Raw genomic sequence first — 59,013 nt, forward strand, 5'->3', positions numbered from 1 at the left:
CTGTTGTTGATCTCCCCCTCCTCAAATTTATTTCCTTTATAAAGTCAAAACACTGGGGCCTGTATAGACTGCGCTGTCAAGTCCGTTTCATATTCTTTGGGTCAGTTTTGGGGTCGTCGTCTCCCACCCCCACCAATGATCTTCCTTGTGCAAAGGGAGGCAGCCAAGGCTGCTCCTAAGCAGCGCTGGAAAGCAGCTAGAGAGCTCGGAGGGTGGCGGGGCGGGGACGACGACGACGACGCAAGTCTCCCTATGGCCATTAAAGGCGCGTGGAGACTAGCTGCCACTGTCGCGCTGGGCTTCCCTGCCACCTCCGGCCTCAGCGGCGCTCCTGTTTTGTTACCTCACGTGCCCAAGAAGGGGCGGGGCCTCCCGCCTTCCATGACGTCACCCCTCACAGCCGCTCTCATCCCGCAGAGTCGGAGTGAACGGACTGGCTGGGCTGGGGCGGAATGACCCTCGGGTGGCAGGGAGGGGCGGGGCTTTCTCTACGTCATTGCAGCGCGCGCTCTGCCAGTTCCAAGGTTTCGCTTCGTTTCGGCTTTCCCCGTCACGAGGGCCGCCGAACCCTTTTCGCGTCCACTTCTGCGCAAGCCCATAGGAAGCCGGCGGCGGCGGGCGGAGTGTGTGGAGGGGGAAAGAAAGCGGCCCGCCGGCTCGTCAATCAAACGGCGCGCCAATCGGGAGCTGGGCGCATCTTTTTGGCGTTTACAGAACCGGCCAATCAGGAGCCAGTTTTCGGTTGGTGACGGAATTTAAACTGAGGAAAGCTGTTATTTCCCCCCTCACCCCTTTCCGTGGAGCGTCCTGGGAGGCATGGAAAAATCAAAAACAAACGGTGAGTCTCGTCTTACCCGCCCGCCCCGGGTCCGGGGGCGGGGGCAGTTTAGCCTTTGCGGGTGTCTGGCTCGTTGGTGAGGAGGCTGCCCTCCGTTGCCTGCTTGCTCGCCCGGCCTTTTCTCCCCTGACCGGGTGAGAGACCGTGTGGGAATATTACACAAGGAAGCATCCCTTGGGCTTTGGGTGAGCTGACCACATACAATATAAGAGAGCTGACCTTGGGAGGCGGGGTCCCTTGGTGGCTTCTCCCCACTGGCCGCTCTCAGTGCTGGGAAGCAGTGCGGGATTTGCCTATAAGCTAAACAAGCTATAGCTTCGGGCCCTACTCTCTTGCCCCCCCCCCATTAAAGGAAGAAAAAACTACTATAATACCATATATAAATATTATAATTATATTTAGTTGTATTTCAATTCAACAACTAAATACCATATTTTTCCATGTGTAACATGCCCCCATGTATAAGACTGTTTTTGGCGACCCAGAATTAAGAAAATGGGGCGAGATTGCCCCCGTGTATGACTACCCCCTCTTTCATTCCCCAGTTTTTTATTGATTTTCCAAATTTAAAACACACAAAAAGGAAAGACATTGCAATATTAAAAATAAAAACGAACATATAAACACCTAACTGTTAGAAGCCCAATTTACCGGTAGTTTGCATTGTTAAGTGACTTCCTCAAATCCCTCCTAACTGAATTTCAATAGATCTCATTGTAGCAGTTTTCCAATATCCACTTTTCAATAAAATTAACTTATTCAAATTATTATCTTCCTTCCTTTTCATAATATTTTCAATCCATAATGTTATACAATTCAACATATTTTAATCCTAGGATTAAATCCTAGGCCAATGTGGTACTTACAAGTAATTCTACTTATGTTATAATAGAATATCTAGCTGAATAGTCCTTAAATTTCTTCCATTCTTGATGTTCCTGCTCTTTCTGATCGCGTATTCTTCCAGTCTGGTTGGCCAGCTCCAAAAAGTCCAACATCTTCATCTGCCATTCCTCCACTGTTGATATTTCTTGCAATTTCCAATTTTTGGCTGGCAAAATTCTTGCTGCAGTTGTGGCATACAAAAACAGTCCAACATCTTTTTTGGGCAATTCCAGCCCTATTATTCCAAGTAGAGAGGCTTCTGGTTTCTTAACATTATTTTAATAACATTATTTTTTAGTAAAAAAACCCTAGTCTTACACATGGAAAAGTACAGTCCATAATTTGTTATGTGCAAATGGCTTTAGATACCTATTAGGTCCATAAATTACCATTTAGGATATATTCAACCCAAAAAACAGTGACAACAGGGCCCCATTAGCTTCAGTATCTTGGGGCCTCATCAAACCTACCATAAATCTGGTCCTGCTGGGAACATAGGAAGCTACCAGCTACCTGCTGGGAACATAGGAAGCCAGACCACTGACCCATTTAATTCAGTATTGTCTTCCACGGTTTCACACAGCAGGCTTTTGCAGCTCCTTATCTTGAAATGATGAGGATTGAACCTGGGACCTTTTGCATGCAAAGCATGTGCTTAATAATATAATAATAATAATTTTTGCACCCTGCCCATCTTACTGGGTTGCCCCGCGCACTTTGGGTGGCTTCCAACATATATAAAAACATAATAAAACATTAAACATCAACAAGCTTCTCTATACAGGACTGCCTTGAGATGCCTTCTAAAGGTTATCTAGTTACTCATTTCCTGAGCTACAGCCCTTTTCCCTACTAAATAAATAAAACATAGGGTTTTTTCCTTGTCTTATTCCCATGCTGGGGACGGGGGACTTGATGTTTATTTTCATCCGTGTCTTCCTGGATGAAATTAAAAATCGAGCTTGAAGTCACATCTCTAAAATGCGATGTTGTATCAGAGGATTTATATGCCCCATCCTTCCATTAGTAGCATGCTGTTGCTAACAATATAGTCCAGCAATAAAAAATACTGGCAACAAAGCAACGTATGCAAAGTAGCAGTGTCAGCATGGAAGTTAATTACCATATTTTTCGCCCTATAGGACGCACTTTTCCCCCTCCAAAAATGAAGGGGAAATGTGTGTGCGTCCTATGGGGCGAGTGCAGGCTTTCGCTGAAGCCTGGAGAGCGAGGGGGGTTGGTGCGCAGCTAGCGGAGACCTTGTCGGCACCCAGAAGCTTGGGGCGCGCTGAGCTCAGCACGCCCCAAGCTTCGGGCTTAGCGCAGCGCTCCGCTAGCCGTGGCTCCCACGGCTTGCGGATAGCAGCCTGTTCTGGGGTCGGGGGAAGCTCGGGCTTCTTGGGGGGAAATAATTTTTTTTCCCTTTATTCCCCCCCCCCAAAACTAGGTGCGTCTTATGGGGCGAAAAATACAGTATATTACTAAGACCTGGGCAAACAAAAAGCCCTAACCACAATTAACTAGGGAATAACACTTTGCCTATTTCTCCACTATCACCAAACTCCTTTGCCCCCAATGATATGAAAATATGAGCTCCATAAACTACTCTTTCTTGGTCAAATTGGAGCCACTGCATTTTTTAAATCAAACAAGAATTCATCTCCTTAAACCAGGACTTAATGTTGGCTAGGAAGGAAGAGATTATAAGTGCCTTCATAGTCAGAAGAGTTCAAAGGATCCGAGGCTCCACTCTAAATGCAACTGACAGGCTTTGAGGATGTTACTTGAGTAGTGTTGCTATCCTAAAATATAGTAGCATTGCACAGATGAAACCAAACTAATTGTGGTGGCTGGTATTATTTATTAAATTTATATACTACCATTCTTCAAAAGTTCACAGGGCAATTTACAGCATAGGTAATAAAACTTCACAAATAGCTGTTATGCAGTCCAAACCTATTCACATTTACATATAAGTAAGCTGGTTACTAGTCTCTACCCATGGAAATATGCATTTGCCAACTGAGGAAACCACTTCATACACCTGTCAAAATGGGCACTAGTCCATGGAGCTCGATGCCACAATATATCTGCTTATACTACAGGATTATTTATTGCTGTTTTTTGTTGCAGCAAATGTGGCTAATACCTTATAATTACATGCTTACGAGGTTACATGTTTACAAACTCTTGCAAGTCTATATTTGTTCAAGATACTGGGATCATTTGAAGGTTTGGGAGTGGTTTGGTAAATAAAAAATTATCTGGTTTAATCAGTGGCATAAACCAAGTAAAATTCTTGATTGCCAGTGGGAAAAGTTGTATAACTGTGATATTGTAATTGCAATTTCTCTCACCCCCACATAAGTGAGACTTGGGGCACTGGGTCTGGTGTTGGTGTAACACAGTGTTTGTTTCTTAATTCTCTTCTACTTGTGTGACAGCGTGGGAAATCTTTACCTATTAAGGGCAAGTCTCAAACTAGCTATCTGTAATCTTGCTCCTTTAGGATTAATTTCAAATAATTATTTAAAATCATTCTCCCAAGATTATGTAGGATTTATAGCTCTTCGGGTTTGTGTGCATCTGTGTTAGAAAATGAATGTTTGAACTTACTATTGGCATTTCCAATTTGTTTCACTTCAAGATGCAGTTAAGATGCTCTTTATTTGAATGTGTTAGATTCCCTTCCCTCTCTGGATGCAATTAAGCATAGTCCTTGATTGGCCAACATGTTAAACTCTTTTGCACTCTGGAGATTGCCTACAACAACAGAATTTCTTGGCTAAATCCCAGAGTTGAAACTTGGATCTCATCATCCTTTGGCCGTTGAATCTTCTGAGAATGTTCCCATTCACCTCCTAACTCTTCACATCTTATGATAGTCATTCTAGTTTGTGACACAACACGATAAAAGCAGTCCACCAGCATCTCAGTTAAGCCTCCAGCCTCTGATGTGAAACCTGCCAGGCTGCCATACAGACGTAATGGGCTCCATTTAGCTTGGTGGGTTACAGTTCTGGTTGAACATTTTGCTTGACAGGCCCATTTTACTTTATTGCTTTTTGGTCTGTATGGTTTGTGATTGCAATTCCTTTGCAATTTTAGTCAAAAATTTTGGGTTGTATACACAGATGGTGAATGCACAGGGGTTTGGGCTCTGGCTCTGGTGTGGACGGCCCTGGGTTTGGGATCTGGCGTGGGTGGTCCAGGCTCGGTTGCGGGCAATATAGGCTCAGGTTTGAGCACAGACTCTTGAAATATGGCAGCCTAAACTTTGGGCAACCTCCCCTGAAAATGCTCAGAGTTGTACTGTTTGATGTTTAAAATATCAATTTTAAATTTTGGGTTAAAAAAATAGGGGTCGTCTGATACCTGGGGGTGTCTTATATACAGAAAAAATTGGTACTTACATCCAGATTATTTCTCTCCCTGTCCCCGCCAAAAAAAAAAAAAAAGAATAGCAGAAAGAGGAGGGAAGTATACATAATTTACAAATCTAAAGCAACAAATCATAATGAGATTGCGTACAATGTTTGTCAATGATTTGCAAATCATCCCTGATAGGGAGGGACTTGGTGCAAAATGATAGAAATGTACTGTTGGTATTATTGCCTCCAGTGATACTTAATCCTAATCAAAGTCACCCAGTAGCTGTATGTGGAGGAGCGGAGACGCGAACCCGGTTCCCCAGATTACAAGTCTATCGCTCTTAACCACTACACCGCACTGGCTCTCATCTCCACATGCATCTACTGGGTGACCTTGGGCCAGTTACACTTCTCTGAAGTCTCTCAGCCCCACTCACCTCACAGAGTGTTTGTTGTGGGGGAGGAAGGGAAAGGAGAATGTTAGCCGCTTTGAGACTCCTTCGGGTAGTGATAAAGCGGGATATCAAATCCAAACTCTTCTTCTAATATAATAGTAATATATTTTTTCAATTTAAATAGAGGATTAACAATGAAAATCAGACTGATTAGGATTAAGTATCACTGGAGGCAATAATACCAACAATACATTTCTATCATTTTGCACCAAGTCCCTCCCTATCAGGGATGAGTTTCATTCAGTTCTGAATATGTGGAAACCAAGAGACAACTCTTAGGTTTTTCACAAGTTACCTTCAAGGAGGATGTGCTAAGGTATATTGTGAATGAAGCAATGCCTCTAGCTGTGCCTCTGACACTCCCTTTTATATAAATTTGCAAGGCGGATACCACCTGCCCTTAAGGATGAGTCTTGCCACAGTTCACAGGTACGCCTCAGATGAAATTGATTCCCAGCTGCCCTCAGGGCGTACTATAGAAACTCAGTTATTTTGCTTATGTTAAAGGAGCTAAGCAGTTCTTGGCCTACTTTGCCACTAAAATGTGATCCAAACCTGTTTACACCCTTTCGTTGTAAAATCTTGCGCTTTAGAAGTTTTGTTTGCTGATAACCAAGGTTTAATTGAAGAAACAATTTGATGTTTTGGTCCCAATAGAAAGTACTTTGTTTGCAAACAGGACAAACAACTTAAATATTTACAATTTACATTTGTTGAACAAGTTCTACATTTGCAGGCTGTATAGAGAACAGCAATTTAAAGACAAAAAGGTAATGCTATATAAACTTTCATTTCTCACAATTAAAAACCCACAATAGGAGCAGGTTTCAATAAAATATCATTTAATTCTGTAGGAAAAGTAACCTTTTGCCCTGGAACACTATGGTCTTAACCAGCGGTGTAAGGAGAAACACTGCATGGGTCTACTGAACCTCTCTGAACCTGGTTTCTCATTTTGTGAGTTTCCCGCTACTACAGTGGTCATTGAGGAATTAATCTGGTCTCTTCCTTCTGCAGGTTACTGCTCTATTCCTTCTGGAGAAGAGGCCACTATCTTATCTAGTAGAGCTGCCTCAACAGACTCACAATCCATTTGTGACAAATTGGCAATAACTTTGATCTAAATAGGCAGCATCCCTGTAAGCTTTCCAGAAAGCTCCAGAAACTGAGCTGAGACTTGAGGAAGCAAGTGTTTATTAAGTAAAGCAAACATTTGCAATGAGATTAGAGGTGAAGCTTTCTCTGAAGCAGAGGGAATCATCGAGGGGGAGAGACTGATATAATGAGTGAGAGAAAAGGGAAGGAAAGTCGAGACGAGAGAAAGGCTTGTTACCTACCCCTGGTTTGCTGATAGGCACTGAGAAGGTGAGGGAGCATCCTCAGTGGCAGATAAAGCAAGGTGTTCTCAGGCTATTCTTGGACACCTATTTGGTAGGGGAACAAAGAACGGGGGTGGCTATCCCAGGCTGCAGTAGGTTTTCACTGCGTAGGACTGCAGGATAATTGATTGAAAAGATGACATCCAGCTGAGAGCTTCAAGAGTGGGTTGAGCATCATGGCAGGTCTCGAAAGCATACCAATCATAGCAGTCTAAAGACAGTTATACTTGCAAGAAAATAAAACACAAGGTTATTTCATGGGAGAATAAAAGGTGGAGGATCCAGAGCTATTTTGGGTTGCAGATACATGATGCTTGTGGCAGATTAAGTACCCCTTGATGGTAGTGATAGCTCATTCAGGAATGAAAACCCATTGTTGAAGAGAGAAGCCAATTCCATTCTGTTGAATTTCCAATTTAGAGAAAAATGAGAAAATGATTGATATGCTTGAATGATTATGGGTTGTATCAGTGCTTTTTTTCTTTTAAAAAATGATTAGGGGTACTCTCATTTGCCTACTAATATTGAAATACTGCCCCTCAATGTGGCCAAACTTTAGATTCACAAAATGTTTAGGGGTATGCATACCCCTGTGTCCCCCCAGAAAAAACACTGGGTTGTATCCAATGATGTTTCTCTGTGAGTGAAATGGACTTCCATTCGTGCAATGGAAACAATCTGCCCTGCTGCATAACCCCAATATCTCCAAAGGGTTGTGGTACCCTCTATAACAGATTTGGGGAGGGTGCAGGAGGCTGGAGAAGCGAAGAGAAGACGGGGAAGTCCTTCTGTGCAAATGACATTGAATTTGACCCCGTGTTTTGTTTAATTGAAATAAATCTCTAGGGTTGTTGGCAAGAAGAGAATTTGAGATTTTTAGCAAAATATTGCAAAGGTTTGCTAATAGAAGTACTGTACAGAAATTATTTCAGATGTGGTTCCCTTGTCTTCCACCTGAATACATACGGAAGTTGTATAATACTTGCTTCACCCCAGAGGTATGGATGGGAATAGTTTAAGGGTGGATTGGGGTGGGACAAATGTGGCAACTCTCTAGGGTGGCCTTTCACTATTTCAACAGGTTGTAGCTGTTGCAATCTCTGTTTGCATCTTGCTATATCACAAGTAGATTACTGACAGCAAACGGGCACATACATGTATGTGTGATTGTGTCACGGCTTCAGAAGAGTTGCTTGACTGGCTTTGTGGGAATATACAAGATTTTGGCTTTTTTTTAAGCTAGGGAAAGGGCAAATACCTGTTCTTGCCCATCAAGTTACTTAATGGGTCCCCCCCCCCATAATCTAATGCATTTACTTCAAAGTAAGTCCTATTGAGTCACTTGATTTCCCCCCTAAATGTATATGATTAGGGTAGAAGCTTGAGAGAGCAATTGCGTGGCATGGCAAGATCCACCGAGATGCAGTGGACCTCTGGCTCATCCAGTTGATTTCTGGCTTATTTGGCATTATGTTCCCAATCCCAGCTCAGCTAAATATATGTGGGTGTAACATGCTCAGCTGAACCTGATGTGGCTTGGCAACCCAGCATAAAACACTAGTTTAAATACTTGTTTTCCCTTTGCCAGTCTTAGGTAGAACAGTAGCATATACAGTGGTACCTCAGGTTAAGTACTTAATTCGTTCCAGAGGTCCGTACTTAACCTGAAACTGTTCTTAACCTGAACAGTTAACTTTAGCTAATGGGGCCTCCTTCTGCTGCCGTGCCGCCGGAGCCCGATTTCTGTTCTCATCCTGAAGCAAAGTTCTTAACCTGAAGTACTATTTCTGGGTTAGCAGAGTCTGTAACCCGAGGTACCACTGTATGCTGCTAAGTGGGATTTGGATCTCATGTAACTTTACACTGGCTCTACACCAGCTTGCTTTACACCAATTTAAAGGTGTAAAAGTACATACATTGTCTCTATTTTCCGACCATAAAGTCCATTTTACAGATCAGTTATATTTGATGTGAGACTTAATATTGTATACAGTATAAGGTTGGGGGATAAGAGAGGTGGGAAGAAAAGAGGGGCATAGTCGAACCCAATATGTTTTGACTATACACAATTTTATCTTTAGGCGCAATCCCAGAACATAACACTTGCATCAATTGTGGATTTACTCTTTTACTCTTTCATTGAAATAATTAAAAAAATTATTTAACAAAAATTATATGCTATTTGATTGTAAGAAGACCCTACAGCAATATAAATAGCATTAGGTAACATTTGTTACCTTTTGTATTCAACACTGACTTTTCTTTTTCTAGAAATGCAGGAAGAAGATTTAAGTGAAAATGGTATGTTTGTTGCTTCTATTATGAGTAGGGTTCAAGACCTGAAAAGCAAATATAAAAATGACGACAATACTACAGCTGAGCTTAACATCACCAAGGCATCAGTGGATACAACAGGTATGTAATATTTTGTGACTGCTGATTGGTAGTGCTTTCAAAGCCCTTTATGCAGCTCTTCCAAAGTGTCTGACAACCAGATGTTTCTGAAATGCTGCACAAACCACTTTGGAAGCTCTGTGATTGCTGCTTGGGGCACGCTGACCACACAACTTGCAGCTTGCTTCTTGCAAGTTGCTTCCTAAACGCTTAACAATTAGCTAGTTGCTGGGTATTTGAGAAGTGCTTCACAAGGGACTTGGCAATTTGGGGGGGGGATGAGGAGCTTCTTTTTTAAAAAAGGAGCATTTTTATTTCTTTCCTGAGGAAACAGTTTGAACTCAAAGTGGATCCCTCAGCACTTTGAATACACTTCTTTTTCTGATGTGGGAGAAATGCTCCAATTTTAAGAGTATTTCCCCTTCTGCGCAGACTTCAAAGGGGTTTCCATTGTTCTGTTTTGCTGAGATTATTTTATCAGAATTTTTGTGTCTCTAGTGATCATATTTGCAGAGAAGCTTGGTGCTTTTTAAGACTTGGATAATTGTTTGTTTCATTTGGTTTGCTAGCCCCCTTCTTAAATCCTTCTTGCAACTCAGTTCTGTGAAGCCACTTCAAGTCCATGCCACTAGATGGCTTGTGCCATGGCATGTGGAAAATAAGAACACTTTTGGCAAGTGGAACACAACTGACATTTTGGTGTGGTATAATTTCTGTTGTTGTTGTTGTTGTTGTTTGTTGCTTGCTGCGGTGCCTTTCAAAACAAAAGGTAGGTTTGCCCATTCTAGGTCAGAAGGTAGTAGCCTGGCCATTCCTAGAGTGATGAATCAAAATGTTGGAACCAAAAGAAACTAAAACGTGTGTTGTTTTAATGGTTCCTTTAGCTGTTTGTAGACAATACTGCATCTTGTTCTTTATAACAAAAATCTTAACAATGCTTTTCTCTTGGTTTTTTTTAGATAACTCTGGAACAGTTAATCAGATTATGATGACTGCAAATAATCCTGAAGATTGGTTAAATCATTTGCTTAAACTGGAGGCTAAGTGCACTCCTCAGGCTGACATCAGCTTGTTAAATAGACTGATTGGTTATTACAGGCAAGCAGTTGCATCATTGTCTGCTGAAAAATACCATCAGAATGAAAGCTATGCTCGCATCTTGGTTAGATTTGCAGAACTGAATGTGTAAGTATTCATATCTGGCAAACAGAAAGTTTCAACATTTGTCTTTTACCCTCACTGCAACTACAACTCCTTAATCTTTGTATGGAATATGATTCTGTTGCTTACAATAGGGAGCTAGTTGGACATTTATTGACCACTGTATGACTCATGATTGCAAGGATTGGGGAGATATTGCTGGAGCTGATATGGCACAGAAAGGCATGGGATAGTGTATCAGTGGAAAAGTTAACATTTTAATTAGAAGTACCCAGAGTTCAATGTAGAACAGAAGTTTATTTCCGTCTGGTTTGATTTTGTGACCTATGTCAATATCCAAGAACATAGTTGGTCTCCGCCACTGGCATTTATAACAACCTGGTTAAGTTGAAGTGTCGTGATTTCTTTGTGTCTTTTCTTATGTGCCTTTTTTATATCCCCATTTCCTGAATTTGCAACATAAAACGTTTTATTTTGGTTATACTTACCTGATACTGTCCCTGAAGATTACTGTATACATTTTATACACTCCCAGTGTTTGATATTTGTTTGTAATTGTTATGATACCCAAGTTAAAAGGAAAAAAATCATACGTCAGTTGTTGATATTACATATCGTATTTTTTCCGTGTATAAGACAATGTTTTTTGTTTAAGGCAAATACACCATTATTGTAGGATGCCTAGGGTGGTGTGGTGTAGTTGATGTTGACACCGTTCTCCAGCAGTCACATCACCTCCTTGGTGTCTCCGCTTAAGCAGGCGGCCAGGAAGGTGGTTCCTTTTCCCGCTCCCTATTGCTAGCTATTGCCCACTGCCTTGCCTTGTCTGCCTATATGCCTCAGCAGCGGTGCTCCACACCCAGGAGCAGGCAGGGAAGCCAAGCACCACCTGATTCCCCCACACCACCGGTAGATTTTTTGGGTGAACAAGCTCAACAACTTCAGGCGATCTCGGGTGTTTAAAGTTTTGATTTCTTAATTTAGGGTTCAAAAAAATAGGGGTTGTCTTACACGAGGGGCCATCTTAGCCATGGAAAAATACGGTAATTGCTTTGATGCTTAGGACTGAATATATGAATATATATCTAATGCCTCTAGAAATGGAGGCACAGTCAGCATTTGTTCAATAGACAATATATGAGGTTCCCATCTTTTGGAATTGCAGTTCTTTGTGCATTGGGAAGATAAAGTAATATTGAAAATTTGATTTTCTTATTGTGAACACTAAATAAAATGTGTCTGGACCACACCTGGAAGGTGGATTCCTTCATGTATTTACGTAACATTTAAGATATTTTGAGAGGGAGTGGAGCTTGCTAGTGGAAGGCATTTTCCCCTAATACCAGCAGTAAACAGTGTAAAAGAAGGACTATGGTATAGGACTACCTCTGTCTAAATTCTGCAAGGAAGAGTGCATCCAGGATGGGATTTTTGACTGGAAAGAGTGAGTACAGATGATTTGCAGGCTACCTCGTTTGCTGTACAGTATGTATTGTGATGCATACTAACCTCTGGTTGAAAACAATTTAATTTTCTTTGAGCTAATTTGTAAGCACTGCAAAATTTAGGTGGCATCACCCTTTCCCAGTAAACAAATATCATTTGCATGCATGTGTGAGGTGAATGATTGAAACACTTGCTTCAAACCATTGTTTCTTTGCAGCACTGGAGACCCAGAAGAGGCACGCGATCAGTTTCATCTTGCCAGACTAACCTGCAGTAAATTTTCTTTTGTTCATGTGGCTTTTGCACAATTTGAACTCTCTCAAGGTATGTGGATACAGATTTACTCAAAATTTGGCATGGCTAAGCTTTGTTACTGACCACATTTCCTATCCTGGATAATGGCTGTAAAATGCTAATAACTGTTATTTATTTTTTAAAGTCATACCCACACACACCCCATTTTAGCACAAAGTTCATTATTTCGTATTTTTTAAATTAGGAAATCTGAAAAAAGCTAAACAGCTGCTTGAAAAAGCTGCAGAAGTTGGAGCACTTCCAGTAGAAATGTTGGAAATTGCTGTAAGAAACTTAAGTTTACAAAGAAAGCAGCTACTTTCGGTTGAAGACAAAGAGAATTTGACAGGTGAGTCTGAAGCAGACTATAGGGTGAAATTGACTGTTGCACTAAGGTGATCGTATATCAGCCCAAGCAGTTCTCCCCTCTTCTGCTATTGCATGCTTAGTGTTCTGCTAGCCCCTCCCCCCCCCAGCCGATGGGAGGGGGCTTGGGGGAGGAAAGGAGGAAAAGCCCCTTTGCACTCGTGGAACTTGGTGTGCTGTGTCCTGCAAATTTAGTTGAATCTGGTTTACTTGATTTAGCTGAATCTGGTCCATTTTGTTGAAATTAAAAGGCTCCTCCTCCCATGAGTCTGGCTTCTCACTTTCCTGCCCTATCTCCATATATCCTGTTTCCTCCCTCCCGTGTGCCATATTTCTTACCTTTCACACTTGAATCCAAGCACACATGCACAGAGTCAAGCCACCATCAGTCCTTCGCTTTTCCAACCAGTTCAAGATAGAAGGTGGGAGAATATAATCTTTCTATGTTAAGTTTGGAGTCATGATCAACATAACATAGACATTCACTCAAGTGTTGTATTCAATCTAATCCTTGTTGTATTGGGAAAATAAACTCCTTAAAGATCACTACAGTGTGGTTAAAAGGTATATAAAGCCTGCATTGTTCTCCATGTTGTAAATCAAATACCCAACTTTTGGTATTTAAACAACTAAAATGTTTAATTTTTTCTCTTAATAAATTACATGTTTACAGCTCTAAACTCTCATAATGAAGCTGGAAACTTCCTGAATAGGAAAATAAATGTTGATTCTAATGAGATTTCTGTCAGTACTCATAGTTCTTGCCATGGGTAAGTAAATCCAAATATTGTGTGGAATTCTTTTTATTTTATTTCCAAGTGCTGTGGTACAATTAGAACTGTCCAACTCTTTTTTTCAGGGAGAAAAAGTATTCTCCTCAGGAAAGTGAACGCAAACCATTGAAGCAATTAAATAAGTCTAACAAGGTAGACCTGTTTAAACGTTTGTGTATTCTTGTACTTGATTTTTTGCAACTGAGTTGAGTTCTACTTCCACTTCCATTTCCATTTTTAGATGCGTCCGTTTGGAAGAGTTCCTTTCAGATTAGTAAGTGATGATGAGGATGACTCTGTGGGGATGGATATTCCATGTGCAGCTAGTATTGTAAAGAGGTACAGTCCCTTTTAAACTCACAAACACCTAAGTATCTGTTGATTGAACAAAGATATAAAGCACAGTCCATTATTCTGGTGCGTGAACTTGTGGCTTACTGCAAAAGGGAATGGAGGGGTAGATGTATCATTACAGTGGTGCCCCGCAAGACGAAATTAATTCGTTCCGCAATTTTTGCCGTCTAGCGAATTTTTCGTCTTGCGAAGCACGGTTTAAACGGTTTAACAAAGTCGCAAGACGTTTTCGTCTTGCGAAGCAAGCCCATAGGGGAATTCGTCTTGTGAGGCAAATCGCGAACAAAAAAACCTTTCGTCTAGCGAGTTTTTTGTCTTGCGAGGCATTCGTCTTGCGGGGCACCACTGTATATAGGATGTACACCAGAGATTTCCATTGAGAATAATGGCCAGTATGTACTGATCTATGCACGCCCAACAACCAGCCAAAAGGAAGAATGACGGTTTTATTAAGTCATTTATTAGTCTACTCAAGAAAACAAATAGTCCATATACAGATTTTCAACCGTTATGTTCCCCATAGTAAACAACTCTGATTTATGGAATGCTCTCTGCCTAGCACTAGCTGTCATCATTTGGGGGCTGGGCAAAAGACATTTTTGTTTTCCCAGGATTTTTAGCAACACTAATTTAATTGTACTCCAGTAGTTATGCAATTTTTATAATTTTAATTGTTTTACTTGGTTTTGAATTGCTTTGTGGCTTTCTTCTTAGTGACAAGCAATAGATGTGTTTAAGAAGGCTAAAGCTCTGAGTGTCAGCAGTGAAAATTATTCCATAGGAACCATAGGATTGTAGAGCTGGAAGGGACCACAAGGGTCATCTAGTCCAACCCCCTACAATGCAGGAATCTTTCCGCCCAACATGGGGCTTGAACCCATAACCCTGAGATTAGGAGTCTCATACTCTATTCTGAACCTCACAGGTGGGGCATGGATTGTCTTGGTAGAGTTCCTTATCCCCTTCCAAGCTCCAAAGTATGAAATAAGCTGAGCTGGTTAGGATGGGAAGCATTTTTCCCACCTCACTTTTCTGCGGAGAAGAGTTGGTAGCTCTTGCAGCTACTGCTTAATAGGACTCTACTGCCAACATCAGCTAAAAACCACATATTTGCATCCTCTCTGAAGGGCAGGTGTAAAGTAAGGTTACCAGACATCCTCGTTTCCTGGGGACAGCCCCCGGATTTATAAATCAGTCGCCTGACAAAATCCATTGAAGTTGAAAAGTGTCCCCGGATTCATTGAAAAACATCTGGTAACCATAGTGTAAAGGGGCATCCTGGAGCTGATAGTGGGGTTCCAAGCCCCTTTGTTGACCAACCAATAGCAGCAGCTTTAAATAAAATGTAGAAAATATTTAAAACTGCAAGCAGCTACAGTGGTGCCTCGCAAGACGAAAAGAATCCGTTCTGTGATTCTCTTCGTCTAGCGGTTTTTTCGTCTTGCGAAGCAAGCCCATTGACGGATTAGGGGATTAGCGCTTTTAGCGGCTTATCTGCTGATCGGATCAGCTGATAAGCGGCTTAGCACCTTAGAAAGGGGGGGGGGAGGAAAAAAAACAGCAGGAACTCTCAAGACATTGTCGTCTTGCGAAGCAAGCCCATAGGAGATTCGTTTTGCGAAGCACCTCCAAAACGGAAAACCCTTTCGTCTAGCGAGTTTTCCGTCTTGCGAGGCATTCGTCTTGCGGGGCACCACTGTACCTGTAACATGTGGTTGATGCATGCATGGGACAGCTAGTGCTAGTAGCTGAGACTGCACTGTGTCTGTCTCTGTGTGAATTTGAGAGGTTTAGTTCTGAACATTTATTATCTACCGTAAGTTTATGTTTAGCCTGACAGATGCTCTTTCTCCCACATTTCAAATCATTAGAGTTTCACAAGCTTTGCTTTTACATCCCTACTGGGGTCTTCTGATTTGTCGTACGCCATTTGGGTTTGTTCTTAATAATGGCAACATTTACTGCAGGGGATTCTGTAATGCATAAATGCCAGTCTTCTAATTTTAACATGATGCTATGCAATTGTTTTCTGTGCTTATACCTGAGCAGAGTTGGGTATTTGTACTTTCCTGGACAAATGCAGATCAACTTGTGCGGGCTTAGTGTTAACAGACAATTAATGTTTTGTTTAAAAAATTAGGAAAATATCTGACAGCAATTTGAGCCAGTTGCCACTGTGTGAGTCAAAACCTAATGGAAGCGATATACCAGGAGACTTGAAGGTAATTTGAATGTTCTTACTCAAGTTAATGGTCATGGTTGATAAGATTGCAAGTGGGGGGATGCAGAAACAGGCTCAGAATGTGTAGACAAAGTAGGAGTTTAGTAGCACCACGATAAAAAAACAGATTACCTTGGTATTAAATGTGGAAATACAAAGTAAGCAAACTACTCACTGCTGCTACTGAGGGTGGTTTCCCTCCTTGCCTCATTCAGACATACACTAAGTGCGCAACATACTCTCATTTAACTTGTGTGCATGACAATCAATCAATATAAAAGAAGGGGCAAAAAGGACTTGGTGTTCCAGGAAAAAGGAATTTGGCAATCCCACCTGTCATTGAATCATTTCATCTGCAAACTTCCTTAAGCTTCCACTGCTCACAATCCATGGAACAAAGAGTGCAGGAGCAGGCCATGAAAATCATGTTCTTCCTCCTGCCATGGCTTAAACTAGCTGGGGAAAAATTTGCATGTGAGCGGGAGGATATGGGAGTAGGAGCATGCAATCATTCTTTCTCCTTCTGACCTCATTCAAGACTCCATGACCACCTTTCCCATTTTAAAATCCCAGTGAAGTTACAACATGCAATTTGGGAAACTCCTTATTCATTTCTCCCCCCCCCCCCCAAGGGACTAAGCCAGAATTTCCAAACTTTTCTTGTTGGTGACACACTTTTTAGACATGCATCGTTTCACGACACAGTAATTCAATCTTACTAGCAAGCCGGAAGTTAAATCAACCCCTTTCCAGCTCCTGGAGGAGCATGGGGAGAGTTTGCATGACACAACTGCACACTGCTGCTGACACACTAACGTGTCACAACACACAGTTTGGAAAGCTCTGGACTAAGCAATGCATGCTTGAGTGTCATTTGTACGTTAAGGTAACAATGAAACGAGTCACTTTATGTAGATGTTGCTATTTATGTGCAGTAGTTTGAAAAGTTTGTGGTTTAGAACCTTTCTCTTTGGGCCCTTAGAGGAGGCACTTTTAATATTGATCATAAACAAATTGTTCTTAGCAACACCTTTCAGTTATCATTTAAAATGTTATTCAAACAAATCAGATTGGGCCTATGGAAATGTTCACAATATGAATGGCTGTTAACAAAAGGAAGTCACAGCTTAATGTTAATACTACTTTTTAAGTGTTCAAAGCACTCCTTTTTTATTACCCTTACAAAATACAAACATTGATAAACTTATCCCCATATTGTAGATGAAAACAGCCAAATTAGCTAGCCTAAATATCGGCAGGAGCAGGCAGAAAGCAGATCTGGATGTCTGCTTTATTGGCAAGGCTTTCTGACTCTCAATAGTTGGTCAGCAGCAAGTAGAAAAGAGTTCTCTGCCATGGTTGGTGGCATGTCTTGGTATTCCTTGCCTGTTCATCTTTGAACAAGTCTTTGTGAAGCTTTGCTGGACAGTTTAGAGTTGTTAGAATTTCTAACTTATGAGTTGCAGTAGATCCGTAGATTCACCCCCTTAACTATTATTATCTTGCATCTAACTCCTCCCACCTCTCTTGCCACTTTTTTGCACCTTGGACCTATCAACCATGGGGTTCTAGTTTAAAAATAAAGTAGTTCCCACAAGCTTGAAGTTTGCCCACCTGTCTCTTTGTGAGTTCATGACTGAGGTGAGATTTCAGTCGAGGATATCCATTCTTAGCTTCTACACTAAACCAAACCTTAAGTGGGTGGCAGCCCATAGAATTGGTGCGCTGATGTTCTAGAACTGATGAGCTGCTTCTCAAAGCAGCTTGTGCCATTTTATGTGACAGGAAAGAAATGAAGCAAGATTGGGGAAACTGTTCTGAACTGGAGATCATGTTGCCATTCAAATTGGCCAGTTTGCTGACTAAATATGCAGAAGCATCAAACCAAGGCATTTGCACAGATTTACTGACACAAATCTCAAGAGTTCTCCCATATGCAGATATTATCAGTGTCATTTCTCATCTTTCAGTTTTGAAGATAAGGATGCATTTTGTCAGGATGCAAGCAGCTGAAGATTGTAAGACACAAATTTCAGAGTTTGCTCCAATAGAAGATAAAACTGTAAAAGCTGTTTCTCGTGTCTGTCTTGTTATTGCAGTCAAGTTTTGGTTCACTTCCCAAGAACTCAACAAAGCCACCCAGAGTGGCTGGATATAAATAATAAAACAACAATCTGACGTTTAGAAGACATCTGAAGGCAGATGTCCTGTATTGGGAAATTTTTTAGTGTCTGATGTATTACAATTTTTATATTTGCTGTAAGCCGCCCTGAGTGGCTGGGGAAACCCAACCAGATGGGTGGGGTATAAATAATAAAATAATAATTATTACTATCATCATCACCACCACCATCAAGATTGTGCAGGAGAATAAGCAGGCTAGGATCCTTCAGTTTTAATTCTATATTAAACCATGGAGTCAGCTGAGTGTGTGGCTATCTTTTTTCTTGGCTTTGTTATAAAAAACTCTTCTTTTTTTTTAAAGCCTTTACCAAGCAGATGGTTAATGGAATTGCAGCCACCAGATGATGAGAACTCAGAAGTAGCTACCAATTCAGCTCCAACCTTAAAGAATAAATATGGTTCTACTTATGCTGTTAAACAAAAAGGTTTGTTTTAACTCTGTGGGATTGGACTGATGTGGGTATCTCAGTAGACTTTTAACTTTGGCATTTGTGGATTGTTCATTCTGCACTTGATTAAAGTAGCCAGAGCATAGTTGGCTTAGCTGAAAATTAGAAAAGAAAATGAAAAGAGGCTACCTTTTCCCCCTCCAAAGCATGACCCTCTGAATGTAGTTTTTGTTGCTTGCCCTAGAGTCCCATATTTTAGATCCTCTGTCTCCATTGTAACTTGAGGCCACTGCAGAAGTTCAGTTTGCCCAGTGCATCTCCCCTTCCCCTAAGGATGACTATAGCTCCTACCACCCACTACTCCTTTCTCCCAGCCCACCACATGTATAAATTCAGTAAGACTTAACAGCACTTTGAGTCTATTCACGGTAACTTTTTTGTCCTTTTCTGAATATCTTGCTGTAAACGCCACCATATTCTTTTGGATAACTTGAACTATTGTTTTAGAAACTGAGGAGCACCACAAGGAGCCAAGTACCATAGAACCAAGCTGCCTAGAAAGACTACAGCACCCCTCTGTTCCTCTTGAAAATGATGAAAAGAAACAGTTAAGATTAAATTGTCATGCATCTGCAAATAAGTGGTTTAATCTTGAAGCAATGCACAAAACAAACTTGGAGGTAATTTTATTGACTTATATAAGTGATTTTTTGTTATGTTGTCTTCATTGTCATTAGTACTGAAATGTAAAAAGTCCACCTTGCCTTGTTTGCAGTGATACTTTAGCCACCCCGAAATCCCTTTTTGAGTAGGATAAAAGTTGTATAAAGAAATGTACACTTGTACATTGGAACTTCTGCTCCCTCTCTTGTTCCCCTGCACCCCATGAAATCTGTTCCAGGTGGTTGGAAACCCCAGAACAGATTTTGGGATCACATGGGGAGGAAGGATTTTCATTGCAAAAGTGGAAGGCCTTTCATGAACAACTTCACTGGATGCAATCCTTAGTGTAATACTTAAGTGGTATATCATGTTCATTCAGTCTCTCATTGCCAGGAAGCCGTTCACAGCTGTAAATTACCGTATTTTTCGCCCCATAAGACGCACCGGCCCATAAGACGCACCTAGATTTTTGGGGGGGAAATAAAGGGAAAAAAAATTATTTCCCCCCCAGGTGCGCTGCGCTACACCAGGAGCTTGGGGCGTGCGGAGCTCAGCGCGCCCCAAGCTTCTGCGTGCAGGCAAGGTCTCTGCTAGCGTGGGAGAGCCGGGCGCCTCTCCCAGGGCTAGCGGACTCCTGCGCTAATCCAGAAGCTTGGGGCAAGCTGAGGTCAGCGCGCCCCAAGCTTCTGCGTGCCGGCAAGCAGTCCGCTAGCCCTGGGAGAGCCGCGGGGTTCTCCCAGGGCTAGCGGATCGCTGCGCTATACCAGGAGCTTGGGGCGTGCTGAGCTCAGTGCGCCCCAAGCTTCTAGGTGCGCGCAAGCAGTCCGCTACCGCCCCAAGCCTGGCGCACCCGGCAGGAGGTCCCACCGGGTGCGCGAGGCTTGGGGCGGCAGCGGACTGCTTGCGCGCACCTAGAAGCTAGCAGTCCGCTGCCGCCCCAAGCCTGGCGCACCCGGTGGGTCCTCCTGCCGGGTGCGCCAGGCTTGGGGCAGCAGCGGACTGCTAGCTTCTAGGTGCGCGCAAGCAATCCGCTGCCGCCCCAAGCCTGGCGCACCCGGCAGGAGGTCCCACCGGGTGCGCCAGGCTTGGGGCGGCAGCGGACTGCTTGCGCGCACCTAGAAGCTAGCAGTCCGCTGCCGCCCCAAGCCTGGCGCACCCGGTGGGACCTCCTGCGGGTGCGCCAGGCTTGGGGCGGCAGCGGACTGCTAGCTTCTAGGTGCGCGCAAGCAGTCCGCTGCCGCCCCAAGCCTCGCGCACCCGGTGGGACCTCCTGCCGGGTGCGCCAGGCTTGGGGCGGCATCGGACTGCTTGCGCGCACCTAGAAGCTAGCAGTCCGCTGCCGCCCCAAGCCTGGCGCACCCGGTGGGACCTCCTGCGGGTGCGCCAGGCTTGGGGCGGCAGCGGACTGCTAGCTTCTAGGTGCGCGCAAGCAGTCCGCTGCCGCCCCAAGCCTCGCGCACCCGGTGGGACCTCCTGCCGGGTGCGCCAGGCTTGGGGCGGCATCGGACTGCTTGCGCGCACCTAGAAGCTAGCAGTCCGCTGCCGCCCCAAGCCTGGCGCACCCGGTGGGACCTCCTGCGGGTGCGCCAGGCTTGGGGCGGCAGCGGACTGCTAGCTTCTAGGTGCGCGCAAGCAGTCCGCTGCCGCCCCAAGCCTGGCGCACCCGGTGGGACCTCCTGCGGGTGCGCCAGGCTTGGGGCGGCAGCGGACTGCTAGCTTCTAGGTGCGCGCAAGCAGTCCGCTGCCGCCCCAAGCCTCGCGCACCCGGTGGGACCTCCTGCCGGGTGCGCCAGGCTTGGGGCGGCATCGGACTGCTTGCGCGCACCTAGAAGCTAGCAGTCCGCTGCCGCCCCAAGCCTGGCGCACCCGGTGGGACCTCCTGCGGGTGCGCCAGGCTTGGGGCGGCAGCGGACTGCTAGCTTCTAGGTGCGCGCAAGCAGTCCGCTGCCGCCCCAAGCCTCGCGCACCCGGTGGGACCTCCTGCCGGGTGCGCCAGGCTTGGGGCGGCATCGGACTGCTTGCGCGCACCTAGAAGCTAGCAGTCCGCTGCTGCCCCAAGCCTGGCGCACCCGGTGGGACCTCCTGCGGGTGCGCCAGGCTTGGGGCGGCAGCGGACTGCTAGCTTCTAGGTGCGCGCAAGCAGTCCGCTGCCGCCCCAAGCCTCGCGCACCCGCAGGAGGTCCCACCGGGTGCGCCAGGCTTGGGGCGGCATCGGACTGCTTGCGCGCACCTAGAAGCTAGCAGTCCGCTGCCGCCCCAAGCCTGGCGCACCCGGTGGGACCTCCTGCGGGTGCGCCAGGCTTGGGGCGGCAGCGGACTGCTAGCTTCTAGGTGCGCGCAAGCAGTCCGCTGCCGCCCCAAGCCTCGCGCACCCGGTGGGACCTCCTGCCGGGTGCGCCAGGCTTGGGGCGGCAGCGGACTGCTTGCGCGCACCTAGAAGCTAGAAGTCCGCTGCCGCCCCAAGCCTCGCGCACCTGGTGGGACCTCCTGCCGGGTGCGCGAGGCTTGCAGACACTCGCCCGAAGCAGGGGGAGCCCTCCCGAGGGCTCCCCGTGCTTCGGGCGACAGGCTGCCGCCCCAAGCCTCGCGCACCCGGTGGGACCTCCTGCCGAGGGCGCGAGGCTTGCAGGCATTCGCCCCATAAGACGCACCCCCGATTTCCTCTTCATTTTTGGAGAGGAAAAAGTGCGTCTTATGGGGCGAAAAATACGGTAAATCTTGTTTTTAGTCAGCGGCATTCAAAGATGGCACTAGCAAAGAGGCATCTTTGAAATACAAATATAAAATTTGTATTGGTAGTGCAACTAACCAGTAAAGCAGTAGCCTTCAAGACATATGTGATACAGGCCTATAATTTAAATCCCAGTATTCCCATCTCTAGCAGGCTAGAATTGCTTGAATATGGTATTGTGTTCACAGGCTTACTATCAAAACCTCCTAAAAGTACTTGGTGCTTGCCTAGTGTTTAGATATGCATGACACATCGCATGCAAATGCTAGTACAAACCATAATATTCAATGGATAAGCAGAGCTTTGAATTCCAGAAATGTGTGCAGATCAAAGATCAAGTGAAATTGCACCTTTGAGGGGCTCCCATCCAAGTAGTAACCAGGCCTGACCCTACTTAGGTTCCGAGATCAGATGAGATTGGGCGTGTTCAGGGTAGTATGGCCATAGACAAGGATTTTCATTGCAAGAAAATGGAAAAGCAAAACCATCCCCTCGTAGTTCGAATGGCAAGCAAAACTAATAGAGTACTTACAATTAGCAAGGAGAATGGGGGCAGTGAGAGGAAATTCAACACAAGAAGTAAATAAGGAATGGTCAGTAATTAAGGAATATCTCAAAGGGTTACTGCGATAATAAATGCTTTCTGGCAGATACTGAATGAGCCATGCAATATAAAGTATTTGTTAGATAGTTACATTAACGAAAAACAACTTCACACAACTGTTTAAATAATAGTTTAATTGTAAATTAGTAAAACGCGGGTGGCGCTGTGGGTAAAACCTCAGCGCCTAGGACTTGCCGATCGCATGGTCGGCGGTTCGAATCCCCGTGGCGGGGTGCGCTCCCGTCATTTGGTCCCAGCGCCTGCCAACCTAGCAGTTCGAAAGCACCCCCGGGTGCAAGTAGATAAATAGGGACCGCTTACCAGCGGGAAGGTAAACGGTGTTCCGTGTGCTGCGCTGGCTCGCCAGATGCAGCTTCGTCACGCTGGCCACGTGACCCGGAAGTGTCTGCAGACAGCGCTGGCTCCTGGCCTATAGAGTGAGATGAGCGCACAACCCTAGAGTCTGCCAAGACTGGCCCGTACGGGCAGGGGTACCTTTACCTTTTTACAATGGGTAGAGTGGGAAGTTTCTTTTCTTTGTTGATTCAAACAGTGAATAAACACAGTGAATGTTATTTTGTTGGTATTGCATGTATTTTAAGAATCTGTCTAAAAAAATCTTCAGTAAATTTAAAAAAGAAAAAAAGAAACTTCACCTTTGATTTCCACTTAAATTTTATTTAGCAAGCACGCACTAGTACGTGGATTTTATATGATGTATGCTTACTTGAGAACTGATGACATTTCCTCCATTTTATAGGGAAAAAACTCAAGTGCTGAACAGCCAGCTTTTCAAGTTTCTAAAAGATTTTCACCACCAGAGCCAATTTTTCGAAAACTTTCACCGCCAGAGACTGCATCAAAGATAAACAGCCAGTCACTTGTTGGCCCAGTAGCTAGCAACAACGCACTGCGAGATTACATGGCCTGGTAACGTGTGTGTGTGTGTGTGTGTGTGTGTGTGTGTGTGTTGGTTTATTTTTTCAATTCTATTTTAAATTTTGATGGAATTTGCTTTTGTGCTGTTTAAGCAAGCTAATGGTTATATGTACTAAATAGAAGTGTGCATCTTCAGTGCTGGGTAAAGCATTTATAGAGTGCCTGAACTTGAAATAACATCCCTCATCAATAATTCTGCATGGCGTAAAGATGAAGCAGTAGTAGTAGTAGTAACAGTAGTTTGATTTATTGTCCACCCTTTACCCTAAATGGCTGTGAGTCACAACAATTGAAAATGCATTAAAAACAATTTAAAACAAATTCCAATCACAGTGCCAATCTAAACTCCCACGAGGGTCTGCACAGAAGGAGTTGGCCTTCCAGATATTTGGGGCCTAAGTCATTTAGGGCCTTAAACATTAACATGAGCTCCTTGAATTGGGCCCATTGGCAACCAATGCAGTTGTTTTAAAATAGGGGTTATATGAGATCTAAAGGGAACCCCAGCTAGTAAACTGGCTGCTGTGTTTTGGATCAGTTGAAGTTTCTGAGTTGTCTTCAAGGGCAGCTGCACACAGCATATTGCAAGAATCCAGTTTGGAAGTTACCAGAGCATGGTGGAGTACAGTGGTTCAGTAATTTCTGCCCGAAAGGGGCTGTAGTTGGCAGACCAGCTGTGTCTGGAAAAGTGACTCCTTGCCAATGAGGCCACCTGAGCCTTGCAGTGACATCTGGAACAGGCCACCTGCCCTTCTCCTGCACTTGAGAATTTGGGACACATGACTCCTTGTTTTTTTCAGCATCAATTTATTGGCCAACATCCAAGCACTCATCTTAACACCTCTACCTCCTCTTCCAAGTCAGGGGAAGAGAAGGATTGAGCTGGGTGTCATCTTTGTATCGATAACCTCTTACTAGAAGTACATGCGCTTCAAATTAAGATTAAATTTAATATTTTTTGGAGATGTTTGGGCAGTTTTTTGGAGATGTTTTTGAGCCAGCTTTAAACATTACATTCAACTTCAAACATTGTGACTTGGATAAAAAATTAAGCTACTGGTTAAATACATGGTTGATTGCGGGGTGGGGGTGGGGAGTGTATTGCTGCTTGTGCAAGGATTGTAATGCTCAAATGCCTTTGACAGTTTCAGTACTCCAGTCGTAACGAATAATTTTCTTCACCTGAGTAAGGACACCACACCATACAACCAGCTTTCCTGTTTTCAAGCTTGTACTCCCTCAACTCCATTCCAAGTGCGTACTGGATTACCGGTAACCTTTCTAAAATAAATGACTCTGAAAGTGCATTATGAGATAATGAAGGAAACTGATCCATAGTGGGTGCAACCCATTCTTACGGACAAGCAAGCAGTTAGAAATTTTTATTGCTTTTATCACTTGTTGTTTGCTGTCCTGAACTCCTTTGAGAGGGATGGTGGGATATAAATTTAAGAAAGAAAGAATGTACATTTAATGTTTCATAACATGGTTGTCTTGTATTAAATATGTAACAAATTTCTGTTTTGTTTCTGGGCTAACAGTTTTGATGCTATGCTCTTTAAGCTGTGCTTGTAATCTGCAACGTGTTGACAATTTTATGTCGGTCCCACAAGAAATACCTGAACATACTAGTAAGCTAGAATATTAAATACAGTGGACGCTCGGGTTGCAAACGTGATCCGTATGGGATGCACGTTCGCAACCCACAGCAGCGCATCTGCGCACGCACGGGTTGCGATTTAGTGCTTCTGCGCATGCGCGACTGCCAAAACCCAGAAGTAATCCGTTCTGGTACTTCTGGGTTTCAGCGGTCCGTAGCCTGAAAAAAACGCAACCTGAAGTGTCTGTAACCCGAGATATGACTGTAAATATCTAACATGTTGTATTTTTTTTAATTCAGATTTCAACTCCTTTACCTAAAAATGATTGCATCAGTATTAAAGGAAAATGGTACACTGTGTTGAAACAAATCGGCAGGGGAGGATCAAGTAAGGTGAGATTTTAAATGCAAGTTTTAGTTCATTGATAACTGTTGCTTGCGGAAGGTGGTTTAAAAATAATCACTGACATAACATACCATGGCCTTGCTTCCCCTGCCCCCATCTCTCTTAAGCAACACCATTCTTTTTGTATTGTGCTTGTAATAGGTAGCTTCCCTTACAGGGTAAGTTCAAGAAGGTCCCTGACCTTGGTGTAATTAACATTTGGTAATGCACTTAAAAACAAGCAAAACTGGTGGTTTGTATTCCTTTTTTTCCCAGGTGTTTCAAGTACTTGATGAAAAGAAGCAGCTTTATGCTATCAAATATGTCAATTTAGAAGAGGCAGAGGAACAAACTTTAGAAAGCTATAAAAATGAGATTGCACACTTAAATAAACTTCAGCAACATTGCGATAAGATTATCCGACTGTATGACTAGTGAGTAAATGTTTTTACAAACCCAGCTTAATTAAAAACACCTCCCAAGTGTCATTTCCCATATATGACTTCATTTTCATAACTTGTTTTAGTGAAATTAGCAAGAAGAGTATCTACATGTTGATGGAATGTGGAAACATTGATCTTAATACTTGGCTTAAAAAGAAAAAAATTAACCCATGGGAGCGGAAGAGCTTTTGGGAAAATATGTTGGAAGCTGTCCATACAATCCACACACATGGTATCTATAAAAGCTTATTTCTATGTATTTGAAGACTTCTACTGAACCTTTCAACACTTGCTGTTTACAGGAATGGTTACCAATGAATTACTACTCAAATAATGCTTTAGATTTCTATCTTTTTATGCATTCATAAACTGCTTTGAGGGTTTTTTTTTCTACAATCAAGCGGTATATAAATAAATTAAATCTGCCTCTAGGAAATCTAACAGAGAGGGACATATGCTATCTGGCTATTTATTTGCATTGCCTTAACTGTTTATATAACTATAATACTTTCTTACTTTTTAAAGCGCCATCTAGTTATCTATATCACTATGACTGCAACAAATAGTCTTGTATGCTGTGAATGAGCCACCGCAAGTGTAAGGCTCATATGCTCCCCATTCTTCACCTTCTGTGCAAGTAGGAGAAATTCAGAAGTTTCCTCATTCACTTCCAATAACCACAGTTTGCTGTGTCATTCTGGCCTGGAATTGAGGCTAATCTTAACTGCGGCTAGTTTAAACAAGCCAGCCTCAGTAACTGGTTTGAAGTTAGCTTAGGATTGGACATCTGGGTTGGGTTGTGGGGATCTCGATGGGTTGGCACCTCCTGTCCCCGGCCAGGTTGATGTTGATGGAGCTGATGCCCAAGTCAGGAGCAGACTTAAACACACCAGGAGGAAGTCAACCATGTGTGAACCAGTACTTGTGATTTCTTTCCATACAAACCACAAGCAGAAACCAAGTTTATGCTTGTGGTTGGTTTCCTCCTGAGCACAGCAAAGTCAGGAAGGAGTAATGGGCAGATGTACTTAGCAGCATATACCAGAATTCATGCAAGTTAACTATTTGTATTACATGAAATTGAACTTTTGTTATGGTTTAATGTTCAGTGCGAACCAGGCTAGTAGCAGCAGTTGAATGGAGCATTTTAATTATAACATTTAATTATATTCTGGGAAAAAGTAGTGTCTGGTTTTGTAAATTAACTGGAACTAGTTCTAATCTTGGAATATGTTTCCACAGGGGTTTTGTTTTGCTTTTGTTTTGCTTTGTTGTGCAATGATGAAGGTTAGATAAAAACCTGTTCCCTCTGTGAAAGTAAATAGATTTCTTAGAGGAGGGTGAATGTCACAGCCAAATTGCAGTCTCCGAGGTCTGTTATCATAGCTACAAAAGGACCTGGCTTTTCCTCCCATCCTTGTGTGTTGGGCCAAGAAGGTTTGTAGAATGGGTGTGAGAGAACAGAGTAAATGCACATATTTTTAATTTGTACTAACTGAACAAATTTTAATTTGCAGGTATTGTTCATAGTGATCTGAAACCAGCAAACTTTCTGCTAGTGGATGGAATGCTAAAACTAATAGATTTTGGCATTGCAAATCAAATGCAGCCAGATGTGACAAGCATTTTTAAAGATTCACAGGTGAGACTGTTGGGACATCCTTGTGTTACCCTATTATAAAACAGTACGAATGTCTGTTTTCACAATGAGGGGACATCAGGAATAATGTGAGGAGTTTTGTGGGTCTTGATTTGTGTTTGCCTGTTTTAGGCAGGTTGCGGGTCTAGACATAGTCATGGCGCATGGTTTCCCAGAGTGTGGATTACAGGAGGCACGACTACCCCAGATGAAAGAGAGAAGGGATATTGCACAAAAGTTCATTGGAAGCTGCCTTATACAGAGTCAGCTCTTTGGTCCACCTAGCTTAATATTGTCTACACTGACAACAGCATCTTTTGGGGTTTCAGACCATCTTTTCTAGCCCTACCTGGAGATGCCAGGGATTGAACCTGGAGTCTATTGCATAGAAAGCATGTGTGCTATGGCATGGAGTTGCAGCCTGAATTATGCCCGGTTGTTGCGGAAATGTTGCAAGGTGTAGGTTATATGTTGGGCGCCGGCATCCAACAGAGATGTATAGCAGTCTATACGTGCAGGGCATATCCCACTTCAGATGGGTCTGAGAAGAGTATTCATAAAGGCTGAAACGGCATAAAATTTCACAGAGAAATCCTGTTTTGTGGGTTTTTCAGAGTTAGGAAATAGTTAAGCCTAATCCAGTTCACTTAGTATCAATATGTACGTAGCAGACCCAATCTCTTGACAAATTTTAAGAGGTAGGGAGTGGGCCCTATGATTTCCTCCTCCTCTCCTGTCCAATTTAACAACAGTCAATGGATACTTTGGTTCGGACATTAGCTATGGTTCCTATTTTACCAAGGTTCTTAACCATCCTCAAATCCTGGTTACGCACAGAATCTGATTTGCCTTAACCATGGCTAACATAAATGTGGCTATATTTCTTCGCTTCAGTTAAGGCAACAGGAGGAATTTTCTCTGAAAGGGCAGAGCTGTGGAGAGGAGGTTCACAATCCCACAGAGCACTCTCTTAATTACTGTAGCTCTGTTGCTTGAAACTGATTCACCAAACCTGACAAAAGTTGCTGGTGGCTTTATTGGGGTGGAGAATTGGGCATATAGTGTGACAACATCATTTTGAGTACAATTTTTTTTAAAAAAAGTTAATGTAGACATTGTCTGAATCATTCAGTGTTGGATTAGAATTACTGAGGAATTTTGAAAATTGCCTATATTACTAATTTCTCTGAGATACAGTTGCCTTCAACATTATGTTAAGAGCTTTGTGAAGTTTCCTAGACAAGCTTGTTTTTCCTGTTCTAAAGTTTCTAATGAACTATAGCAGGATTTCAAGAGGATTAATTAAAAAAATGGTTTTTCGGGGACCTTTTTAGAGCAATCTTTCTAACAAAACGAGATTCTAATTTTAAACTATCAATTAATTACATGATTATATTTTTAATTGTTACTAGGTTGGCACAGTTAACTACATGCCACCAGAGGTAATTAAAGACATGTCTTCCTGTGGTGAAAATGGAAAACCAAGGTCAAAGGTAAAAAATACCCTGTGGTTGAAGGAGGGAAATGCTTTGGTTTGGATCTTACTTTCTAAATCTCCACAAACCCAGGACAAAATCATTGGGGGGTTTTTTGTATGCAGTGATGTGAATAAAGCAGTTATAAAAAGGCTTGTATGGGCAGTGTGGTGGGACGGTAGCAGAAGTTGAAATAGAATTGATCCTGGGTTTAATAAGAGCTTCATAATGGATTATATCCAGTCCCAGCATAAAGACACTGCAGCTTTATGTACTTCTTGGGTGGCTGGCAATCAGGGGATCCTTGGGGAATGACTGAGATGTGGGGCTGCAGTAGGATTGAGGGGAGGGGCATCAGATGGAGGCGGCTTACTGCGTGGAGAAGCAAGGACCCTTATACTGGTGCTGGATGCTTCCTAATGAAAATTTGTGAGAGGAAGAGCTCAAATGTGAAACTAGCACCTTAGGCAACCACATGGGAGAGTGAACTTTGGGGAAGGGTTGTCTCTGATTTTAAAAGCATAAAGAAAACTGCTTGGTTTCTGTCCAACATTGCAGTAAGGACAAGCAGATACATATTTTGACCCTATACAGCCAGCAAAAATACCGCAGAGGTCAGGAAGACATTCCTACATATCTATATATATGTACATAATTTTTGGTGTCTGTTTCCTTTCCACAGTTTAAACCATGCTCAAGGTGGCTTACAACATAAAAAAACATGACTCCCGCATAACGGAAGTAATAATAAACAATTTTTGCAAAAATCACAAGATCTAAAATAAAGGTACAAACAGGAACAGCAACAATGCCCCCCAACAAAACCCCCAAACAACACGCCAGCCCAAGGCTCCGCCTCCCAGGCCAGGTGAAAAAAGGCCTGCAAGGCAGGGAGCAGCTCTCCCAGGACTCACAGCCAAGATCCTCTATGGCAGGCATCCCCAAACTCGGCCCTCCAGATATTTTTGGACTACAATTCCTCTCATCCCTGACCACTGGTCCTGTTAGCTAGTCATGATGGTGTTGGGAGTCATTCTGCAAAGAAACAGTAAAGATGTTTGTACCTTTAAGAATTGTTTCTGTGAGCTTTGGGCAGATTGGGTACAGCTGGTCATAACTACAAAAGGAGGAAAAGTTGCAGTTTGAACTTTGCCTGCAGTGAGAAAACACTCACAATGTTTGTTGTTTTGTAATAAAACCTTTATTTGATTTGGTTTACACCGGCCTCGTGGTGTCGTTGTTTCTGTCATCTGCCACCAGAAGAAAGCCCCCCTCTAACAAATGGGAATTGTAGTCCAGTAACATCTGGAGGGCCGAGTTTGGGGATGCCTGCTCTATGGCCTCCTCAGCAGCCTTCCTTCAAGCACAACCAAACCTTATTTCTTAGGCCTTTAATGTTGTGGCATTTGCCCGTTCTTTTGGAAATACCTGTACAGGGGGAGAGAAAGAGTTAATAGGTAGACCAATAGAAAAGCCAGAGGCGGAGCCTACCTGTTTATAAAAAGGGCTTCGCCCAAAGTTTAGTTAGTTGTTGGTTGGTTGGGAAGAAGCAGTTGGGAAAGCAGTTGGCAGACAGATGGAAATAGACAGTTTGTACAGTTCTTGTGTGAGGGGAGGTAGAAGAGTTAGAGACAGGATAAAATAAGACTAAGAGGGTAAAAGGTAACAGTGTTTTGAATGCATTTAAAGTTTATTTGTGTCTGCAATAAACTACACTCTTCATTGTTAACTTGAGAATAGTCGGTAAGACAACCAGGGGCTCCATACGAACGCCACAAATGTTTACACTACTTTTAAAACGATTAAACTCACTGGTCTGTCTTGAAGTTAAATTTTTTTAAACCTTGTGTAACGGTGATGTTAGCCAACAGAAGAGCAAAAAACACTGCAAGGTTTTTACATGCATTTTCTAAGTAATTTGTTAAGCAGCCCCATAAAGTATTATCATTCCCATCACGTAGATGGGGGTATGAGGTGGGGAGCAATTTATTTTACTCTTTTGCAAAATTGTTTCAGCCAAAGACTTGTGGGCTTAAGTGAACAGAGTAAAATTGCCCTACATTAAGTTGCCTATGTTCATTTTCTTCTATAAGCTGACTCCCGTGCCAGCATGTTAAATATACACAAAACTGAGGCTCCCTTTGTCTATATTCCTCCTCTTCTTCTGAAACTCACCTACTCATGTTGAGTTAAAAAGCAGACATTCCAGTGTAACAGGTTCATGTTTCAGTCAGTGTGAGGTAGTATGAGAGAATCTGTATCATTGTATTCCACTTTCTGTTGATCCCTTACCAGGGCATCAGTTTCTTAAACAATTTTTATGAGCAATATTATTCATCGTTTTAAATGATCTGCCTTTGAAGCAATGTTTCCATTCTTTTAGATTACAAAACTGATAATGTAGATTGCTCTCTGTGGTTTTAACTGTGTGCAAATTACTTTTCCTGACAATTAACATCCTACTTTTGGCAATATGCATCGACGCAAAGGTGTGTCATTGATCAGATTTTGAAATATAGACGCTCTCCTTTATTGCTTAATTGTTATGCTGTTGCACCAGGTTTTGTAATTGATTGCTTATTCAGTTGCACCACGTATGTTAATGAAATGGCAATAGCAATAGCTTCAAAGTCATTGTGTTAATTGTGTGAGGAGCATCTATCTATCATCTATCTACCTACCTACCTACCTACCTATCTATCATCCATCCATCTATCCTTGCCTTTGTTTTTAGATCAGTCCAAAAAATGATGTTTGGTCATTGGGCTGCATTTTATACTGTATGACCTATGGAAGAACTCCATTTCAGCACATAACAAATCAGATTGCAAAACTTCATGCCATAATTGATCCTAGTCATGAAATAGCTTTCCCTGATATTGCAGAAAAAGACCTCCAGGATGTCTTAAAGGTACCCACCTATGTAAATTTGTACAATATAATTTTGTTTAGCATTCTTAATGTATATATCAAACAGTTCCTGACTTCATCATTTGTGGTTGGGGGGGGGCAGGGAACTACATCTGGGCTTGGATCCTGAGAACCATGAAAGGAAGCTCACAAAGGGGGACTTTCTTCGTTCTCCTCCTCCCTAACGTTTTCTCCCCGTGCCCCAGGGAAAGTTGAAAGGTCCCTCTGAACAGCTTGCAGTGGGGACAGGCAGGCTGCTGAGGGAAGGAAGAAATTGCTCAAAATCTGGTAGAAGGGCCTCCTCCTTGAGGAGAGGGTTTTTGGGGGGTGGGGTGGGGTGGAGCTGTAGTGCAGAGGACAGAAACAGGAAAGAGTCTACATTCCTCAAGTGTCTTTTGGCATATTATTCTTGGGAGTCAAGCTCTGTGCACTTTTGTATGTGATTCTGTTTCTCTCCAATGCCTAGGCAAGTTTAAGGGCACCGTGTATTTTTTAAAAAATTACCATGTACTATATGTTATGTGTTTGATTATACCTGAAGAAAATACAGCATACAAGTGTTTATGTGAAAAGTTATTTCTCTTGGCTCCTTTTAGAGAACTAGCCTATTGGAAAGAAGGTAGCATTCTGCTTAATCTTAGTTTGTTATCATCCATTATTATGATTGTTCTAACATGGCCAGTTTGTTTACGGAGTTGAGATAACTTTCATTCATTTAGTGCAGCATTTGGACCTACTGTTTATTTATTCCTGTGATGTAGAACAGTAGTTCCCCCAACTTTCCCTCCCATGGACCACTTGGAAATTTATAAGGGTCTTGGCAGACCACTTAATGGGTTTGTTTGTTTTTTATCTGCCTGTTGTAGCGATCGTAATGCTTTGTGCTAGATGCGGTATGATTCTTAATTTTATTGCTTCTCTTAATATGTTTATTGTATTACAATTTTTAAATTATGTAAATTGTAATACAATAAGCATATTAGAGAAGCAGTAAAATTTAAATTGTAAGTGTTCTTTACAGAAACTGCTGGGACCGCCTGAATAAGCTGGCGGGCCATGGGTCATTTTTGGGGAAACATTGACATACAATATTTACAGAATCCATTCCATTGTGAAACAGCAGGCTGAATCTGATGCTACAAGGCACAAACTAGATTAATGGAGTGCACTTTCAGTTCGCTAGGGATACCTTTCCTATATAAAATGTGGAATACAATGTTGAGCTATAGTATTCTTTAGAAAACTGAGTTTTATTGATTCCGTCTTGTAACTTCTCCCCTCAGCGCTGTTTGGTAAGGAATCCCAAGCAAAGGATATCTGTCTCTGAATTGCTGGTTCATCCTTATGTACATATTCAAACCAATTCACAAACAGGTAACTTTATCTGTTACTGAATTTCACTTTATTTCACCAGAGTTTTATATAAAGGTGTTCATTCTCTTGTCTAATACTCTGACAGAGTAAACAATATACTTGATAACCTAAGTATATCACCAAGTGCTCTGGTATCTGAATTTTCATACAGCTTAGCTGGACATTTTAAGCATAACCAGATTTTAACATTTTTCTAGGGGATTCAATCACAAAAGGGACAACAGAGGAACTAAAGCGCATCCTTGGTCATCTTGTTGGCCTGAACTCTCCTAACTCCATTTCTAGAGCTACTAGAGTAAGTAAATGAATTTCTGGCAGTCGTATTGTTACTAAGAACGTGATATTTATAATACTTAAAGCAGAAAGAGAATGTAGAACTGATACAGTTCCTATTTTTATTTATTTATACCAAATAAAGAAGATACAAAGATACAAAACAAGACACATAAAATGTCCACTTGGGACAGGAAGGCGTGTGTGACAAAAGTGTAGTGAGGAATGTCATGTGAGATGGACAGGAGAGGGTGCAAAAATAGTGGATTTGAGAAGCAGCGGATCTTAATAGGCAGTGGTGAATGGTTTGGTGTATAAAGATGGGAAAGGCTTTCACCCTAACAGGGAGTGACATGGTATAAAACGGCAAAGAATATAAGCTCGTAATCTTCAAAGCAATGTGTTATGGCAAGTAAACAAATCCTACCAGCCGCACTTCATAATAGTAATATAAGGGAAATGCTCTCACTTAAAAGAAAAAGAAAGATTTGGCTGGCATGCAGGAGGCATTCATAAACGAGAGCGGTAACTCCTACTACCCACCTGCTGAAGCTCAATCTGTCACTCATTCATAGGGATTATTGGGTGGTTTCTAGTGCTAGGCCTACTCAGAGTAGACCCATTAAAATTAATTATTTGACTATCGTAGGTCCATTAATTTCATTGGGTCTAGTCTAAAAAGAAGCTAGTTGAGTATAACCTATTGTATTTAAACTATATGACATTTCCAGCAGAAACTTCCCTCAAGGCATTTTATTTAAATGATTACTCATCTTGTGATGAAAACTGAGGGACACAGTGAATTAAGGGATTAAGTTAACCACAGTCAAGGAAAAATCCCTGTGGGATAACTGTGGAATCAGCTTTTCTTCATTTTATCCCATTTTGGGGGTGGGCACTAGTTTGTTTTTTGTTTTTTGCTTCTGACCATGCTTTGCAGTGCTTCTTGACAACATTTGCATATTCTAGCAATCCTTTTTTAGGTGCAATAAAAGCTGGCATGAGCATTCTTTTTAAGCCAAATAGACTTGAATTCCAAGATTAGGTTTTGACAAAAGTGTGCAAGTGAATAATCTACAGTTTTATAATTTTTCATTCAGATGTAGAAAAGTCAAAGGGTGCCTGGAGTAGGCAAACATGTGGAGCACTGGGGGAAGGAAGGGTTAGATTCTGTGCACAGAACTCCGTTGCTGGCTCACTTCCCAGAATCAGTATGACACTGGCTAGTGTGAGCATTGAACCCCTGCTTATGGAGAGGATTTTTCACTGGATTCTACATGGAAATGGCAGATTGACAAGAGGTTGTTTATCACAAAAGGATCTCTTTCCCAGGGAGCTTGCAGTCTAAATTTCATCAGTGACTGAGAGAGAGTGGAAGGAATTGGGGCTAGATTTTTTGTTGGCAGGGGAAGACAGAGTGAGTGTCGGGATCTCCGCTCGGCCAAGCTGATAAAGCCTCATCTTCTTCCCCCGAGTCCTTTGGAATTGCCTCCCGACGTGTTTAATGACCTGAGCCTTTGATTTAATTTCATTGGGTCTAGTCTATAAAAAGAAGCTAGTTGAGTATAACCTGTTGTATTTAAACTATATGACGTTTCCAGCAGAAACTTCCCTCAAGGCATTTTATTTAAATGATTACTCATCTTGTGATGAAAACTGAAGGACACAGTGAATTAAGGGATTAAGTTAACCACAGTCAAGGAAAAATCCCTGTGGGATAACTGTGGAATCAGCTTTTCTTCATTTTATCCTTCATTTTATCCCATTTTGGGGGTGGGCCCTCAGAGTGAGTGTTGGGATCTCCGCTCGGCCAAGCTGATAAAGCCTCATCTTCCTCCCCCAAGTCCTTTGGAATTGCCTCCCGATGTGTTTAATGACCTGAGCCTTTGATGAGGCCTCAGGCATATCCTTCAGCAGAGTTTCCAAAGCAGCAGAAGTGTTGAGATTTATGGCTACATGCTATGCTTTATTTCTAAGCTACGCAGACAGAAAATACATCCTCTCGCTACGAAAGCAGAGAGCAACCAAACAAAGGAACAAAGGAAACAGGAAACCACTAACGTCACATCCCGTCTCCTTTCCTGTGAGACTTCCAACAGCCTGGAAGGTCTCTGGAATGTAAACAGAGTCCTGTGACTCCAAGCAGCTGCACATTGATAAGAACAGAAACTAACAGTGAGGTGGGGGGGTGTTATGTGAGAATTCAGATAACTATGCTTTCAACTGGGGGTGTGTGGGAAAGGGTTAAGTCAAATGCTCCATGCAAAATATGAGCTGTAAAAGGGGGTTTGAAAGAAAACATCATAGCATCTGATGATCTGATTTGCTTCTTCTTTTTAAATATTTCAGGCTTTATACGAGCAGTGCAGCAACGGTGAAGGTTTAGATGTGTCTGCTCTTGCAAACTGTGACAAGAAAACACGGAGCACAAAGTGATACATAAAGTTTAGCTTTAAAAAGTGTTAAAGAAGACATGATAAGACTATTCTAGGCAATAGTTGGTCTGTTTAAACCGAACTGCCTTGCCTCTGATAATTGTTTTATGGTCTAAATGTTCTTTGTCATTTGTTTATCCAGTATTTGTATGTTGGTCTTATGGGACAGTCGGCCTTGCTATATAACTTTGACAGATTGGTTCAGCGTGTGGATATTTGGGTACAAAACACAGATGAGGCCTTAAAAGTTGAAAATGTGGAAGATATTTTGTTGCATTTCTTTAAATCATGCAAAAAAAGACGATGACTGGGTGAGAACAAACTTTATTTTCAAGCCTCTAGTATTTGCCAGTATTTTTCTTGAAATATTGACTTCTTTCATTTCGTTTACTGGTGATGTGGGACACTATGTAATTTAGCTACTCTTATGCTCTGCTTCTTGTTTTATGCTGTTACATACTGACATGGACATGTTTTGATTTATAAACGACACCAGACATTGTAATAAATAAAAAATGAACTCTGTAAATAATAATAATAAAAAGATTTATACTATTATTCCTAGAATGTGATTTAAAAAAAATAAATGGAAGAATTCTTCCAAAATTAAATAGCTGTAAGTATTGAAATACTGAGTACCTTTACAAGTTTGGAAAGGTGACCAAAATAATCCTGTATGTGAAATCTTAGGTTGTCTCCAACTCAGCAATGATAGCTCCTTTAACTTTTTCAAGTTCTGTGAATTAGTTCTTCATTAATGTCAAGATGGTAGACATTTCCTCTAACTATAGGCACAATTACGACATTCAGGCAAAGAGAAAGCATATTAAATCTTCATTATAGCTGAATAATTTAGTCCAGGGATTAACACCTGCTCCAATCCAGTTTCAGGAATAGCAACATTGGATTTTAAATACTGTGGCTTGCTTTTAATTTCAGCAATACTTCTTTCTCTGGAGATTATCCTTATTTGTGCAATTCTTGGGGGCTGGGTGTGTCTGTTTTCATATTATGAACCTACAAGAAGAACCTGTACTTCATTTTCTCATATGTTAAATGTTTTAGTTAGGAGTTGTTCTTTTAAAGCACTATATAAATAATTATTACTTTGCCACAGAGTCCACCAAATGGTGGGAATGTGTATAGAAATAGGCCTGTAAACATCAAATCCAGCTTGGTGGGTCTGTGATTGCCAGGATCCAATTTGGAGCTTAACTCTGTTACTGATTATTTAAATTTTCTAGGCTCCCTTTCAAGGCAAAAGGGCTTTCTAAGAGTGTAGAGCTCCTACTATAGGATTTCACTACCATATAGACATTCACAACAAGTGTGGGGATATCTTTGGTTCTCCAGAAGTTGCTGAACTTACAACTTTCATCAGCTCCAACAAGCATATGGCCAATAGCCTAGGATGATGTGAGTTGCAATTCAGCAACTTCTGGAGCACCAATAGCGAAGATGTCTTGTAATCCAGCTCTGGGAAGAAATATGGAAATTAATGCTAGTTTGTCTTTTTTTCATTTGCACCTATCTCATGGCATCATTGTCATTATCGTGAATGATATATGCAATGCACTATATTGAATCAGGGACGTGGGTGGCGCTGTGGGTAAAACCTCAGTGCCTAGGACTTGCCGATCGCGTGATCGGCGGTTCGAATCCCCGCAGCGGGGTGAGCTCCCGTTGCTCGGTCCCAGCGCCTGCCAACCTAGCAGTTCGAAAGCACCCCCGGGTGCAAGTAGATAAATAGGGACCGCTTACCAGCGGGAAGGTAAACAGCGTTCCGTGTGCAGCGCTGGCTCGCCAGATGCAGCTTGTCATGCTGGCCACGTGACCCGGAAGTGTCTGCGGACAGCGCTGGCTCCCGGCCTATAGAGTGAGATGAGCGCACAACCCTAGAGTCGGACACGACTGGCCCGTACGGGCAGGGGTACCTTTACCTTTACATTGAATTGCAGGGACTTCCTGGGTGGTAGGTGGCAGTGCTTTTGTGTAAAGACTCAGAGAGGTTTAACCATTTGTCCACAACTGGATTTCTGTCTCTTTTTAGCAATTTGAAAGAAGGCAAAGGGCTGTATTAATAAGCAATAGAAATGAAATAATAAATAACAACAACAACAACAACAACAACAATAATAATGGGGGGTAATAATATGGATGCTGCTTCCAATAAAACAGATGGCTGGTCAAGACCACTAAAAAGCCAACAATGCATACAGAGAGAAGATAATGGATTTTCCACACCCTCTTCACCCATAACAGCTGATGCCTCATTCTGTTGCAGGAAAAATCCCTTTTCTTTATTCACCCCAGTGGGTTTAAATATATATATATATATATGTTTTCGTAGATTTTCACGGGTACAGGAATGCAGGTTTTGGTGTCTTCGGGTGTCTTCCCGTGTAAGAGTTGGGGTGTCTAGGCGACGTTTCGACGAGGTCTCACTCGTCATCTTCAGGCTGGTGCTTTCGGCTTCTTGTTACTGGAACAGAGCAGGATCTCAGTGTTTGAGTTCCTATAAATACTGTTGAGGCTATACACCACACCCCCTCAACAGTATTTATAGGAACTCAAACACTGAGATCCTGCTCTGTTCCAGTAACAAGAAGCCGAAAGCACCAGCCTGAAGATGACGAGTGAGACCTCGTCGAAACGTCGCCTAGACACCCCAACTCTTACACGGGAAGACACCCGAAGACACCAAAACCTGCATATATATATATATATATATATATATATATATTTTGCCTCGGTGGTTCTCAGTATTTGCTTTAACCCCTCCCCTGCAAAAACAAATCAAATTGCCCTCTTTCCATCTGTGGACCCATGCAATCAATGCCTGACATTTTTTTAAAAAAATGTGGGTGGACATCTAATTGTTGGGAGCTTCAGGTGTTGCCTGTGAAATCTGACACCCGAGACCTCTTAACTAGTGAATGTGACATTTCTAAACACATCCCTTAATCAGGTTCACAGCCCATCCCTCCAAGGTGCATTATGAACTCAGAAATCCTCAGTGATGACAGCCCCACTCCATTCCCAAGGGATGGGAGAGGAGCCAGGATGGGTTGTGAAACTGGATGAGACGAGAAGTTAGCTTGCAAATAGGTGGGAGAATGACAAGACTAGTCTAGTCCATTATGTATCTCCTCTAAGCAGACTGAAGCAAGCAGCTGTGTTGCCTAGCTCTTTCTCTGGTGATGGCCTGCCCTCTCCTGTTCACATTTCCACCATAGCGATTGTGCCTTTGTCTGTGTTGTGGCTTTCATGTTTGGCTGGCTCAATGTCATCTTGTGCCTCCTTCAAGCCTGAGAAATAGCAATGAAGAATAACACCATCTCATTGAGAAGGGGCTGATCTGTTCTGGGCAACAGAGAGATAATTCTAAATTGACTATGTATATTGTTCGGTTAAAGGCTCTGGGGTAGAGAATTCTGCTCTGAGCCCACAAGACTACAAAGATGAAGTCCAGGCCTGCAAACCTTTAAACCCAAACCAGAAATACCTCCAGTCATATATGGAGATCAACCATCTGCTTGACTCCCACATTTCGAGGCCCAGGTAGGCTTCAAAACCAAGCTATTTATCAGGCCTCCATTTGTGGTGCATGTCTTAGGAACTCACAAGCTGCATAGGCCAAATCTGCACTGATATGTAAGTGTGTGACACAGTTCTGGATCTCCTGCATGCTCCAAGAGCCTGACCTATGGGCAACAGCTTAACCTTATGCAAGGTTAACCCTCTGCTAAGTTATTTGTTTCTTACCTTGGACTGAACACTTATGCAGACTTATGTGGCATTGAATGTGGAGGGACCTTTTCAAAAGAACGTGTAGATTGAGCAGTTTGGGTTTGGCTTGTTCGCCGCAAGCATATTGTGATGAGTTTGTGAGTGCTGGACACTTCTAAATTGTTGGAACCAGTAAGTGTTAGAATTTAATCAAGGCTCCAGGTGTTAAAGCTCTGGGTGTCAGACCTGTGCATATTAGACTGTATGCTAGACACTTGTAATCCTTTAAATAATCTAGGTGTTGAAAACTCATTAAGCAAGGCTAAGCTTCCTGTATTGAGGTGATAGCCTGAGGAGGGCCATTTTGAATAAAAGATCAAGGGACTTGGTCTGAGACAGCAAATGGATGGGGCCCCTTCCTTTCTCAATAGGAAATGCCAGCGCTTAGAGCAGGCATAGGCAAACTCCGGCCCTCCAGATGTTTGGGACTACAATTCCTATCATCCTTAGCTAACAGGGCCAGTGGTCAGGGATGATGGGAATTGTAGTCCCAAACATCTGGAGAGCCGGAGTTTGCCTATGCCTGGCTTAGAGAGTTAGAAGATATGTGACCAAGATGCAAAGCAGCCGGCAGGGCATGATGGCTGATGGCTGTTTGAATCCAGGGAGAAGCAAGACCCTCTTGGGGTGCTGATATTGTGAACCCCTCCATTGTAGGCTCAGGGTGTATATATGTGTAATTAAATCATACATCATAAGGACACTGCAGTCTCCGCTGTGCCTCATTCCCAAAGGGAACACAAAACCTGGGTAAGCCCATGTAGCAATACAGTGGTGCCCCGCAAGACGAATGCCTCGCAAGACGGAAAACTCACTAGACGAAAGAGTTTTCCGTTTTGGAGGTGCTTCGCAAAACGAATTTCCTATGGGCTTGCTTCGCAAGACGACAATGTCTTGAGAGTTCCTGCTGGTTTTTTCCCTCCCCCCCCCTTTTTCTAAGCCGCTTATCAGCTGATCCGATCAGCAGATAAGCCGCTAAAAGCCGCTAATAGCGCTAATCCGCTAATCCATCAATGGGCTTGCTTCGCAAGACGAAAAAACCACTAGACGAAGAGAATCACAGAACGGATTCTTTTCGTCTTCCGAGGCACCACTGTATTTTTATTTTATCTTTTTGTAAACAGCTTTGGGGTTGTTTTTTAAAATCAAGTGGTGTGTAAGTTTTATGAAATAAGTGGGTGGCATTCAACTAGGCTTTTCTCAGAGTAGACCCACATTAATGGCCCTAACCTAGGTCAATTGATGTTAGAGGCTCTACTCTGAGTAAAGCTTAGCTGAATACTGCCCAGTGTGGTTGTCTCTCAAGTTCAGAACACTTCAGTCCGCCCTGGACCTTGAGGTGCATTCTCCATGTTGTAGAATACCAAGCTTCCAATAAATTCAGGGAATGAGGCAGTAAAAATAAACACTTGCATTTCCTTAGTTGTGCCCAAGTTACATTCCCTTTATGGTAAACAAGTTGCTGTTTGAAACCCGCTAGTCTGAAACAGAAAATAGCTTAATCACCTCTCCTGTAGCCAGCAGCATTTCCCTTCCACAAAAAAGCTTTGCATATCCCCTTCCTAACACGCATGACGTACAAACAAAGAGTAAAATTAGCATCCTCAATGAATACAGAGTTTATGACTGTAAAATGCAGGCTGAGCCTGATCATGTTCATACACACTTCCAAGATAGTTTATATGTGCTTGTTAACCTGTCTTCACAGGTTGTATGGAAATCTAAATTAGAATGGGAAACATACTGCAGCCTGAATGTCACTGAGGGGGCAAGTGAAGTGGGGATTCTCCCCCAACCCCCAAGCGATGGAAATGCTCCCAGCAAAAAAAACAAAAACTACTAAGGAATGATTAGCAAGAGAGCTGCAGTAGATGTTCTCTGTGTGCTCTCCTGGGAATTGTTGAAATCTTAAAATAACAAAGAAACAGTGGGGTCACTCAGAGGAGAAGATGGTGAAATGCAAACAGGGGACACAGGAAGGGCTGAACTCCTCAATGCCTTCTTTGCCTCAGTCTTCTCCGATAAAGAAAACAATGCCCGACCTGAAGAATTTGGAGCAAATGATTCAGCAGAGGAAACACAGCCCAGAATAACTAAGGAGATAGTACAAGAATACTTGGCTAGTTTAGATGTATTCAAGTCTCCAGGGCCAGATGAACTGCATCCAAGAGTATTAAAATGCGGCCACGATGGCCAACTATCGCCCAGTCTCAAATCTTCCATTCCTGGGCAAGGTGATTGAGCGAGCGGTTGCCGAGCAACTCCAGGCACGCCTGGAAGAAGCGGACCATTTGGATCCCTTCCAGTCGGGATTCAGGCCTCATCATGGGACTGAAACTGCCTTGGTCGCACTGGTTGATGATCTCCGGCGGGCTAGGGCAGTGTTTCCCAACCGGTGTTCCGCAGCACACTACTGTGCCGTGAGACATTGGCTGGTGTGCCGTGGGAGGGAGGCGGGCGAGGCGGGCGGTGAGAGGCGGCGGCGGCGAGGATCCGCGTCGAGCCGGGGGCGGCTCCGCGGTGGTGGTGCCGAGCGGCGGGGCAGCGCGTGCAAAAGGGAGGAGCGCGAGACAGCGGAGGAGGAGGAGGCCGGCATGTCCGGGCAGCAGCAGCAACAGCAGCAGCAGCAACTCCCGGCGACGGTTCCTCAAGCCCCGCCGCCGCCCCCTCCTCCGCCCGCTATCGCTGCCACCACCACAACAGCCGCCGCCGCCTCAGTTGCCGCCGTCCCTCAGTCCCTCGCTCTGCTGCCTCCTCCCACCCCCAAAGCTTGGAGGTTCCCCGGCAAGGGGGAGGGAAAAAACTTTCACTTTCGTGCGTCCCTCCCGGCGTGACGCTGCGCGCTGACGTCACGGGGCGGGGCTTTAATGGTGGTGTGCCGCAAGATTTTTTTCAGTAAACAGGTGTGCCGTTGCCCAAAAAAGTTTGGGAAACACTAGGCTAGGGACAAAGGTGAGAGCTGTTTCCTAGTTCTGCTGGATCTCTCAGCGGCCTTTGACACTATCGACCAAAACATCCTTCTGGACCGCCTAGAGGGGCTGGGAGCTGGGGGCACTGTCATACAGTGGTTCCGCTCCTTCCTCCTGGGCCGTGTCCAGAAAGTGGTGGTGGGGGATGAGTGTTCAGACCCCTGGGCTCTCACTTGTGGGGTGCCTCAGGGTTCTGTCCTCTCCCCCATGCTTTTCAACATTTACATGCAGCCGCTGGGAGAGATCATCAGGAGGTTTGGGCTGGGTGTTCATCAGTATGCGGATGATACCCAGCTCTACCTCTCTTTTAAATCAGAACCAGTGAAGGCGGTGAAGGTCCTGCGTGAGTGTCTGGAGGCGGTTGGAAGATGGATGGCGGCTAACAGATTGAGGTTGAATCCTGACAAGACAGAAGTACTGTTTTTGGGGGACAGGAGGCGGGCAGGTGTGGAGGATTCCCTGGTCCTGAATGGGGTAACTGTGCCCCTGAAGGACCAGGTGCGCAGCCTGGGAGTCATTTTGGACTCACAGCTGTCCATGGAGGCACAGGTCAAATCTGTGTCCAGGGCAGCTGTTTACCAGCTCCATCTAGGCTGAGACGTAGGCTGAGACCCTATCTGCCTGCGGACTGTCTCGCCAGAGTGGTGCATGCTCTGGTTATCTCCCGCTTGGACTACTGCAATGCGCTCTACGTGGGGCTACCTTTGAAGGTGACCTGGAAACTACAACTAATCCAGAACGCGGCAGCTAGACTGGTGACTGGGAGCGGCCGCCGAGACCATATAACACCGGTCTTGAAAGACCTACATTGGCTCCCAGTACGTTTCCGAGCACAATTCAAAGTGTTGGTGCTGACCTTTAAAGCCCTAAATGGCCTCGGTCCAGTATACCTGAAGGAGCGTCTCCACCCCCATCATTCTGCCCGGATGCTGAGGTCCAGCGCCGAGGGCCTTCTGGCGGTTCCCTCATTGCGAGAAGCAAAGCTACAGGGAACCAGGCAGAGGGCCTTCTCGGTAGTGGCGCCCGCCCTGTGGAACGCCCTTCCAGCAGATGTCAAAGCGATAAACAACTACCTGACATTCAGAAGACATCTTAAGGCAGCCCTGTTCAGGGAAGTTTTTAACGTGTGATATTTTACTGTATTTTTGGTTTTTATGGAAGCCACCCAGAGTTGCTGGGGAGGCCCAGCCAGATGGGCGGGGTATAAATAATATATTATTATTATTATTATTATTATTATTATTAAAAGAACTGGCAGATGTGATCTCAGAACCACTGGCAGTCATCTTTGAGAATTCCTGGAGAACAGGCGAAGTCCCGGCAGACTGGAGGAGGGCAAATGTTGTCCCTATTTTCAAAAAGGGGGAAAGAGAGGACCCAAATAATTACTGCCCAGTCAGTCTGACATCAATACCAGGGAAGATTCTGGAGCAGATCATTAAGCAAACAGTCTGTGCGCACCTAGAAAGGAATGCTGTGATCACCAATAGTCAGCATGGATTTCTGAAAAATAAGTCATGTCAGACTAACCTGATCTCGTTTTTTGACAGAATTACAAGCCTGGTAGATGAAGGGAACGCAGTGGATGTAGCCTACCTTGATTTCAGCAAGGCATTTGACAAGGTGCCCCATGATATTCTTGTAAAGAAACTGGTAAAATGCGGTCTTGACTATGCTACCACTCAGTGGATTTGTAACTGGCTGACTGACCGAACCCAAAGGGTGCTCATCAATGGTTCCTCTTCATCCTGGAGAAGAGTGACTAGTGGGGTGCCACAGGGTTCTGTCTTGGGCCCGGTCTTATTCAACATCTTTATCAACGACTTGGATGATGGACTCAAGGGCATCCTGATCAAATTTGCAGATGACACCAAATTGGGAGGGGTGGCTAACACCCCAGAGGACAGGATCACACTTCAAAACGACCTTGACAGATTATAGAACTGGGCCAAAACAAACAAGATGAATTTTAACAGGGAGAAATGTAAAGTATTGCACTTGGGCAAAAAAAATGAGAGGCACAAATACAAGATGGGTGACACCTGGCTTGAGAGCAGTACATGTGAAAAGGATCTAGGAATCTTGGTTGACCACAAACCGGATATGAGCCAACAGTGTGACGCAGCAGCTAAAAAAGCCAATGCAATTCTGGGCTGCATCAATAGGAGTATAGCATCTAGATTAAGGGAAGTAATGGTGCCACTGTATTCTGCTCTGGTCAGACCTCACCTGGAGTACTGTGTCCAGTTCTGGGCACCACAGTTCAAGAAGGACACTGACAAACTGGAACGTGTCCAGAGGAGGGCAACCAAAATGGTCAAAGGCCTGGAAACGATGCCTTATGAGGAACGGCTAAGGGAGCTGGGCATGTTTAGCCTGGAGAAGAGGAGGTTAAGGGGTGATAGCCATGTTCAAATATATAAAAGGATGCTGCTCCAGAGAAGCGGACACGGAGCAATGGATCCAAACTACAAGAAAGAAGATTCCACCTAAACATTAGGAAGAACTTCCTGACAGTAAGAGCTGTTCGACAGTGGAATTTGCTGCCAAGGAGTGTGGTAGAGTCTCCTTCTTTGGAGGTCTTTAAGCAGAGGCTTGACAACCATATGTCAGGAGTGCTCTGATGGTGTTTCCTGCTTGGCAGGGGTTTGGACTCGATGGCCTTTGTGGTCTCTTCCAACTCTATGATTCTATGATTCTACATCTGACTCTTCACCTCGATTCCTCAGCACTTGACTGGCAGAGCTCCCAGTGTTGAAATCATGAGACGCCAACTCTAATCAGATGAGCCGCTAAAATATGGGTGGCTCTCGTGTTGGAAGAGATGACTAAGGAAGAGGTGGCTGTGTCTTAGGCAGCAGTCCATGTACCTGTAGGTCTTCCTTTGGAGTAGGTGTGCATAGGATTGCACAAATTTAATGTTCATGCACTGAATGTTATCAGCTCTTTCACAAAAGAGCTTCACAGCTTCATGTTGAGGCCGCAGAAGATAGCTTCAATAAGTTAACCTTGGGTGCAGCGTTAGCATACAGAAAAGGAATTGCTGGGCACACCTTTTCAACAGATGTGTGCTGCTTTTAAAGATGCAAATCTCTAGCTCAGTGAAAAGGAAGGTTGGTTCGGGATGGCTCACCCTAACATGTGGTTAGGGGAATGTTGACAGGAGTGAGTGAAGTTTCTTTCCATGTTACTCTGCTTTTCACCAAAGCATCTTTCAACTAGGGCCAGTAGGCAGATGTACCTAGCACTGTCTGAAAATGTACAAGGGAAAGACATGGGATATAGCTTAACGGTAGACCTTTTTATGCAGAAGATCCCAGGTTCATTCCCTGTTATGTTTGGTTCAAAGGCTCAGGTTACAGGTGATGGGGAAGACCTCTGCCTGAGATCTTACAAATCTTGACTGCAATCAGTATGGTCTAAATTAGGTTAGAAGCCTGCACAGGCCATGATCACATTTATTAATCCCAGGGTCAAAAGAAGCTGGAGAGTGCAAGGTAGCTTCCTGTTATATCTGCATTGGGAAGCTGCTTAATGGTTTCCAAGAATATGAAACCATGTTTTAAAGTTGCCTTCTAGAGCCTGGCTTGTTAACCATAGTCCCACTATGGATTTAATGGAAAGCTATGAGTAACACTGGCTTCCTGGCTTGTTTACTTGCTTGTGTGAAGGGAGGAGAAAACAGCCATGGATGAGATGGAATCATTCCTGGCTGTTTAATCTTCTTTACCAGGTTGCAATGTGACAGCATCCCCTAGAGGAGAATAATAATAATACAATAGGGTTGTGTGTGCATTTAACACCCAAAGTGCTGTATTTTACCTTTTCAACTGATAGGGAAAGTGATCTGGCTGAGTATCCTCATTCCACTATTGGAAGTTGATAGCAGTTCATCTATTAAACTCAGAAGGTACTTTGTCAACATGTGACTTAGGACTGGGTACCAACTGATGTTACTGCAGAATGAAGACATGTTTGAAGTCATGTAGCAGGGCTGGGGAACTTGTGACCTTCCAGATGCTATTGAACTTCTCATCGCGAGAGCTCTGATAGGCATGGCCGATGGGCAGGGATGATGGCAGCTATAGTCCAATAACATGGGGTTGGACTGGATGACCCTTGTGGTCCCTTCCAACTTTACAATTCTACGATTCTAACAACCCTGGAAGGCCAATGGGCTTTCTGTCCTTTCAATACAGTGGTACCTCAGGTTAAGAACTTAATTTGTTCCGGAGGTCTGTTCTTAACCTGAAACTGTTCTTAACCTGAGGTACCACTTTAGCTAATGGGGCCTCCCGCCGCTGCTGCACGATTTCTGTTCTCATCCTGAAGCAAAGTTCTTAATCCAGTAACCTGAAGCGTCTGTAACCTGAGGTACCACTGTACAAATGACAACAGCAAGTCTTTGACTTGCATTTATTATGCAGCACAATGGCCACAAACTACAGTATGTCATGCACTGAAGAGAGGCAAGAGCAGAACTTGCTTGGTTCCTTTTGCTGACCTCAGATGTTCATGTGAAAATGGCCACTGGATCTAAAAGCCACATACCATGGTACCTCGGGTTACAGACGCTTCGGGTTACAGACTCCGCTAACCCAGATATAGTACCTCGGGTTAAGAACTTTGCTTCAGGATGAGAACAGAAATCGTGCAGCGGCAGTGGGAGGCCCCATTAGCTAAAGTGGTGCTTCAGGTTAAGAACAGTTTCAGGTTAAGAACAGATCTCCAGAACGAATTAAGTTCTTAACCTGAGGTACCACTATACTTTGAGAGAAGAAGGTGTGTCTTCAGCCTTGCCCTGCAGCTGCCTGCTTTTCTAGGAATCTCAAAGGTTGAAGAAGAAGCACTTGTGGCCAGATCCTCCTCCTCCCCTGGCAATTTGGTTCAGGACATGGGAGGAGAAGGAACGGACATACTTTTGGGATAGGCATAGGTAGTAGATGTATGTTGCAGCATGCAGCAAAGCAAGAGGCTGAAATTGGAGCAGGGAGGTGACAGCAGAGAGGGAGGAACACTGCACTTTGTAGTTCTGTTGTTTGTTTACCCCGTGCTTAGTTAAGTTTTGGTAGTTTAACTTTTCCCCACATGGGGTTTGTTGAAATGCTCAGAAGAAATCTGATTGGTTCTTACGAACACTCTGTAAAAAGCTCTTTTGTGAATAAAACGACCTGGGCCAGGGGCTGGAGGGAGGGACAGAGAGAGAGATTATTATACTCACCCTTCCCAGAGTCTTGCTGGTTCAAGCCTCTGTGTGTATTCTTATTAATCAGAGTTCAATCCTTCCTTTACTTTGGGAACGCCTCACCATGTTTGCTAAGCTGGTTTGACTCAATGTACCTTAGCGCAGAGATCTGTTAAAGGGTTCCCAGAATGCATTTCCTCACTCTTAGTTTCTGAGAATTCTACTTCTGATGAAACCTTTGTTTATAGAATTGCTATGGAACTGCTGCCAACATATTTGTCACAGTGAATATTAATAAAAACATAGTGATACATCACTATAGAGTGTGCAGATTTGCTCTACTTGTTTCTGCTAACAGAACTGAAAAACAGAAAATAAATAAATTATCTGTGCTTCCTACCACTCTATATAGCCATTTTAAAACATTTTTAAACATTCATTTTTCCTGACTTTTCCCCTTTGGTCTCTTTGTTCTTGTAAAATTGAGGCACTGCCAATTAGCCGTGATTAACAGATGAGCTTTGTTGTAATATTTTACCCTTATTGCCAAGAAGAGGTACTGAGTTGGGCATGTTAATGATGAAATCTTCCTTAGGCTAATCCTCCTGCAAAATAAAACAAACAAACCAGAAAATCATGCTGTGTGTAATGGCACCATTTTTTTTTCTTTTCTTTTGCTGTGAAGCCATGTTCTAGTTTGTTTATGAATTTTATGAGGTGTGAAGGAGCTCCCAGGCTATACTTAAATACTATACTACGAAATAGGCCTGTCCTGCTCTTTTACTTATTCATGGGCAAATACATGATCAGACTTGAAATAGGAACAAATATTGCATAGCACAAAAGCTAATGAAAGCAATCTCATTCTGCCTTGAGATCTGGAGTTTTGATCTGATCATGGTGATGGCTTTAGGTCTCTCTGGTTCCTGTTTATCGTTCTTCTTTATTGTTTAAATAATAAAGTCGCTCAAGTCACCATGTCACTCCCAGGAGAGACGCGTGGTTTGGGCACGCTGCAGGCCCCACGGCGACTGTCGGCCACCGCAGTGTGGCGCCCAGCGCCAGCCATGTTTCGCTGCATTTGTTGACTGAACTAAAAAGTTTCGTGAGCCCATTTTTAAAAAAGAACCTTATCTTTTGTCATTTTGTCACACACACCCCTCAGGGATGACACCGGGGGTGGCCTGCACCCACTGCACCCCCCTTCCTCCACCACTGGTCTTTGATCATTGTTTGTGATTTTTATCCCTGAGATATGCTTGGAGATGCTGACTTCACTCTGCCTCTGCCTTGATCCAAAGTGGGTTCTGCTCTGTTCTGAAGTTTTCGTTCATAAGGGGCTCATCCTATATGAATTTGAGTGGTTCAGGGCAGACAAAAGAAAGTACTTCTGTGCCTAGCCAGGGCTGGGTCCAGGTTTCTGGGGGCCCTTGGCTCCTCCCCTTTCTCCTGAGGCCACACCCATCCCTCTTAGCCTCAGCCCTATGAACTAAAACAATTTTTTTACTAAATATAAAATTGCCAAAGACAAACACAACGCTTAGTATTTCACTAGTTGCCTTTTATTTTGTTTTCTTTGTCTCCACAGTATAACTTGGAGATAACTCAACCTGCTATCTTAGACACACTTACCTGGGAGTAAGTCCCACTGAACTCATTGGGGCTTCCTTCTGAGTAGAGACATGTATCGTGCTGCACTGACAGAGGCAAAGCTGAAGACAGGCACGCAATTTAGAGGTAAACAGAAAATGTAAACCACCAGAATAATTTTCACCTCCTCTCTTGCAATTAGGAAGGGTTGCAGCAAAGTTTTGTTGCAACAAAGAATAAAAGTTACTTGTGGCGCCTCAGAGACAATTAGATTAATGCAGAACTCTCTCACCCCCTTCAGTGTTTCAACATGTCTGTAACATTACACAGCTTCTAGATTCTATGTCTGAGTGCATTCCTGTCAGAGACAAAATTCAATCTGCAATATACCTATTTAATCTCATGAAGTTTAATTCTGGGTAGACTTGTGTTAGGACTGTGCTCTACCAGAGTACATTTCTGCATTTTAGGGGCTGCGCTCCTGACCACTGAGGTTACATCAACTACAACAACCAGTGACAACACATCTCATACCCTGCAACATTTCTCCGATGAAAATAAGGGCATCCTATTCAACAACAACACCACCACCTCACCCATCTGACTGTGTTACCCCATCCACTCTGGGCTGCTTCCAACATATAAATAATAATATTAAAACATTAAACATTAAAGAAAAACTTCCCTATACAAGGCTGCCTTCAGACGTCTTCTAAAGGTTGTATAGTTACTTATCTCCTTGGCTTGGGAGTCGCATAACTCCATACCCTCCAACATTTATCTGATGAAAATAGATATGTCCTAAGGAAAAGCAGGACATTCTGGGATCAAATCAGAAGCTGGGACGGTTTCTGTAAATCCGTGACTGTCCCTGGAAAATAGGGATACTTGGAGGGTCTGACATCTGTCATGACAGCATCTTAGATTGGTAGGCAGGGACGTGGGTGGTGCTGTGGTCTAAACCACTGAGCCTCTGGGGCTTGCCAATCAGAAGGTCAGCGGTCTGAATCCCCGCAATGGGGTGAGCTCCCCTTGCTCTGTCCCAACTCCTGCCAATCTAGCATTTTGAAAGCATACCAGTGTGAGTAGATAAATAGGCACTGCTGAGGTGGGAAGGTAAATGGCGTTTCAGTGCACTCTGGTTCTGTTGTGCAAGAAGCAGTTTAGTCATGCTGGTCACATGACCCAGAAAGCTGTCTGTGGAGAAATGCCAGCTCCCTTGAACTGAAGCAAGATGAGCACCGCAACCCCATAGTTGAATTACCATCCAGGAGTTCTTTACTTTTTTGTAATGCTTCAATAATTCTATTCCTACATATGTCTACTCAGAGGTAGGCCTCACTGAACTCCACAGGGCTTGTTCCCTGATCCTGGTATGAGTGTATAGGATTGCAGACTAAACTAGTTAGTCTTAAAGGAGCTACACAGAACTGTTAGCAAGAGACCTAAGTAGGAAGCAATATGCGTCTGAATACTAGTTGCTGCAAATCACAGAAGGCAAAACATTCTTGCACTCAGTGATTGCCTGCAGGCTTCCCATAGACATCTGGTTGTTCCATGTGAGAGAAGGAGGCTGGACTAGATGGGACGTTGGTCTGATGATCCAGGAGGGCTCTTCCTATGCTCTTATATATCCTCATAGTGAAGTCTGTCTCCAAAGGGGCACCCTCTGTACACAGAAGGGAACTATCAGGAGGCTTGAGAGAACCCCAAGGTTGTTGGGAACACAGCTCAATGAGGACTGAATATGCTAAGTGGAGATGCAATGCAGACTTGCATGGGGGATGGGAACCAAACCTGGGGCATATAACAGAGTGTCCTCAGAGAACCTTTCACCCTGTAACATTTTGTTCCAGCTGTCAACTGTCTATCATAATTAGGGAGATTCTCACAACCAGTTAGGAGGCTGAGCAATGGTTCAATGGAAGGCTTTCCCACCATCTGGCCAGCTGGGGAATTAGCTCTCTGTGTACTTAGATGCATATCTGCAGAGCATCTCCAGTTATTGCTATAATCCAGGGATGGCAAAAGTGTGGTTCTCCAGATGCTGCAATTCATCAGCCACAGTCAGCGAGGAAATGATCTGGAACCATGTGATTTGCTGTCTGCTATACTCCCTGGTGAAGTCAGCATCAGAAAGTTAGGAATTAATTATTAGGAATTAAAGCTGTCTGGAGATTGTACAACTGTCTGCAGCAAAACCTCTCCCTCTCTCAATTCTCTGCTACGCTCCTGTCTTATTTGTGCTTTGCTTCTGCTACCTGCTGGCCAGTTTTACAACTGCGGTTGGTGAGCTCCTGCTGTAAAACTGGATTCCCTAGAAAATAATTTGCATTGCCAAGAGCTGCTTTTGGAGAAGTCAATGATGTTTTTTCCTTACCAGCATTGGCAAGTGCTGCAGCCTACCATTCAACTATTTGTTCCTTGGGTGAAATATGCTGATATATAGACTAATTTCCCTAGTAAGCATTGCCAAGGTAAGGAATTGCCTCCGAGCATGGGAGTCAGTTGACTGTTTTGAAGTTCTTCATTTAATTCCAGGTGTGCGGTAAGGAAGTAAACTCTGCACATTCTTTAGAAATGCTTCCTCATTTACAATCACTCCACAAGTTGCAGGATTGAGGGCTGGTACTGAGAGCAGGTGATTGCAAGGCTCAGATTCAGCTGTGCCATCATAGAAGTTGGGAGTAATCAATTCAGACAGATCTAAAATGCTAAAATTGTTTATCCTTGTGAATCACATTTTATATCCCAAGCTAGTCTGCTACTCACAAGTGCTGTGGTAGATGTTGTCCTACTATCATTGGAGCCCAACAACAGCTGGAGGACCACAGATTCTCCATCCTTGGTCTAAGGCCAGTTCTGAAAGCATTTCCCTTGATAAAACCAGACTCTCAAGGTGCATTGAAACACCTGCAAATCACACCCAGCATCTTGTAACAGTGGGTGTCAATCTCAACGCTTTCTAGGGTTTATGACTATGGATCATAGCACCACTGCAATTGGAAGGACTTGATATAATAAGAGACCTCCCACCATGAACTGTGTTGACCCTGGGCTCCCTCAGAAGATGGTGGACTCTCCTTCATTGAAGGTTTTTAAGCAGAAGTTGGATGGCCATCTGTCATTGATGCTTTAGCTGAGATTCCTGCATTGCAGGGGATTGGACTAGATAACCCTCTGGGTCAAACTGGGCAAGGTAAACAAAATAACGAACAGACAGGAAGTTGTAAGAAATAAATGGAGAAAGGTGCTAGGACATGCACTCATCCAAGAACACCCTTCCCCTCTCCATAAGGCTACATTAGTCCAAAGGTAAAGGTAAAGGGACCCCTGACCATTAAGTCCAGTTGTGGCCGACTCTAGGGTTTTGGCACTCATCTCGCTTTATTGGCCGGGTCTTGTGGCTTCCAGGTCATGTGGCCAGCATGACTAAGCTGCCTCTGGAGAACCAGAGCAGCGCACAGAAATGCTGTTTACCTTCCCACTGGAGCGGTAGCTATTTATCTACTTGCACTTTGATGTGCTTTTGAACTGCTAGGTTGGCAGCAGCAGGGACTGAGCAACGGGAGCTCACCCCGTCGAGGGGATTCAAACTGCCAACCTTCTGATCGGCAAGTCCTAGGCTCTGTGGTTTAACCCACAGTGCCACCCACATCCCACATTAGTCTAAAGCAGCATTTAAACCCCAGATTTTCAATCATGGGATAACTAACAAGCGCCAACGGAACCCCCTTTCCACCCTATGCTCTCAGGAACCAGATTCACACTTTGCTGAACCCATGGAGCAAGGAATGGCTGAGAGAGATGCTGTAGCCTTGCTGGTAAAGGATAGTAACAGGGAGACTTCAATCCTCACGCAGAAGGCACAGAACTCTGGTCCCTGATGGGTTCCACTTACTTCCGCAAAGGTACACCTTTCTCTTCCCTCCTTCTCTTCATTCTTAGTGTGTGTCTGTGGCAGATCACTATGCCTACTCTCCAGGCTTTGGGTAGTTAGGGATCCTTTGAGAACAAGCTGTGCATGTAATATATGATCTGATGCCCACTGATTGCTGTCTGAAGCAGCACCCATATCTGTCATCTCCTTTATTTCATGTTTTGTTTTAATCTTTCTTGATTCCTGTGGTGTGTAAACTTCTTAATTGGGCATAAAGTTAAGGGTGGAAAGACTTATTCATAACAGAGGTGTTAAGTCGTGGGTTGACATAGCAGCCGGCACAGCGATTTCTTCAAGTAGCTCTTTATTGTGGTAAGCTGGAATAAAACTGACTGAGAACAGCTCAGCCGGCCTGTATTTATAGGCAGCCGGCTGTCAACATTGTAACCACCACAGCCCAGAGTTCCCGCCTAAAATAACTGCCGCGGACCTGAGTGAAAACTATCTACAGACCTGAGTGAAAACTATATACAGTATCCCCCTGTTGGCCCAGGGTGAAACTACACTACATAACACCCCTCCCCACCGAGATAAGGCGTTAGTTACAATCGTAATGGTTTCCTTATATACAGCACTACGCGTAATGGTTCAATTAGGCACAAAAGCATATCGGTTACATTTCCCATACTTAGACCAACAGTGATACCTGTCCAACAACATAGTCCTTTAAATGAGTTGGGCGCTTGGAAACTCTGCCAGACCGCCGGGGACTGGTAGCCAAGTCCGGAGGGCCACACAGTTCTCGCTGAGGCTGTGGTGCGACCCTAGGTGGCGTTGGAACCAACTCCCCTGGATCCGCTGCTGTGGGTGGAGCCTCCGCAAGTGGAGTGGTCTGAGTCTGTTCTGAAACGGCTTGGTTCGGCTCCACGCTGGCAGTTTGCGAGGGAGGTGTAGGTGGGGCCTCGCCATCTGTACGTGTCTCTTCTGGAGCCGCAAGCGCAGTTGGGGGCACCTCGGTAGTGTCCAAGTCCGCAACCCTGCGCCTAAGCTGGTCTATGTGCCGTCGCCACAAGCGTCCGTCTTCGAGTGCCACCTGGTACGAGCGAGGTCCAGTGACTCCCACTACTGTGGCTGGCACCCAAGGGATGTCCCCCACATAGTTCCGGGCAAAGACCTGGTTTCCTGGGACAAATGACCGTGGTGCGTTGGCACAGCCTGGGGGTTCAGCCACGGCAAAGTCTGGGTGTAGCCGGTCGAGCGGTGACCTGAGGCGGCGGCCCATAAGCAGTTCAGCAGGACTCCTCCCTGTGGCCGCATGAGGGGTGATGTGTTGCACGAACAAGTATTCGGCGACCCGCTCATGCCAGTCTCCCCGGTCCAGGCGCGCCAGTGCCTCTTTTGTCGAGCGCACCATTCTTTCCGCTTGCCCGTTGCTGGATGGATGAAAGGGTGCCGTTAGGGCATGGCGGATGCCCAGTCCCAAAAGATACCGCTCAAACGTGCCTGACGTGAACTGCGGTCCGTTGTCAGAGACAAGGACATCAGGACACCCATGCGTTGCAAACAGGCCTCGCAGCACCCGGATGACAGCTTCGGTAGTGGTGGAGGGCATCAGGGCGACCTCCAGCCATTTGGAATAGGCGTCCACCACTACCATAAAGGTCCGGCCGTGAAAGGGGCCAGCCAGATCGATGTGCACCCTCGACCAGGGTGTCTTTGGCGTCTCCCAGGTGTGTCCCTTAGCTGCCGGTGGTGCAGGCCTCGACTCCTGGCACGCTTGACAGGCGGACACCCAGGCAGTGATGGCATCGTCCATATTAGGCCACCAGACGTAACACCGAGCCAACGCCTTCATTTTGACAATTCCCGGGTGGCCAACGTGCAGAGCCTCCAGGACGCGCTGACGGAGTCCCTGGGGAATCACGACGCGGTCTCCCCACAGCAGGCAGCCGCGATGAGCTGAGAGTTCATGTTGTCTGGTTGCGAAGGGCTGGAACTCCGATGCAAAAGGCCCTTGTGGCCACCCCCTCCACACCCAGTTGAGCACCCGGCTGATGGTGCGATCCTGGGCAGATGCGGAGGCCACAGTGGCAGCCGATACAGGCGCTGCCGGAAGATCCTCAATCAGAAGGAGCGATGAAGCTGGAGCCGGGTCTTCCACAAATGCTGGAAGAGGGCAACGGCTGAGGGCGTCGGCATGGCCCATCGATTTCCCCGGGCGATGGATGAGCCGGTAGTGGTAGGCAGCCAGGAAAACAGTCCATCGCAGCATGCGTGGTGAGAGGACCGGTGGAGTTGGACGATCACCGGCGAGGAGGCCCAGGAGTGGCTTGTGGTCAGTGATGAGGTCAAAAGTCCTGCCATAGAGGTATTCATGGAACCTCTTCACTCCAGCCACAAGTGCCAATGCCTCCTTGTCGAGCTGGCTGTAATTCCGTTCCGTCGGAGATAGTGTCCTGGAAAAGTAGGCGAGCGGTGCTTCTCTTCCATCTGGAAAACGGTGACTAAGGACAGCACCGATGCCAAAAGGTGAGGCGTCGCAGGCAAGGACCAGCGGCCTGGATTCACTGTACTGTACCAGCACACTGTCTGAAGAAAGGAGAGCCTTGACCGCGTTGAAGGCCGCCGTCTCCCGATGACCCCAGGCCCAAGGCGTCTTAGTGCTAAGGAGTCGGTGAAGAGGCTCAGCCACTGTGGCTTTGTGGGGCAGGAACATGTTATAAAAGTTCAGCAGCCCCAGGAATGCCTGCAACTCCGTTTTGTTCTTTGGGGTGGGGGCCTGCTGGATAGCGCGGATCTTGGATGTGGTTGGATGAAGACCGGAGGCATCGATAAGATAGCCCAGGAACTCTACCTGTGGAACGGCGATCTGGCACTTCTCCCTCTTTACCTTGAGCCCGGCCTCCTGGAACCTGGTCAGCACGGCACGGAGGCGCTCGAACAGCTGCTGGTGTGAGTCTGCAGACACCAAGACGTCATCAAAATATGGTACCACGCCCGGAAGCCCTTGCAGGAGACGCTCCATAAGGCTTTGGAAGATGCCAGGAGCCACACTCACCCCGAACTGCAACCGGCGGCAACGGAATGCCCCCCGGTGGGTGACGATCGTCTGGGCTTCAGCAGTGGCATCATCGACTGGCAGTTGTTGATAGGCTTGGGCAAGGTCCAGCTTAGCGAAGACCTTACCCTCACCCAGGGAATGCAGCAGGTGTTGGACAACAGGAACCGGATAAGCATGCTGCTGAAGTGCCTTGTTGATCGTGCACTTGTAGTCAGCGCAGATTCTCACCGACCCATCTGGCTTGACAGGCGTGACGATGGGGGTTTCCCACTTTGCGTGGTCAACCGGCTCCAAAACTCCTTGGGCAATCAGTTTGTCCAGTTGTTCGTCCACCTTAGCCTTGAGAGCAAAGGGAACCCGGCGTGGCTTTAGCTTGATGGGGGCGACTTGTGGATCAAGGCTAAAGGAGATGGGCGTACCTGTATATTGGCCCAAGGTGCCGTCAAAAACCTCGGCAAAGTCTTTGACCAGACCCTCAGTCTCTGCGTTAGAGATGCAGTTGATGCCGGTGACTTCCAGGCCGAGGGCATCAAACCAGTCTAGCCCTAGGAGGCTTGGCCGCTGACCTTCGACCACCACCAACCGGAGCAGGCCCGAAAAATCCTTGAAGGCGATCCGGAACCGGCCAACGCCTACCACGGGAATGTCGTTTCCCTGGTAGTCTCTCAGGTGTACGCGGTGAGAGTCGAGTTGCCTTTTGGACACTCTGGGTACCAGTCTTTTGATGGTGCTCCATGACACGATGGACAGGGCAGACCCGGTGTCGATCTCCATGTCACATGGAGCTCCTTCAATGAGCACCGTGACGTTCAGCTTGCGTCGCGTAGTCGAGTCGGTTTGGCCAATCGTGGTTCCAGACGGGCAGCGGCAGTTGGTGAGAGCGAAACAACTTTCCTTGGCAGACTGGAGTGAAGACTTGGACTTGCGAGTCGATGAAGGGGGGGTGTCAGACGGAGCCGATCGGCAGACCTTAGCGATGTGGCCCCTTCTGGAACACTTCCTACAGATGGCGTCTCTGAATCGACACTTGGCACGGGAATGGTTGCCTCCGCAGCCAGCACATTCCGGTTGGCCCTTGGACTTCTGTTGGAACTTCCTGCGCTCCCGCTTTGTCTGGTGCACGTCATCGTCTTCACTGGAGGATGCCTCCTCACTGCTGGCCTCTTCATGATGCACCGGAACTGGCTCCCTAGCAAGACGCGGGCTGCTGGACTTGCGGATCTCCTGGGCGGAGCGTTCAGCAGCTTCTGAGGCCACAGCCTCCTCAATGGCTTTCTGTAGCGTGAGGTCTGGCTTGGCTAGGAGGCGCCGTTGCAGATGGATGTCCCGGATCCCGCAGACCATTCGATCCATCAGGGCATCGTCTAAGTCTCGGAACTCACAGTGCATTGCAGCCTGTCGCAGGGCGGTGGTGTAGTTGTTGATTGACTCCCCCTCTGCCTGGTTCCGGTGGTAGAACGCATGGCGGGCAGCAATCTTGGACGGCTTTGGTGCGTAGTGGTTGCGGAGCTTCTCTTGGATCGTGTCCCATGGTGTTGCCTGGACTGCTTCAGGCGCAACCAACGCTCGGGCCGTCTCAAACACCTCAGGCCCACAGAGGCTGAGGAATAGGCCCCGCTTCCGATCCTTTGATACTGCTGTCAGCTCGTTGGCTTGGAGGTAGCAGTCGAACCGAGCGAGGTAGGAGTCCCATGATTCAGAGGCTGGCGCAAACGGCGGTAGAGGCACAAGTGAAGCCATGATTCCGATGCCGGCGTGAAGGGCGATGGATGGAACACAGTGCTCTAGCCAGAACAGTCAGCTCTGAATTGGTTCTGCCCAGTGATTTCGCTCAGTGATTTCGCTCTGTGATTCAGCTCAGTGATTCAGCTCAGTTCAGAGGCTGGCCGCATCTAGCTGTGCTCTGATGTCCATCAATCCCATCCTCGTCGCCAGTGTTAAGTCGTGGGTTGACATAGCAGCCGGCACAGCGATTTCTTCAAGTAGCTCTTTATTGTGGTAAGCTGGAATAAAACTGACTGAGAACAGCTCAGCCGGCCTGTATTTATAGGCAGCCGGCTGTCAACATTGTAACCACCACAGCCCAGAGTTCCCGCCTAAAATAACTGCCGCGGACCTGAGTGAAAACTATCTACAGACCTGAGTGAAAACTATATACAGTATCCCCCTGTTGGCCCAGGGTGAAACTACACTACATAACAAGAGGCCTGTTTTGACTCCCGTAAAAGATCCCCAAACCCTCTCAGAAGTGTATGGTAGGTAATGGGCAGGTCGGTTCAGACACACACCTGGTAGCAAAGACTTTCCTCCCTGCAAGAGAGGGAGTGGTTGTGGCCGGGATCCGGACTCCGCCTCAAGCAGGAGTCCGCCTCAAGCCCCCTGCCTCCCACTCACCTGGCTGGCGCCCACGCCCTCGGTCAGGCACCCAACCAGGTGCCTTCAAGGGGGCGTGTACAGCAGCCTGAATTGCTGCGGCGCCAGCCTCCAGCCCTCACTTTTGTCGTCCCGTCGCGAGACGCACAAAGCTTAGGTCAATCTGCTGGGCCAAGTTCGAGGCC

General features: G+C 44.8%; 1 protein-coding gene across 3 annotated transcripts; it reads left to right on the plus strand.

Moving 5' to 3' along the window:
• The first annotated feature begins 421 nt into the window (after nucleotides 1-421).
• TTK (TTK protein kinase) lies at nucleotides 422-36,539 on the plus strand. 3 transcript variants are annotated; one of them, XM_083497454.1, is made up of 22 exons: nucleotides 422-838; nucleotides 9,200-9,343; nucleotides 10,282-10,507; nucleotides 12,147-12,253; nucleotides 12,429-12,572; nucleotides 13,263-13,359; nucleotides 13,449-13,515; nucleotides 13,604-13,701; nucleotides 15,857-15,938; nucleotides 18,423-18,546; nucleotides 19,018-19,190; nucleotides 23,269-23,438; nucleotides 24,593-24,701; nucleotides 25,348-25,440; nucleotides 25,709-25,866; nucleotides 25,959-26,107; nucleotides 27,393-27,517; nucleotides 28,927-29,007; nucleotides 31,724-31,900; nucleotides 33,183-33,273; nucleotides 33,471-33,568; nucleotides 35,896-36,539. In XM_083497454.1, the coding sequence occupies exons 1-22, from the start codon at nucleotides 817-819 to the stop codon at nucleotides 35,980-35,982; spliced, it is 2,622 nt and encodes an 873-aa protein (XP_083353580.1). In that variant the 5' UTR covers nucleotides 422-816; the 3' UTR covers nucleotides 35,983-36,539. The 3 variants fall into 3 exon arrangements, with proteins under 3 accessions (XP_083353580.1, XP_083353581.1, XP_083353582.1); XM_083497455.1 differs by lacking the exon at nucleotides 422-838 and adding an exon at nucleotides 849-1,023; XM_083497456.1 differs by lacking the exon at nucleotides 422-838 and adding an exon at nucleotides 6,646-6,914.
• The last annotated feature ends 22,474 nt before the right edge of the window (nucleotides 36,540-59,013 follow it).

The sequence above is a fragment of the Podarcis liolepis genome, assembly GCF_965112155.1.
Source record: "Podarcis liolepis genome assembly, chromosome: 3".
NCBI classification, from domain to species: Eukaryota; Metazoa; Chordata; class Lepidosauria; order Squamata; family Lacertidae; genus Podarcis; species Podarcis liolepis.

Excerpts from the sequence above, each read along its gene's own strand:
- TTK (XM_083497454.1), top strand. The coding sequence starts at position 817 with ATGGAAAAATCAAAAACAAACG. Across the intron at positions 13,516-13,603 it reads AATTAAATAAGTCTAACAAG|ATGCGTCCGTTTGGAAGAGT; the intron begins GTAGACCTGTTT and ends TTCCATTTTTAG. Across the intron at positions 25,441-25,708 it reads GCAGGGGAGGATCAAGTAAG|GTGTTTCAAGTACTTGATGA; the intron begins GTGAGATTTTAA and ends TTTTTTTCCCAG.